This window comes from Eleutherodactylus coqui, chromosome 6 (genome assembly GCF_035609145.1).
Source record: "Eleutherodactylus coqui strain aEleCoq1 chromosome 6, aEleCoq1.hap1, whole genome shotgun sequence".
Lineage (NCBI taxonomy): Eukaryota > Metazoa > Chordata > Amphibia > Anura > Eleutherodactylidae > Eleutherodactylus > Eleutherodactylus coqui.
The window spans coordinates 112,854,738-112,926,826 of NC_089842.1; positions in this window are offsets into that span (position 1 = coordinate 112,854,738).

Sequence of the window (72,089 nt, forward strand, 5' to 3'; positions counted from 1 at the left end):
TTCCATTATGATGTCATGATGTAAAATTCCATTATGGTGTCATAATGCAACATTCCATTATGATGTCATAATGTAAAATTCCATTATGGTGTCATAATGCAACATTCCATTATGATGTCATAATGTAAAATTCCATTATGATGTCATAATGCAAAATCCCATTATGATGTCATAATGCAAAATTACATTATGATGTCATAATGTAACATTCCATTATGATGTCATAATGTAACATTCCATTATGATGTCATACTGTAAAAATTCCATTATGATGTCATAATGCAAAATTCCATTATGATGTCATAATGTAACATTCCATTATGATGTCATAATGTAAAAATTCCATTATGATGTCATAATGCAAAATTCCATTATGAAGTCATAATGTAAAATTCCATTATGATGTCAAAATGAAAAATTCCATTATGATGTCATAATATAAAATTCCATTATGATGTCATAATGCAAAATTTCATTATGATGTCATAGTGTAAAACTCCATTATGATGTCATAATGCAACATTCCATTATGATGTCGTAATGTTAGATTCCATTATGATGTCATAATGCAAAATTACATTATGATGTCATAATGTAACATTCCATTATGATGTCATAATGCAACATTCCATTATGATGTCATAATGTAAAATTCCATTATGATGTCATAATGCAACATTCCATTAAGATGTCATAATGCAACATTCCATTATGATGTCATAATGCAACATTCCATTAAGATGTCATAATGCAACATTCCATTATGATGTCATAATGCAAAATCCCATTATGATGTCATAATGCAACATTCCATTATGATGTCATAATGTAAAAATTCCATTATGATGTCATAATGCAAAATTCCATTATGATGTCATAATGCAAAATTCCATTACGATGTCATAATGTAAAAATTCCATTATGATGGCATAATGCAAAATTCCATTATGATGTCATAATGTAAAATTCCATTATGATGTCATAATGTAAAATTCCATTATGATGTCATAATGCAACATTCCATTATGATGTCATAATGCAAAATTCCATTATCATGTCATAATGCAACATCCCATTATGATGTCATAATGCAAAAGTCCATTATGATGTCATAATGCAACATTCCATTATGATGTCATAATGTAAAATTACATTATGATGTAATAATGTAACATTCCATTATTTTGTCATAATACAAAATTCCATTATGATGTAATAATGTAACATTCCATTATGATATCATAATGTAACATTCCATTATGATATCATAATGCAACATTCCATTATGATGTCATAATGTAACATTCCATTATGATGTCATAATGCAAAATTCCATTATGATGTCATAATGCAAAATTCCATTATGATGTCATAATGCAACATTCCATTATGATGTCATAATGCAAAATTCCATTATGATGTCATAATGCAACATTCCATTATGATGTCATAATGTAACATTCCATTATGATGTCATAATGCAAAATTCCATTATGATGTCATAATGTAAAAATTTTATCATGATGTCATAATGCAAAATTCCATTATGATGTCATAATGTAAAATTCTATTATGATGTCATAATGTAAAATTCCATTATGATGTCATAATGCAACATTCCATTATGATGTCATAATGCAAAATTCCATTATGATGTCATAATGTAACATTCCATTAGGATGTCATAATGCAAAATTCCATAATGATGTCATAACGCAAAATTCCATTATGATGTCATAATGTAAAAATTTTATTATGATGTCATAATGCAAAATTCCATTTTGATGTCATAATGCAAAATTCCATTATGATGTCATAATGTAAAATTCCACTATGATGTCATAATGCAACATTCCATTATGATGTCATAATGCAAAATTCCATTATGATGTCATAATGAAACATTCCATTCTGATGTCATAATGCAAAATTCCATTATGATGTCATAATGCAACATCCCATTATGATGTCATAATGCAAAAGTCCATTATCATGTCATAATGCAACATTCCATTATGATGTCATAATGTAAAATTCCATTATGATGTAATAATGTAACATTCCATTATTTTGTCATAATACAAAATTCCATTATGATGTAATAATGTAACATTCCATTATGATATCATAATGTAACATTCCATTATGATGTCATAATGCAACATTCCATTATGATGTCATAATGTAACATTCCATTATGATGTCATAATGCAACATTCCATTATGATGTCATAATGTAAAATTCCATTATGATGTCATAATGCAACATTCCATTATGATGTCATAATGTAACATTCCATTATGATGTCATAATGCAAAATTCCATTATGATGTCATAATGTAAAAATATTATTATGATATCATAATGCAAAATTCCATTATGATGTCATAATGTAAAATTCCATTTTGATGTCATAATGTAAAATTCCATTATGATGTCATAATGCAAAATTCCATTATGATGTCATAATGTAAAAATTACATTATGATGGCATAATGCAAAATTCCATAATGATGTCATAATGTAAAATTCCATTATGATGTCATAATGTAAAATTCCATTATGATGTCATAATGCAGCATTCCATTATGATGTCATAATGCAGCATTCCATTATGATGTCATAATGTTAAATTCCATTATGATGTCGTAATGCAACATTCCATTATGATGTCATAATGTAAAATTCCATTATGATGTCGTAATGCAAAATTCCATTATGATGTCATAATGTAAAATTCCATTACGATGTCATAATGCAAAATTCCATTATGATGTCATAATGCAAAATTCCATTATGATGTCATAATGTAAAATTCCATTATGATGTCATAATGTAAAAATTCCATTATGATGTCATAATGCAAAATTCCATTATGATGTCATAATGCAACATTCCATTATGATGTCATAATGCAAAATTCCATTATGATGTCATAATGCAACATTCCATTATGATGGCATAATGTAAAATTCCATTATGATGTCATAATGCAACATTCCATTATGATGTCATAATGTAACATTCCATTATGATGTCATAATGCAAAATTCCATTATGATGTCATAATGTAAAAATTTTATTATGATATCATAATGCAAAATTCCATTATGATGTCATAATGTAAAATTCCATTATGATGTCATAATGTAAAATTCCATTATGATGTCATAATGCAACATTCCATTATGATGTCATAATGCAAAATTCCATTATCATGTCATAATGCAACATCCCATTATGATGTCATAATGCAAAAGTCCATTATCATGTCATAATGCAACATTCCATTATGATGTCATAATGTAACATTCCATTATGATGTCATAATGCAACATTCCATTATGATGTCATAATGTAAAATTCCATTATGATGTCATAATGCAACATTCCATTATGATGTCATAATGTAACATTCCATTATGATGTCATAATGCAAAATTCCATTATGATGTCATAATGTAAAAATATTATTATGATATCATAATTCAAAATTCCATTATGATGTCATAATGTAAAATTCCATTATGATGTCATAATGTAAAGATCCATTATGATGTCATAATGTAAAATTCCATTATGATGGCATAATGCAAAATTCCATTATGATGTCATAATGTAAAAATTACATTATGATGGCATAATGCAAAATTCCATTATGATGTCATAATGTAAAATTCCATTATGATGTCATAATGTAAAATTCCATTATGATGTCATAATGCAGCATTCCATTATGATGTCATAATGCAGCATTCCATTATGATGTCATAATGTTAAATTCCATTATGATGTCGTAATGCAACATTCCATTATGATGTCATAATGTAAAATTCAATTATGATGTCGTAATGCAACATTCCATTATGATGTCATAATGTAAAATTCCATTATGATGTCATAATGCAACATTCCATTATGATGTCATAATGTAAAATTCCATTATGATGTCATAATGCAACATTCCATTATGATGTCATAATGTAAAATTCCATTATGATGTCATAATGCAACATTCCATTATGATGTCATAATGCAACATTCCATTAAGATGTCATAATGCAATATTCCATTATGATGTCATAATGCAAAATCCCATTATGATGTCATAATGCAAAATTCCATTATGATGTCATAATGTAAAAATTCCATTACGATGTCATAATGTAAAAATTCCATTACAATGTCATAATGCAAAATTCCATTATGATGTCATAATGTAAAATTCCATTATGATGTCATAATGTTAAATTCCATTATGATGTCGTAATGCAACATTCCATTATGATGTCATAATGTAAAATTCCATTATGATGTCGTAATGCAACATTCCATTATGATGTCATAATGTAAAATTCCATTATGATGTCATAATGCAACATTCCATTATGATGTCATAATGTAAAATTCCATTATGATGTCATAATGCAACATTCCATTATGATGTCATAATGTAAAATTCCATTATGATGTCATAATGCAACATTCCATTATGATGTCATAATGCAACATTCCATTAAGATGTCATAATACAACATTCCATTATGATGTCATAATGCAAAATCCCATTATGATGTCATAATGCAAAATTCCATTATGATGTCATAATGTAAAAATTCCATTACGATGTCATAATGTAAAAATTCCATTACAATGTCATAATGCAAAATTCCATTATGATGTCATAATGTAAAATTCCATTATGATGTCATAATGCAAAATTCCATTATGATGTCACAATGTAAAATTCCATTATGATGTCATAATGCAAAATTCCATTATGATGTCACAATGTAAAATTCCATTATGATGTCATAATGCAAAATTCCATTATGATGTCATAATGTAAAATTCCATTACGATGTCATAATGCAAAATTCCATTATGATGTCATAATGCAACATTCCATTATGATGGCATAATGTAAAATTCCATTATGATGTCATAATGTGACATTCCATTATGATGTCATAATGTAACATTCCATTATGATGTCATAATGCAAAATTCCATTATGATGTCATAATGTAAAATTCCATTATGATGTCATAATGTAAAAATTCCATTATGATGTCATAATGCAAAATTCCATTATGATGTCATAATGCAAAATTCCATTATGATGTCGTAATGCAACATTCCATTATGATGTCATAATCTAAAATTCCATTATGATGTCATAATGCAACATTCCATTATGATGGCATAATGTAAAATTCCATTATGATGTAATAATGCAACATTCCATTATGATGTCATAATGTAAAATTCCATTATGATGTCATAATGCAACATTCCATTATGATGTCATAATGTAACATTCCATTATGATGTCATAATGCAAAATTCCATTATGATGTCATAATGTAAAAATTCCATTATGATGGCATAATGCAAAATTCCATGATGATGTCATAATGTAAAATTCCATTATGATGTCATAATGTAAAATTCCATTATGATGTCATAATGCAAAATTCCATTATGATGTCATAATGCAACATTCCATTATGATGTCATAATGTAAACATTTAATTATGATGTCATAATGCAAAATTCCATTATGATGTCATAATGCAACATTCCATTATGATGTCATGATGTAAAATTCCATTATGGTGTCATAATGCAACATTCCATTATGATGTCATAATGTAAAATTCCATTATGGTGTCATAATGCAACATTCCATTATGATGTCATAATGTAAAATTCCATTATGATGTCATAATGCAAAATTCCATTATGATGTCATAATGCAACATTCCATTATGATGCCATAATGTAAAATTCCATTATGGTGTCATAATGCAACATTCCATTATGATGTCATAATGCAAAATTACATTATGATGTCATAATGTAACATTCCATTATGATGTCATAATGTAACATTCCATTATGATGTCATACTGTAAAAATTCCATTATGATGTCATAATGCAAAATTCCATTATGATGTCATAATGTAACATTCCATTATGATGTCATAATGTAAAAATTCCATTATGATGTCATAATGCAAAATTCCATTATGAAGTCATAATGTAAAATTCTATTATGATGTCATAATGTAAAATTCCATTATGATGTCATAATGCAACATTCCATTATGATGTCATAATGCAAAATTCCATTATGATGTCATAATGTAACATTCCATTAGGATGTCATAATGCAAAATTCCATAATGATGTCATAACGCAAAATTCCATTATGATGTCATAATGTAAAAATTTTATTATGATGTCATAATGCAAAATTCCATTTTGATGTCATAATGCAAAATTCCATTATGATGTCATAATGTAAAATTCCACTATGATGTCATAATGCAACATTCCATTATGATGTCATAATGCAAAATTCCATTATGATGTCATAATGAAACATTCCATTCTGATGTCATAATGCAAAATTCCATTATGATGTCATAATGCAACATCCCATTATGATGTCATAATGCAAAAGTCCATTATCATGTCATAATGCAACATTCCATTATGATGTCATAATGCAAAATCCCATTATGATGTCATAATGCAACATTCCATTATGATGTCATAATGTAAAAATTCCATTATGATGTCATAATGCAAAATTCCATTATGATGTCATAATGCAAAATTCCATTACGATGTCATAATGTAAAAATTCCATTATGATGGCATAATGCAAAATTCCATTATGATGTCATAATGTAAAATACCATTATGATGTCATAATGTAAAATTCCATTATGATGTCATAATGCAACATTCCATTATGATGTCATAATGCAAAATTCCATTATCATGTCATAATGCAACATCCCATTATGATGTCATAATGCAAAAGTCCATTATGATGTCATAATGCAACATTCCATTATGATGTCATAATGTAAAATTACATTATGATGTAATAATGTAACATTCCATTATTTTGTCATAATACAAAATTCCATTATGATGTAATAATGTAACATTCCATTATGATATCATAATGTAACATTCCATTATGATATCATAATGCAACATTCCATTATGATGTCATAATGTAACATTCCATTATGATGTCATAATGCAAAATTCCATTATGATGTCATAATGCAAAATTCCATTATGATGTCATAATGCAACATTCCATTATGATGTCATAATGCAAAATTCCATTATGATGTCATAATGCAACATTCCATTATGATGTCATAATGTAACATTCCATTATGATGTCATAATGCAAAATTCCATTATGATGTCATAATGTAAAAATTTTATCATGATGTCATAATGCAAAATTCCATTATGATGTCATAATGTAAAATTCTATTATGATGTCATAATGTAAAATTCCATTATGATGTCATAATGCAACATTCCATTATGATGTCATAATGCAAAATTCCATTATGATGTCATAATGTAACATTCCATTATGATGTCATAATGCAAAATTCCATTATGATGTCATAATGTAACATTCCATTAGGATGTCATAATGCAAAATTCCATAATGATGTCATAATGCAAAATTCCATAATGATGTCATAATGCAAAATTCCATTATGATGTCATAATGTAAAAATTTTATTATGATGTCATAATGCAAAATTCCATTTTGATGTCATAATGCAAAATTCCATTATGATGTCATAATGTAAAATTCCACTATGATGTCATAATGCAACATTCCATTATGATGTCATAATGCAAAATTCCATTATGATGTCATAATGAAACATTCCATTCTGATGTCATAATGCAAAATTCCATTATGATGTCATAATGCAACATCCCATTATGATGTCATAATGCAAAAGTCCATTATCATGTCATAATGCAACATTCCATTATGATGTCATAATGTAAAATTCCATTATGATGTAATAATGTAACATTCCATTATTTTGTCATAATACAAAATTCCATTATGATGTAATAATGTAACATTCCATTATGATATCATAATGTAACATTCCATTATGATGTCATAATGCAACATTCCATTATGATGTCATAATGTAACATTCCATTATGATGTCATAATGCAACATTCCATTATGATGTCATAATGTAAAATTCCATTATGATGTCATAATGCAACATTCCATTATGATGTCATAATGTAACATTCCATTATGATGTCATAATGCAAAATTCCATTATGATGTCATAATGTAAAAATATTATTATGATATCATAATGCAAAATTCCATTATGATGTCATAATGTAAAATTCCATTTTGATGTCATAATATAAAATTCCATTATGATGTCATAATGCAAAATTCCATTATGATGTCATAATGTAAAAATTACATTATGATGGCATAATGCAAAATTCCATAATGATGTCATAATGTAAAATTCCATTATGATGTCATAATGTAAAATTCCATTATGATGTCATAATGCAGCATTCCATTATGATGTCATAATGCAGCATTCCATTATGATGTCATAATGTTAAATTCCATTATGATGTCGTAATGCAACATTCCATTATGATGTCATAATGTAAAATTCCATTATGATGTCGTAATGCAACATTCCATTATGATGTCATAATGTAAAATTCCATTATGATGTCATAATGCAACATTCCATTATGATGTCATAATGTAAAATTCCATTATGATGTCATAATGCAACATTCCATTATGATGTCATAATGTAAAATTCCATTATGATGTCATAATGCAACATTCCATTATGATGTCATAATGCAACATTCCATTAAGATGTCATAATGCAACATTCCATTATGATGTCATAATGCAAAATCCCATTATGATGTCATAATGCAAAATTCCATTATGATGTCATAATGTAAAAATTCCATTACGATGTCATAATGTAAAAATTCCATTACAATGTCATAATGCAAAATTCCATTATGATGTCATAATGTAAAATTCCATTATGATGTCATAATGCAAAATTCCATTATGATGTCACAATGTAAAATTCCATTATGATGTCATAATGCAAAATTCCATTATGATGTCATAATGTAAAATTCCATTACGATGTCATAATGCAAAATTCCATTATGATGTCATAATGCAAAATTCCATTATGATGTCATAATGTAAAATTCCATTATGATGTCATAATGTAAAAATTCCATTATGATGTCATAATGCAAAATTCCATTATGATGTCATAATGCAACATTCCATTATGATGTCATAATGCAAAATTCCATTATGATGTCATAATGCAACATTCCATTATGATGGCATAATATAAAATTCCATTATGATGTCATAATGCAACATTCCATTATGATGTCATAATGTAACATTCCATTATGATGTCATAATGCAAAATTCCATTATGATGTCATAATGTAAAAATTTTATTATGATATCATAATGCAAAATTCCATTATGATGTCATAATGTAAAATTCCATTATGATGTCATAATGTAAAATTCCATTATGATGTCATAATGCTAAATTCCATTATGATGTCATAATGTAAAAATTCCATTATGATGGCATCATGCAAAATTCCATGATGATGTCATAATGTAAAATTCCATTATGATGTCATAATGTAAAATTCCATTATGATGTCATAATGCAACATTCCATTATGATGTCATAATGCAATATTCCATTATCATGTCATAATGCAACATCCCATTATGATGTCATAATGCAAAAGTCCATTATCATGTCATAATGCAACATTCCATTATGATGTCATAATGTAACATTCCATTATGATGTCATAATGCAACATTCCATTATGATGTCATAATGTAAAATTCCATTATGATGTCATAATGCAACATTCCATTATGATGTCATAATGTAACATTCCATTATGATGTCATAATGCAAAATTCCATTATGATGTCATAATGTAAAAATATTATTATGATATCATAATGTAAAATTCCATTATGATGTCATAATGTAAAATTCCATTATGATGTCATAATGCAAAATTCCATTATGATGTCATAATGTAAAAATTACATTATGATGGCATAATGCAAAATTCCATTATGATGTCATAATGTAAAATTCCATTATGATGTCATAATGTAAAATTCCATTATGATGTCATAATGCAGCATTCCATTATGATGTCATAATGCAGCATTCCATTATGATGTCATAATGTTAAATTCCATTATGATGTCGTAATGCAACATTCCATTATGATGTCATAATGTAAAATTCCATTATGATGTCGTAATGCAACATTCCATTATGATGTCATAATGTAAAATTCCATTATGATGTCATAATGCAACATTCCATTATGATGTCATAATGTAAAATTCCATTATGATGTCATAATGCAACATTCCATTATGATGTCATAATGTAAAATTCCATTATGATGTCATAATGCAACATTCCATTATGATGTCATAATGCAACATTCCATTAAGATGTCATAATGCAATATTCCATTATGATGTCATAATGCAAAATCCCATTATGATGTCATAATGCAAAATTCCATTATGATGTCATAATGTAAAAATTCCATTACGATGTCATAATGTAAAAATTCCATTACAATGTCATAATGCAAAATTCCATTATGATGTCATAATGTAAAATTCCATTATGATGTCATAATGCAAAATTCCATTATGATGTCACAATGTAAAATTCCATTATGATGTCATAATGCAAAATTCCATTATGATGTCATAATGTAAAATTCCATTACGATGTCATAATGCAAAATTCCATTATGATGTCATAATGCAACATTCCATTATGATGGCATAATGTAAAATTCCATTATGATGTCATAATGTGACATTCCATTATGATGTCATAATGTAACATTCCATTATGATGTCATAATGCAAAATTCCATTATGATGTCATAATGTAAAATTCCATTATGATGTCATAATGTAAAAATTCCATTATGATGTCATAATGCAAAATTCCATTATGATGTCATAATGCAAAATTCCATTATGATGTCATAATGCAAAATTCCATTATGATGTCATAATGCAACATTCCATTATGATGTCATAATGCAAAATTCCATTATGATGTCGTAATGCAACATTCCATTATGATGGCATAATGTAAAATTCCATTATGATGTAATAATGCAACATTCCATTATGATGTCATAATGTAAAATTCCATTATGATGTCATAATGCAACATTCCATTATGATGTCATAATGTAACATTCCATTATGATGTCATAATGCAAAATTCCATTATGATGTCATAATGTAAAAATTTTATTATGATATCATAATGTAAAATTCCATTATGATGTCATAATGTAAAATTCCATTATGATGTCATAATGTAAAATTCCATTATGATGTCATAATGCAAAATTCCATTATGATGTCATAATGTAAAAATTCCATTATGATGGCATAATGCAAAATTCCATGATGATGTCATAATGTAAAATTCCATTATGATGTCATAATGTAAAATTCCATTATGATGTCATAATGCAAAATTCCATTATGATGTCATAATGCAACATTCCATTATGATGTCATAATGTAAACATTTTATTATGATGTCATAATGCAAAATTCCATTATGATGTCATAATGCAACATTCCATTATGATGTCATGATGTAAAATTCCATTATGGTGTCATAATGCAACATTCCATTATGATGTCATAATGTAAAATTCCATTATGGTGTCATAATGCAACATTCCATTATGATGTCATAATGTAAAATTCCATTATGATGTCATAATGCAAAATTCCATTATGATGTCATAATGCAACATTCCATTATGATGTCATAATGTAAAATTCCATTATGGTGTCATAATGCAACATTCCATTATGATGTCATAATGTAAAATTCCATTATGATGTCATAATGCAAAATCCCATTATGATGTCATAATGCAAAATTACATTATGATGTCATAATGTAACATTCCATTATGATGTCATAATGTAACATTCCATTATGATGTCATACTGTAAAAATTCCATTATGATGTCATAATGCAAAATTCCATTATGATGTCATAATGTAACATTCCATTATGATGTCATAATGTAAAAATTCCATTATGATGTCATAATGCAAAATTCCATTATGAAGTCATAATGTAAAATTCCATTATGATGTCAAAATGAAAAATTCCATTATGATGTCATAATATAAAATTCCATTATGATGTCATAATGCAAAATTTCATTATGATGCCATAGTGTAAAACTCCATTATGATGTCATAATGCAACATCCCAATTATGATGTCGTAATGTTAGATTCCATTATGATGTCATAATGCAAAATTACATTATGATGTCATAATGTAACATTCCATTATGATGTCATAATGTAACATTCCATTATGATGTCATAATGCAACATTCCATTATGATGTCATAATGTAAAATTCCATTATGATGTCATAATGCAACATTCCATTAAGATGTCATAATGCAACATTCCATTATGATGTCATAATGCAACATTCCATTAAGATGTCATAATGCAACATTCCATTATGATGTCATAATGCAAAATCCCATTATGATGTCATAATGCAACATTCCATTATGATGTCATAATGTAAAAATTCCATTATGATGTCATAATGCAAAATTCCATTATGATGTCATAATGCAAAATTCCATTACGATGTCATAATGTAAAAATTCCATTATGATGGCATAATGCAAAATTCCATTATGATGTCATAATGTAAAATTCCATTATGATGTCATAATGTAAAATTCCATTATGATGTCATAATGCAACATTCCATTATGATGTCATAATGCAAAATTTCATTATCATGTCATAATGCAACATCCCATTATGATGTCATAATGCAAAAGTCCATTATGATGTCATAATGCAACATTCCATTATGATGTCATAATGTAAAATTACATTATGATGTAATAATGTAACATTCCATTATTTTGTCATAATACAAAATTCCATTATGATGTAATAATGTAACATTCCATTATGATATCATAATGTAACATTCCATTATGATATCATAATGCAACATTCCATTATGATGTCATAATGTAACATTCCATTATGATGTCATAATGCAAAATTCCATTATGATGTCATAATGCAACATTCCATTATGATGTCATAATGCAAAATTCCATTATGATGTCATAATGCAACATTCCATTATGATGTCATAATGTAACATTCCATTATGATGTCATAATGCAAAATTCCATTATGATGTCATAATGTAAAAATTTTATCATGATGTCATAATGCAAAATTCCATTATGATGTCATAATGTAAAATTCTATTATGATGTCATAATGTAAAATTCCATTATGATGTCATAATGCAAAATTCCATTATGATGTCATAATGTAACATTCCATTATGATGTCATAATGCAAAATTCCATTATGATGTCATAATGTAACATTCCATTAGGATGTCATAATGCAAAATTCCATAATGATGTCATAATGCAAAATTCCATTATGATGTCATAATGTAAAAATTTTATTATGATGTCATAATGCAAAATTCCATTTTGATGTCATAATGCAAAATTCCATTATGATGTCATAATGCAACATTCCATTATGATGTCATAATGCAAAATTCCATTATGATGTCATAATGCAAAATTCCATTATGATGTCATAATGCAAAATTCCATTATGATGTCATAATGCAAAATTCCATTATGATGTCATAATGCAACATTCCATTATGATGTCATAATGTAAAATTCCATTATGGTGTCATAATGCAACATTCCATTATGATGTCATAATGAAAAATTCCATTATGATGTCATAATGCAAAATCCCATTATGATGTCATAATGCAAAATTACATTATGATGTCATAATGTAACATTCCATTATGATATCATAATGCAACATTCCATTATGATGTCATAATGTAAAATTCCATTATGATGTCATAATGCAACATTCCATTAAGATGTCATAATGCAACATTCCATTATGATGTCATAATGCAACATTCCATTATGATGTCATAATGTAAACATTTAATTATGATGTCATAATGCAAAATTCCATTATGATGTCATAATGCAACATTCCATTATGATGTCATGATGTAAAATTCCATTATGGTGTCATAATGCAACATTCCATTATGATGTCATAATGTAAAATTCCATTATGGTGTCATAATGCAACATTCCATTATGATGTCATAATGTAAAATTCCATTATGATGTCATAATGCAAAATTCCATTATGATGTCATAATGCAACATTCCATTATGATGCCATAATGTAAAATTCCATTATGGTGTCATAATGCAACATTCCATTATGATGTCATACTGTAAAAATTCCATTATGATGTCATAATGCAAAATTCCATTATGGTGTCATAATGCAACATTCCATTATGATGTCATGATGTAAAATTCCATTATGGTGTCATAATGCAACATTCCATTATGATGTCATAATGTAAAATTCCATTATGGTGTCATAATGCAACATTCCATTATGATGTCATAATGTAAAATTCCATTATGATGTCATAATGCAAAATCCCATTATGATGTCATAATGCAAAATTACATTATGATGTCATAATGTAACATTCCATTATGATGTCATAATGTAACATTCCATTATGATGTCATACTGTAAAAATTCCATTATGATGTCATAATGCAAAATTCCATTATGATGTCATAATGTAACATTCCATTATGATGTCATAATGTAAAAATTCCATTATGATGTCATAATGCAAAATTCCATTATGAAGTCATAATGTAAAATTCCATTATGATGTCAAAATGAAAAATTCCATTATGATGTCATAATATAAAATTCCATTATGATGTCATAATGCAAAATTTCATTATGATGTCATAGTGTAAAACTCCATTATGATGTCATAATGCAACATTCCATTATGATGTCGTAATGTTAGATTCCATTATGATGGCATAATGCAAAATTACATTATGATGTCATAATGTAACATTCCATTATGATGTCATAATGCAACATTCCATTATGATGTCATAATGTAAAATTCCATTATGATGTCATAATGCAACATTCCATTAAGATGTCATAATGCAACATTCCATTATGATGTCATAATGCAACATTCCATTAAGATGTCATAATGCAACATTCCATTATGATGTCATAATGCAAAATCCCATTATGATGTCATAATGCAACATTCCATTATGATGTCATAATGTAAAAATTCCATTATGATGTCATAATGCAAAATTCCATTATGATGTCATAATGCAAAATTCCATTACGATGTCATAATGTAAAAATTCCATTATGATGGCATAATGCAAAATTCCATTATGATGTCATAATGTAAAATTCCATTATGATGTCATAATGTAAAATTCCATTATGATGTCATAATGCAACATTCCATTATGATGTCATAATGCAAAATTCCATTATCATGTCATAATGCAACATCCCATTATGATGTCATAATGCAAAAGTCCATTATGATGTCATAATGCAACATTCCATTATGATGTCATAATGTAAAATTACATTATGATGTAATAATGTAACATTCCATTATTTTGTCATAATACAAAATTCCATTATGATGTAATAATGTAACATTCCATTATGATATCATAATGTAACATTCCATTATGATATCATAATGCAACATTCCATTATGATGTCATAATGTAACATTCCATTATGATGTCATAATGCAAAATTCCATTATGATGTCATAATGCAAAATTCCATTATGATGTCATAATGCAACATTCCATTATGATGTCATAATGCAAAATTCCATTATGATGTCATAATGCAACATTCCATTATGATGTCATAATGTAACATTCCATTATGATGTCATAATGCAAAATTCCATTATGATGTCATAATGTAAACATTTTATCATGATGTCATAATGCAAAATTCCATTATGATGTCATAATGTAAAATTCTATTATGATGTCATAATGTAAAATTCCATTATGATGTCATAATGTAAAAATTACATTATGATGGCATAATGCAAAATTCCATAATGATGTCATAATGTAAAATTCCATTATGATGTCATAATGTAAAATTCCATTATGATGTCATAATGCAGCATTCCATTATGATGTCATAATGCAGCATTCCATTATGATGTCATAATGTTAAATTCCATTATGATGTCGTAATGCAACATTCCATTATGATGTCATAATGTAAAATTCCATTATGATGTCGTAATGCAACATTCCATTATGATGTCATAATGTAAAATTCCATTATGATGTCATAATGCAACATTCCATTATGATGTCATAATGTAAAATTCCATTATGATGTCATAATGCAACATTCCATTATGATGTCATAATGTAAAATTCCATTATGATGTCATAATGCAACATTCCATTATGATGTCATAATGCAACATTCCATTAAGATGTCATAATGCAACATTCCATTATGATGTCATAATGCAAAATCCCATTATGATGTCATAATGCAAAATTCCATTATGATGTCATAATGTAAAAATTCCATTACGATGTCATAATGTAAAAATTCCATTACAATGTCATAATGCAAAATTCCATTATGATGTCATAATGTAAAATTCCATTATGATGTCATAATGCAAAATTCCATTATGATGTCACAATGTAAAATTCCATTATGATGTCATAATGCAAAATTCCATTATGATGTCATAATGTAAAATTCCATTACGATGTCATAATGCAAAATTCCATTATGATGTCATAATGCAAAATTCCATTATGATGTCATAATGTAAAATTCCATTATGATGTCATAATGTAAAAATTCCATTATGATGTCATAATGCAAAATTCCATTATGATGTCATAATGCAACATTCCATTATGATGTCATAATGCAAAATTCCATTATGATGTCATAATGCAACATTCCATTATGATGGCATAATATAAAATTCCATTATGATGTCATAATGCAACATTCCATTATGATGTCATAATGTAACATTCCATTATGATGTCATAATGCAAAATTCCATTATGATGTCATAATGTAAAAATTTTATTATGATATCATAATGCAAAATTCCATTATGATGTCATAATGTAAAATTCCATTATGATGTCATAATGTAAAATTCCATTATGATGTCATAATGCTAAATTCCATTATGATGTCATAATGTAAAAATTCCATTATGATGGCATCATGCAAAATTCCATGATGATGTCATAATGTAAAATTCCATTATGATGTCATAATGTAAAATTCCATTATGATGTCATAATGCAACATTCCATTATGATGTCATAATGCAATATTCCATTATCATGTCATAATGCAACATCCCATTATGATGTCATAATGCAAAAGTCCATTATCATGTCATAATGCAACATTCCATTATGATGTCATAATGTAACATTCCATTATGATGTCATAATGCAACATTCCATTATGATGTCATAATGTAAAATTCCATTATGATGTCATAATGCAACATTCCATTATGATGTCATAATGTAACATTCCATTATGATGTCATAATGCAAAATTCCATTATGATGTCATAATGTAAAAATATTATTATGATATCATAATGTAAAATTCCATTATGATGTCATAATGTAAAATTCCATTATGATGTCATAATGCAAAATTCCATTATGATGTCATAATGTAAAAATTACATTATGATGGCATAATGCAAAATTCCATTATGATGTCATAATGTAAAATTCCATTATGATGTCATAATGTAAAATTCCATTATGATGTCATAATGCAGCATTCCATTATGATGTCATAATGCAGCATTCCATTATGATGTCATAATGTTAAATTCCATTATGATGTCGTAATGCAACATTCCATTATGATGTCATAATGTAAAATTCCATTATGATGTCGTAATGCAACATTCCATTATGATGTCATAATGTAAAATTCCATTATGATGTCATAATGCAACATTCCATTATGATGTCATAATGTAAAATTCCATTATGATGTCATAATGCAACATTCCATTATGATGTCATAATGTAAAATTCCATTATGATGTCATAATGCAACATTCCATTATGATGTCATAATGCAACATTCCATTAAGATGTCATAATGCAATATTCCATTATGATGTCATAATGCAAAATCCCATTATGATGTCATAATGCAAAATTCCATTATGATGTCATAATGTAAAAATTCCATTACGATGTCATAATGTAAAAATTCCATTACAATGTCATAATGCAAAATTCCATTATGATGTCATAATGTAAAATTCCATTATGATGTCATAATGCAAAATTCCATTATGATGTCACAATGTAAAATTCCATTATGATGTCATAATGCAAAATTCCATTATGATGTCATAATGTAAAATTCCATTACGATGTCATAATGCAAAATTCCATTATGATGTCATAATGCAACATTCCATTATGATGGCATAATGTAAAATTCCATTATGATGTCATAATGTGACATTCCATTATGATGTCATAATGTAACATTCCATTATGATGTCATAATGCAAAATTCCATTATGATGTCATAATGTAAAATTCCATTATGATGTCATAATGTAAAAATTCCATTATGATGTCATAATGCAAAATTCCATTATGATGTCATAATGCAAAATTCCATTATGATGTCATAATGCAAAATTCCATTATGATGTCATAATGCAACATTCCATTATGATGTCATAATGCAAAATTCCATTATGATGTCGTAATGCAACATTCCATTATGATGGCATAATGTAAAATTCCATTATGATGTAATAATGCAACATTCCATTATGATGTCATAATGTAAAATTCCATTATGATGTCATAATGCAACATTCCATTATGATGTCATAATGTAACATTCCATTATGATGTCATAATGCAAAATTCCATTATGATGTCATAATGTAAAAATTTTATTATGATATCATAATGTAAAATTCCATTATGATGTCATAATGTAAAATTCCATTATGATGTCATAATGTAAAATTCCATTATGATGTCATAATGCAAAATTCCATTATGATGTCATAATGTAAAAATTCCATTATGATGGCATAATGCAAAATTCCATGATGATGTCATAATGTAAAATTCCATTATGATGTCATAATGTAAAATTCCATTATGATGTCATAATGCAAAATTCCATTATGATGTCATAATGCAACATTCCATTATGATGTCATAATGTAAACATTTTATTATGATGTCATAATGCAAAATTCCATTATGATGTCATAATGCAACATTCCATTATGATGTCATGATGTAAAATTCCATTATGGTGTCATAATGCAACATTCCATTATGATGTCATAATGTAAAATTCCATTATGGTGTCATAATGCAACATTCCATTATGATGTCATAATGTAAAATTCCATTATGATGTCATAATGCAAAATTCCATTATGATGTCATAATGCAACATTCCATTATGATGTCATAATGTAAAATTCCATTATGGTGTCATAATGCAACATTCCATTATGATGTCATAATGTAAAATTCCATTATGATGTCATAATGCAAAATCCCATTATGATGTCATAATGCAAAATTACATTATGATGTCATAATGTAACATTCCATTATGATGTCATAATGTAACATTCCATTATGATGTCATACTGTAAAAATTCCATTATGATGTCATAATGCAAAATTCCATTATGATGTCATAATGTAACATTCCATTATGATGTCATAATGTAAAAATTCCATTATGATGTCATAATGCAAAATTCCATTATGAAGTCATAATGTAAAATTCCATTATGATGTCAAAATGAAAAATTCCATTATGATGTCATAATATAAAATTCCATTATGATGTCATAATGCAAAATTTCATTATGATGCCATAGTGTAAAACTCCATTATGATGTCATAATGCAACATCCCAATTATGATGTCGTAATGTTAGATTCCATTATGATGTCATAATGCAAAATTACATTATGATGTCATAATGTAACATTCCATTATGATGTCATAATGTAACATTCCATTATGATGTCATAATGCAACATTCCATTATGATGTCATAATGTAAAATTCCATTATGATGTCATAATGCAACATTCCATTAAGATGTCATAATGCAACATTCCATTATGATGTCATAATGCAACATTCCATTAAGATGTCATAATGCAACATTCCATTATGATGTCATAATGCAAAATCCCATTATGATGTCATAATGCAACATTCCATTATGATGTCATAATGTAAAAATTCCATTATGATGTCATAATGCAAAATTCCATTATGATGTCATAATGCAAAATTCCATTACGATGTCATAATGTAAAAATTCCATTATGATGGCATAATGCAAAATTCCATTATGATGTCATAATGTAAAATTCCATTATGATGTCATAATGTAAAATTCCATTATGATGTCATAATGCAACATTCCATTATGATGTCATAATGCAAAATTTCATTATCATGTCATAATGCAACATCCCATTATGATGTCATAATGCAAAAGTCCATTATGATGTCATAATGCAACATTCCATTATGATGTCATAATGTAAAATTACATTATGATGTAATAATGTAACATTCCATTATTTTGTCATAATACAAAATTCCATTATGATGTAATAATGTAACATTCCATTATGATATCATAATGTAACATTCCATTATGATATCATAATGCAACATTCCATTATGATGTCATAATGTAACATTCCATTATGATGTCATAATGCAAAATTCCATTATGATGTCATAATGCAACATTCCATTATGATGTCATAATGCAAAATTCCATTATGATGTCATAATGCAACATTCCATTATGATGTCATAATGTAACATTCCATTATGATGTCATAATGCAAAATTCCATTATGATGTCATAATGTAAAAATTTTATCATGATGTCATAATGCAAAATTCCATTATGATGTCATAATGTAAAATTCTATTATGATGTCATAATGTAAAATTCCATTATGATGTCATAATGCAACATTCCATTATGATGTCATAATGCAAAATTCCATTATGATGTCATAATGTAACATTCCATTATGATGTCATAATGCAAAATTCCATTATGATGTCATAATGTAACATTCCATTAGGATGTCATAATGCAAAATTCCATAATGATGTCATAATGCAAAATTCCATTATGATGTCATAAAGTAAAAATTTTATTATGATGTCATAATGCAAAATTCCATTTTGATGTCATAATGCAAAATTCCATTATGATGTCATAATGCAACATTCCATTATGATGTCATAATGCAAAATTCCATTATGATGTCATAATGCAAAATTCCATTATGATGTCATAATGCAAAATTCCATTATGATGTCATAATGCAAAATTCCATTATGATGTCATAATGCAACATTCCATTATGATGTCATAATGTAAAATTCCATTATGGTGTCATAATGCAACATTCCATTATGATGTCATAATGAAAAATTCCATTATGATGTCATAATGCAAAATCCCATTATGATGTCATAATGCAAAATTACATTATGATGTCATAATGTAACATTCCATTATGATATCATAATGCAACATTCCATTATGATGTCATAATGTAAAATTCCATTATGATGTCATAATGCAACATTCCATTAAGATGTCATAATGCAACATTCCATTATGATGTCATAATGCAACATTCCATTATGATGTCATAATGTAAACATTTAATTATGATGTCATAATGCAAAATTCCATTATGATGTCATAATGCAACATTCCATTATGATGTCATGATGTAAAATTCCATTATGGTGTCATAATGCAACATTCCATTATGATGTCATAATGTAAAATTCCATTATGGTGTCATAATGCAACATTCCATTATGATGTCATAATGTAAAATTCCATTATGATGTCATAATGCAAAATTCCATTATGATGTCATAATGCAACATTCCATTATGATGCCATAATGTAAAATTCCATTATGGTGTCATAATGCAACATTCCATTATGATGTCATACTGTAAAAATTCCATTATGATGTCATAATGCAAAATTCCATTATGGTGTCATAATGCAACATTCCATTATGATGTCATGATGTAAAATTCCATTATGGTGTCATAATGCAACATTCCATTATGATGTCATAATGTAAAATTCCATTATGGTGTCATAATGCAACATTCCATTATGATGTCATAATGTAAAATTCCATTATGATGTCATAATGCAAAATCCCATTATGATGTCATAATGCAAAATTACATTATGATGTCATAATGTAACATTCCATTATGATGTCATAATGTAACATTCCATTATGATGTCATACTGTAAAAATTCCATTATGATGTCATAATGCAAAATTCCATTATGATGTCATAATGTAACATTCCATTATGATGTCATAATGTAAAAATTCCATTATGATGTCATAATGCAAAATTCCATTATGAAGTCATAATGTAAAATTCCATTATGATGTCAAAATGAAAAATTCCATTATGATGTCATAATATAAAATTCCATTATGATGTCATAATGCAAAATTTCATTATGATGTCATAGTGTAAAACTCCATTATGATGTCATAATGCAACATTCCATTATGATGTCGTAATGTTAGATTCCATTATGATGGCATAATGCAAAATTACATTATGATGTCATAATGTAACATTCCATTATGATGTCATAATGCAACATTCCATTATGATGTCATAATGTAAAATTCCATTATGATGTCATAATGCAACATTCCATTAAGATGTCATAATGCAACATTCCATTATGATGTCATAATGCAACATTCCATTAAGATGTCATAATGCAACATTCCATTATGATGTCATAATGCAAAATCCCATTATGATGTCATAATGCAACATTCCATTATGATGTCATAATGTAAAAATTCCATTATGATGTCATAATGCAAAATTCCATTATGATGTCATAATGCAAAATTCCATTACGATGTCATAATGTAAAAATTCCATTATGATGGCATAATGCAAAATTCCATTATGATGTCATAATGTAAAATTCCATTATGATGTCATAATGTAAAATTCCATTATGATGTCATAATGCAACATTCCATTATGATGTCATAATGCAAAATTCCATTATCATGTCATAATGCAACATCCCATTATGATGTCATAATGCAAAAGTCCATTATGATGTCATAATGCAACATTCCATTATGATGTCATAATGTAAAATTACATTATGATGTAATAATGTAACATTCCATTATTTTGTCATAATACAAAATTCCATTATGATGTAATAATGTAACATTCCATTATGATATCATAATGTAACATTCCATTATGATATCATAATGCAACATTCCATTATGATGTCATAATGTAACATTCCATTATGATGTCATAATGCAAAATTCCATTATGATGTCATAATGCAACATTCCATTATGATGTCATAATGCAAAATTCCATTATGATGTCATAATGCAACATTCCATTATGATGTCATAATGTAACATTCCATTATGATGTCATAATGCAAAATTCCATTATGATGTCATAATGTAAACATTTTATCATGATGTCATAATGCAAAATTCCATTATGATGTCATAATGTAAAATTCTATTATGATGTCATAATGTAAAATTCCATTATGATGTAATAATGCAACATTCCATTATGATGTCATAATGCAAAATTCCATTATGATGTCATAATGTAACATTCCATTATGATGTCATAATGCAAAATTCCATTATGATGTCATAATGTAACATTCCATTAGGATGTCATAATGCAAAATTCCATAATGATGTCATAATGCAAAATTCCATTATGATGTCATAATGTAAAAATTTTATTATGATGTCATAATGCAAAATTCCATTTTGATGTCATAATGCAAAATTCCATTATGATGTCATAATGTAAAATTCCACTATGATGTCATAATGCAACATTCCATTATGATGTCATAATGCAAAATTCCATTATGATGTCATAATGAAACATTCCATTCTGATGTCATAATGCAAAATTCCATTATGATGTCATAATGCAACATCCCATTATGATGTCATAATGCAAAAGTCCATTATCATGTCATAATGCAACATTCCATTATGATGTCATAATGTAAAATTCCATTATGATGTAATAATGTAACATTCCATTATTTTGTCATAATACAAAATTCCATTATGATGTAATAATGTAACATTCCATTATGATATCATAATGTAACATTCCATTATGATGTCATAATGCAACATTCCATTATGATGTCATAATGTAACATTCCATTATGATGTCATAATGCAACATTCCATTATGATGTCATAATGTAAAATTCCATTATGATGTCATAATGCAACATTCCATTATGATGTCATAATGTAAAAATATTATTATGATATCATAATGCAAAATTCCATTATGATGTCATAATGTAAAATTCCATTTTGATGTCATAATATAAAATTCCATTATGATGTCATAATGCAAAATTCCATTATGATGTCATAATGTAAAAATTACATTATGATGGCATAATGCAAAATTCCATAATGATGTCATAATGTAAAATTCCATTATGATGTCATAATGTAAAATTCCATTATGATGTCATAATGCAGCATTCCATTATGATGTCATAATGCAGCATTCCATTATGATGTCATAATGTTAAATTCCATTATGATGTCGTAATGCAACATTCCATTATGATGTCATAATGTAAAATTCCATTATGATGTCGTAATGCAACATTCCATTATGATGTCATAATGTAAAATTCCATTATGATGTCATAATGCAACATTCCATTATGATGTCATAATGTAAAATTCCATTATGCTGTCATAATGCAACATTCCATTATGAAGTCATAATGTAAAATTCCATTATGATGTCATAATGCAACATTCCATTATGATGTCATAATGCAACATTCCATTAAGATGTCATAATGCAACATTCCATTATGATGTCATAATGCAAAATCCCATTATGATGTCATAATGCAAAATTCCATTATGATGTCATAATGTAAAAATTCCATTACGATGTCATAATGTAAAAATTCCATTACAATGTCATAATGCAAAATTCCATTATGATGTCATAATGTAAAATTCCATTATGATGTCATAATGCAAAATTCCATTATGATGTCACAATGTAAAATTCCATTATGATGTCATAATGCAAAATTCCATTATGATGTCATAATGTAAAATTCCATTACGATGTCATAATGCAAAATTCCATTATGATGTCATAATGCAAAATTCCATTATGATGTCATAATGTAAAATTCCATCATGATGTCATAATGTAAAAATTCCATTATGATGTCATAATGCAAAATTCCATTATGATGTCATAATGCAACATTCCATTATGATGTCATAATGCAAAATTCCATTATGATGTCATAATGCAACATTCCATTATGATGGCATAATGTAAAATTCCATTATGATGTCATAATGCAACATTCCATTATGATGTCATAATGTAACATTCCATTATGATGTCATAATGCAAAATTCCATTATGATGTCATAATGTAAAAATTTTATTATGATATCATAATGCAAAATTCCATTATGATGTCATAATGTAAAATTCCATTATGATGTCATAATGTAAAATTCCATTATGATGTCATAATGCAAAATTCCATTATGATGTCATAATGTAAAAATTCCATTATGATGGCATAATGCAAAATTCCATGATGATGTCATAATGTAAAATTCCATTATGATGTCATAATGTAAAATTCCATTATGATGTCATAATGCAACATTCCATTATGATGTCATAATGCAAAATTCCATTATCATGTCATAATGCAACATCCCATTATGATGTCATAATGCAAAAGTCCATTATCATGTCATAATGCAACATTCCATTATGATGTCATAATGTAACATTCCATTATGATGTCATAATGCAACATTCCATTATGATGTCATAATGTAAAATTCCATTATGATGTCATAATGCAACATTCCATTATGATGTCATAATGTAACATTCCATTATGATGTCATAATGCAAAATTCCATTATGATGTCATAATGTAAAAATATTATTATGATATCATAATGCAAAATTCCATTATGATGTCATAATGTAAAATTCCATTATGATGTCATAATGTAAAATTCCATTATGATGTCATAATGTAAAATTCCATTATGATGTCATAATGCAAAATTCCATTATGATGTCATAATGTAAAAATTACATTATGATGGCATAATGCAAAATTCCATTATGATGTCATAATGTAAAATTCCATTATGATGTCATAATGTAAAATTCCATTATGATGTCATAATGCAGCATTCCATTATGATGTCATAATGCAGCATTCCATTATGATGTCATAATGTTAAATTCCATTATGATGTCGTAATGCAACATTCCATTATGATGTCATAATGTAAAATTCCATTATGATGTCGTAATGCAACATTCCATTATGATGTCATAATGTAAAATTCCATTATGATGTCATAATGCAACATTCCATTATGATGTCATAATGTAAAATTCCATTATGATGTCATAATGCAACATTCCATTATGATGTCATAATGTAAAATTCCATTATGATGTCATAATGCAACATTCCATTATGATGTCGTAATGCAACATTCCATTAAGATGTCATAATGCAATATTCCATTATGATGTCATAATGCAATATTCCATTATGATGTCATAATGCAAAATTCCATTATGATGTCATAATGTAAAAATTCCATTACAATGTCATAATGTAAAAATTCCATTACAATGTCATAATGCAAAATTCCATTATGATGTCATAATGTAAAATTCCATTATGATGTCATAATGCAAAATTCCATTATGATGTCACAATGTAAAATTCCATTATGATGTCATAATGCAAAATTCCATTATGATGTCATAATGTAAAATTCCATTACGATGTCATAATGCAAAATTCCATTATGATGTCATAATGCAACATTCCATTATGATGGCATAATGTAAAATTCCATTATGATGTCATAATGTGACATTCCATTATGATGTCATAATGTAACATTCCATTATGATGTCATAATGCAAAATTCCATTATGATGTCATAATGTAAAATTCCATTATGATGTCATAATGTAAAAATTCCATTATGATGTCATAATGCAAAATTCCATTATGATGTCATAATGCAAAATTCCATTATGATGTCATAATGCAAAATTCCATTATGATGTCATAATGCAACATTCCATTATGATGTCATAATGCAAAATTCCATTATGATGTCGTAATGCAACATTCCATTATGATGGCATAATGTAAAATTCCATTATGATGTAATAATGCAACATTCCATTATGATGTCATAATGTAAAATTCCATTATGATGTCATAATGCAACATTCCATTATGATGTCATAATGTAACATTCCATTATGATGTCATAATGCAAAATTCCATTATGATGTCATAATGTAAAAATTTTATTATGATATCATAATGTAAAATTCCATTATGATGTCATAATGTAAAATTCCATTATGATGTCATAATGTAAAATTCCATTATGATGTCATAATGCAAAATTCCATTATGATGTCATAATGTAAAAATTCCATTATGATGGCATAATGCAAAATTCCATGATGATGTCATAATGTAAAATTCCATTATGATGTCATAATGTAAAATTCCATTATGATGTCATAATGCAAAATTCCATTATGATGTCATAATGCAACATTCCATTATGATGTCATAATGTAAACATTTTATTATGATGTCATAATGCAAAATTCCATTATGATGTCATAATGCAACGTTCCATTATGATGTCATGATGTAAAATTCCATTATGGTGTCATAATGCAACATTCCATTATGATGTCATAATGTAAAATTCCATTATGGTGTCATAATGCAACATTCCATTATGATGTCATAATGTAAAATTCCATTATGATGTCATAATGCAAAATTCCATTATGATGTCATAATGCAACATTCCATTATGATGTCATAATGTAAAATTCCATTATGGTGTCATAATGCAACATTCCATTATGATGTCATAATGTAAAATTCCATTATGATGTCATAATGCAAAATCCCATTATGATGTCATAATGCAAAATTACATTATGATATCATAATGTAACATTCCATTATGATGTCATAATGTAACATTCCATTATGATGTCATACTGTAAAAATTCCATTATGATGTCATAATGCAAAATTCCATTATGATGTCATAATGTAACATTCCATTATGATGTCATAATGTAAAAATTCCATTATGATGTCATAATGCAAAATTCCATTATGAAGTCATAATGTAAAATTCCATTATGATGTCAAAATGAAAAATTCCATTATGATGTCATAATATAAAATTCCATTATGATGTCATAATGCAAAATTTCATTATGATGTCATAGTGTAAAACTCCATTATGATGTCATAATGCAACATCCCAATTATGATGTCGTAATGTTAGATTCCATTATGATGTCATAATGCAAAATTACATTATGATGTCATAATGTAACATTCCATTATGATGTCATAATGTAACATTCCATTATGATGTCATAATGCAACATTCCATTATGATGTCATAATGTAAAATTCCATTATGATGTCATAATGCAACATTCCATTAAGATGTCATAATGCAACATTCCATTATGATGTCATAATGCAACATTCCATTAAGATGTCATAATGCAACATTCCATTATGATGTCATAATGCAAAATCCCATTATGATGTCATAATGCAACATTCCATTATGATGTCATAATGAAAAAATTCCATTATGATGTCATAATGCAAAATTCCATTATGATGTCATAATGCAAAATTCCATTACGATGTCATAATGTAAAAATTCCATTATGATGGCATAATGCAAAATTCCATTATGATGTCATAATGTAAAATTCCATTATGATGTCATAATGTAAAATTCCATTATGATGTCATAATGCAAAATTTCATTATCATGTCATAATGCAACATCCCATTATGATGTCATAATGCAAAAGTCCATTATGATGTCATAATGCAACATTCCATTATGATGTCATAATGTAAAATTACATTATGATGTAATAATGTAACATTCCATTATTTTGTCATAATACAAAATTCCATTATGATGTAATAATGTAACATTCCATTATGATATCATAATGTAACATTCCATTATGATATCATAATGCAACATTCCATTATGATGTCATAATGTAACATTCCATTATGATGTCATAATGCAAAATTCCATTATGATGTCATAATGCAACATTCCATTATGATGTCATAATGCAAAATTCCATTATGATGTCATAATGCAACATTCCATTATGATGTCATAATGTAACATTCCATTATGATGTCATAATGCAAAATTCCATTATGATGTCATAATGTAAAAATTTTATCATGATGTCATAATGCAAAATTCCATTATGATGTCATAATGTAAAATTCTATTATGATGTCATAATGTAAAATTCCATTATGATGTCATAATGCAACATTCCATTATGATGTCATAATGCAAAATTCCATTATGATGTCATAATGTAACATTCCATTATGATGTCATAATGCAAAATTCCATTATGATGTCATAATGTAACATTCCATTAGGATGTCATAATGCAAAATTCCATAATGATGTCATAATGCAAAATTCCATTATGATGTCATAATGTAAAAATTTTATTATGATGTCATAATGCAAAATTCCATTTTGATGTCATAATGCAAAATTCCATTATGATGTCATAATGCAACATTCCATTATGATGTCATAATGCAAAATTCCATTATGATGTCATAATGCAAAATTCCATTATGATGTCATAATGCAACATTCCATTATGATGTCATAATGTAAAATTCCATTATGGTGTCATAATGCAACATTCCATTATGATGTCATAATGAAAAATTCCATTATGATGTCATAATGCAAAATCCCATTATGATGTCATAATGCAAAATTACATTATGATGTCATAATGTAACATTCCATTATGATATCATAATGCAACATTCCATTATGATGTCATAATGTAAAATTCCATTATGATGTCATAATGCAACATTCCATTAAGATGTCATAATGCAACATTCCATTATGACGTCATAATGCAACATTCCATTAAGATGTCATAATGCAACATTCCATTATGATGTCATAATGCAAAATCCCATTATGATGTCATAATGCAACATTCCATTATGATGTCATAATGTAAAAATTCCATTATGATGTCATAATGCAAAATTCCATTATGATGTCATAATGCAAAATTCCATTACGATGTCATAATGTAAAAATTCCATTATGATGGCATAATGCAACATTCCATTATGATGTCATAATGTAACATTCCATTATGATGTCATAATGCAAAATTCCATTATGATGTCATAATGTAAAAATTTTATCATGATGTCATAATGCAAAATTCCATTATGATGTCATAATGCAAAATTCCATTATGATGTCATAATGCAACATTCCATTATGATGTCATAATGTAACATTCCATTATGATGTCATAATGCAAAATTCCATTATGATGTCATAATGTAAAAATTTTATCATGATGTCATAATGCAAAATTCCATTATGATGTCATAATGTAAAATTCTATTATGATGTCATAATGTAAAATTCCATTATGATGTCATAATGCAACATTCCATTATGATGTCATAATGCAAAATTCCATTATGATGTCATAATGTAACATTCCATTATGATGTCATAATGCAAAATTCCATTATGATGTCATAATGTAACATTCCATTAGGATGTCATAATGCAAAATTCCATAATGATGTCATAATGCAAAATTCCATTATGATGTCATAATGTAAAAATTTTATTATGATGTCATAATGCAAAATTCCATTTTGATGTCATAATGCAAAATTCCATTATGATGTCATAATGTAAAATTCCACTATGATGTCATAATGCAACATTCCATTATGATGTCATAATGCAAAATTCCATTATGATGTCATAATGAAACATTCCATTCTGATGTCATAATGCAAAATTCCATTATGATGTCATAATGCAAAATTCCATTATGATGTCATAATGCAACATTCCATTATGATGTCATAATGCAACATTCCATTATGATGTCATAATGCAAAATTCCATTATGATGTCATAATGCAACATTCCATTATAATGTCATAATGTAAAATTCCATTATGGTGTCATAATGCAACATTCCATTATGATGTCATAATGAAAAATTCCATTATGATGTCATAATGCAAAATCCCATTATGATGTCATAATGCAAAATTACATTATGATGTCATAATGTAACATTCCATTATGATATCATAATGCAACATTCCATTATGATGTCATAATGCAAAATTCCATTATGATGTCATAATGCAACATTCCATTATGATGTCATAATGCAAAATTCCATTATGATGTCATAATGCAACATTCCATTATGATGGCATAATGTAAAATTCCATTATGATGTAATAATGCAACATTCCATTATGATGTCATAATGTAAAATTCCATTATGATGTCATAATGCAACATTCCATTATGATGTCATAATGTAACATTCCATTATGATGTCATAATGTAACATTCCATTAAGAGGTCATAATGTAACATTCCATTATGATGTCATAATGTAAAAATTCCATTATGATGTCATAATGCAAAATTCCATTATGAAGTCATAATGTAAAATTCCATTATGATGTCAAAATGAAAAATTCCATTATGATGTCATAATATAAAATTCCATTATGATGTCATAATGCAAAATTTCATTATGATGTCATAGTGTAAAACTCCATTATGATGTCATAATGCAACATTCCATTATGATGTCGTAATGTTAGATTCCATTATGATGTCATAATGCAAAATAACATTATGATGTCATAATGTAACATTCCATTATGATGTCATAATGCAACATTCCATTATGATGTCATAATGTAAAATTCCATTATGATGTCATAATGCAACATTCCATTAAGATGTCATAATGCAACATTCCATTATGATGTCATAATGCAACATTCCATTAAGATGTCATAATGCAACATTCCATTATGATGTCATAATGCAAAATCCCATTATGATGTCATAATGCAACATTCCATTATGATGTCATAATGTAAAAATTCCATTATGATGTCATAATGCAAAATTCCATTATGATGTCATAATGCAAAATTCCATTACGATGTCATAATGTAAAAATTCCATTATGATGGCATAATGCAAAATTCCATTATGATGTCATAATGTAAAATTCCATTATGATGTCATAATGTAAAATTCCATTATGATGTCATAATGCAACATTCCATTATGATGTCATAATGCAAAATTCCATTATCATGTCTTAATGCAACATCCCATTATGATGTCATAATGCAAAAGTCCATTATGATGTCATAATGCAACATTCCATTATGATGTCATAATGTAAAATTACATTATGATGTAATAATGTAACATTCCATTATTTTGTCATAATACAAAATTCCATTATGATGTAATAATGTAACATTCCATTATGATATCATAATGTAACATTCCATTATGATATCATAATGCAACATTCCATTATGATGTCATAATGTAACATTCCATTATGATGTCATAATGCAAAATTCCATTATGATGTCATAATGCAAAATTCCATTATGATGTCATAATGCAACATTCCATTATGATGTCATAATGCAAAATTCCATTATGATGTCATAATGCAACATTCCATTATGATGTCATAATGTAACATTCCATTATGATGTCATAATGCAAAATTCCATTATGATGTCATAATGTAAAAATTTTATCATGATGTCATAATGCAAAATTCCATTATGATGTCATAATGTAAAATTCTATTATGATGTCATAATGTAAAATTCCATTATGATGTCATAATGTAAAATTCCATTATGATGTCATAATGCAACATTCCATTATGATGTCATAATGCAAAATTCCATTATGATGTCATAATGTAACATTCCATTATGATGTCATAATGCAAAATTCCATTATGATGTCATAATGTAACATTCCATTAGGATGTCATAATGCAAAATTCCATAATGATGTCATAATGCAAAATTCCATTATGATGTCATAATGTAAAAATTTTATTATGATGTCATAATGCAAAATTCCATTATGATGTCATAATGTAAAATTCCACTATGATGTCATAATGCAACATTTCATTATGATGTCATAATGCAAAATTCCATTATGATGTCATAATGAAACATTCCATTCTGATGTCATAATGCAAAATTCCATTATGATGTCATAATGCAAAATTCCATTATGATGTCATAATGCAACATTCCATTATGATGTCATAATGCAAAATGCCATTATGATGTCATAATGCAAAATTCCATTATGATGTCATAATGCAACATTCCATTATGATGTCATAATGTAAAATTCCATTATGGTGTCATAATGCAACATTCCATTATGATGTCATAATGAAAAATTCCATTATGATGTCATAATGCAAAATCCCATTATGATGTCATAATGCAAAATTACATTATGATGTCATAATGTAACATTCCATTAAGATATCATAATGCAACATTCCATTATGATGTCATAATGTAAAATTCCATTATGATGTCATAATGCAACATTCCATTAAGATGTCATAATGCAACATTCCATTATGATGTCATAATGCAACATTCCATTAAGATGTCATAATGCAACATTCCATTATGATGTCATAATGCAAAATCCCATTATGATGTCATAATGCAACATTCCATTATGATGTCATAATGTAAAAATTCCATTATGATGTCATAATGCAAAATTCCATTATGATGTCATAATGCAAAATTCCATTACGATGTCATAATGTAAAAATTCCATTATGATGGCATAATGCAACATTCCATTATGATGTCATAATGTAACATTCCATTATGATGTCATAATGCAAAATTCCATTATGATGTCATAATGTAAAAATTTTATCATGATGTCATAATGCAAAATTCCATTATGATGTCATAATGCAAAATTCCATTATGATGTCATAATGCAACATTCCATTATGATGTCATAATGTAACATTCCATTATGATGTCATAATGTAACATTCCATTATGATGTCATAATGCAAAATTCCATTATGATGTCATAATGTAACATTCCATTAGGATGTCATAATGCAAAATTCCATTATGATGTTATAATGTAAAAATTTTATTATGATGTCATAATGCAAAATTCCATTATGATGTCATAATGTAAAATTCCACTATGATGTCATAATGCAACATTTCATTATGATGTCATAATGCAAAATTCCATTATGATGTCATAATGAAACATTCCATTCTGATGTCATAATGCAAAATTCCATTATGATGTCATAATGCAAAATTCCATTATGATGTCATAATGCAACATTCCATTATGATGTCATAATGCAAAATTCCATTATGATGTCATAATGCAAAATTCCATTATGATGTCATAATGCAACATTCCATTATGATGTCATAATGTAAAATTCCATTATGGTGTCATAATGCAACATTCCATTATGATGTCATAATGAAAAATTCCATTATGATGTCATAATGCAAAATCCCATTATGATGTCATAATGCAAAATTACATTATGATGTCATAATGTAACATTCCATTAAGATATCATAATGCAACATTCCATTATGATGTCATAATGTAAAATTCCATTATGATGTCATAATGCAACATTCCATTAAGATGTCATAATGCAACATTCCATTATGATGTCATAATGCAACATTCCATTAAGATGTCATAATGCAACATTCCATTATGATGTCATAATGCAAAATCACATTATGATGTCATAATGCAACATTCCATTATGATGTCATAATGTAAAAATTCCATTATGATGTCATAATGCAAAATTCCATTATGATGTCATAATGCAAAATTCCATTACGATGTCATAATGTAAAAATTCCATTATGATGGCATAATGCAACATTCCATTATGATGTCATAATGTAACATTCCATTATGATGTCATAATGCAAAATTCCATTATGATGTCATAATGTAAAAATTTTATCATGATGTCATAATGCAAAATTCCATTATGATGTCATAATGCAAAATTCCATTATGATGTCATAATGCAACATTCCATTATGATGTCATAATGTAACATTCCATTATGATGTCATAATGCAAAATTCCATTATGATGTCACAATGTAAAAATTTTATCATGATGTCATAATGCAAAATTCCATTATGATGTCATAATGTAAAATTCTATTATGATGTCATAATGTAAAATTCCATTATGATGTCATAATGCAACATTCCATTATGATGTCATAATGCAAAATTCCATTATGATGTCATAATGTAACATTCCATTATGATGTCATAATGCAAAATTCCATTATGATGTCATAATGTAACATTCCATTAGGATGTCATAATGCAAAATTCCATAATGATGTCTTAATGCAAAATTCCATTATGATGTCATAATGTAAAAATTTTATTATGATGTCATAATGCAAAATTCCATTATGATGTCATAATGTAAAATTCCACTATGATGTCATAATGCAACATTCCATTATGATGTCATAATGCAAAATTCCATTATGATGTCATAATGAAACATTCCATTCTGATGTCATAATGCAAAATTCCATTATGATGTCATAATGCAAAATTCCATTATGATGTCATAATGCAAAATTCCATTATGATGTCATAATGCAACATTCTATTATGATGTCATAATGCAAAATTCCATTATGATGTCATAATGTAAAATTCCATTATGGTGTCATAATGCAACATTCCATTATGATGTCATAATGAAAAATTCCATTATGATGTCATAATGCAAAATCCCATTATGATGTCATAATGCAAAATTACATTATGATGTCATAATGTAACATTCCATTATGATATCATAATGCAGCATTCCATTATGATGTCATAATGTAAAATTCCATTATGATGTCATAATGCAACATTCCATTAAGATGTCATAATGCAACATTCCATTATGATGTCATAATGCAACATTCCATTATGATGTCATAATGCAACATTCCATTAAGATGTCACAATGCAACATTCCATTATGATGTCATAATGCAAAATCCCATTATGATGTCATAATGCAACATTCCATTATGATGTCATAATGTAAAAATTCCATTATGATGTCATAATGCAAAATTCCATTATGATGTCATAATGCAAAATTCCATTACGATGTCATAATGTAAAAATTCCATTATGATGGCATAATGCAAAAGTCCATTATGATGTCATAATGCAACATTCCATTATGATGTCATAATGTAAAATTCCATTATGATGTAATAATGTAACATTCCATTATTTTGTCATAATACAAAATTCCATTATGATGTAATAATGTAACATTCCATTATGATATCATAATGTAACATTCCATTATGATATCATAATGCAACATTCCATTATGATGTCATAATGTAACATTCCATTATGATGTCATAATGCAAAATTCCATTATGATGTCATAATGCTAAATTCCATTATGATGTCATAATGCAAAATTCCATTATGATGTCATAATGCAACATTCCATTATGATGTCATAATGTAACATTCCATTATGATGTCATAATGCAAAATTCCATTATGATGTCATAATGTAAAAATTTTATCATGATGTCATAATGCAAAATTCCATTATGATGTCATAATGTAAAATTCTATTATGATGTCATAATGTAAAATTCCATTATGATGTCATAATGCAACATTCCATTATGATGTCATAATGCAAAATTCCATTATGATGTCATAATGTAACATTCCATTATGATGTCATAATGCAAAATTCCATTATGATGTCATAATGTAACATTCCATTAGGATGTCATAATGCAAAATTCCATAATGATGTCATTTTGCAAAATTCCATTATGATGTCATAATGTAAAATTCCATTATGATGTCATATTGTAACATTCCATTATGATGTCATAATGTAAAGTTCCATTATGATGTCATAATGTAACATTCCATTATGATGTCATAATGCAAAATTCCATTATGATGTCATAATGTAAAATTCCATTATGATGTCATAATGCAACATTCCATTATGATGTCATAATGTAAAAATTTTATTATGATGTCATAATGCAAAATTCCATTTTGATGTCATAATGCAAAATTCCATTATGATGTCATAATGTAAAATTCCACTATGATGTCATAATGCAGCATTCCATTATGATGTCATAATGCAAAATTCCATTATGATGTCATAATGAAACATTCCATTCTGATGTCATAATGCAAAATTCCATTATGATGTCATAATGCAAAATTCCATTATGATGTCATAATGCAACATTCCATTATGATGTCATAATGCAAAATTCCATTATGATGTCATAATGCAAAATTCCATTATGATGTCATAATGCAACATTCCATTATGATATCATAATGTAAAATTCCATTATGGTGTCATAATGCAACATTCCATTATGATGTCATAATGTAAAATTCCATTATGATGTCATAATGCAAAATCCCATTATGATGTCATAATGCAAAATTACATTATGATGTCATAATGTAACATTCCATTATGATGTCATAATGTAACATTCCATTATGATGTCATACTGTAAAAATTCCATTATGATGTCATAATGCAAAATTCCATTATGATGTCATAATGTAACATTCCATTATGATGTCATAATGTAAAAATTCCATTATGATGTCATAATGCAAAATTCCATTATGAAGTCATAATGTAAAATTCCATTATGATGTCAAAATGAAAAATTCCATTATGATGTCATAATATAAAATTCCATTATGATGTCATAATGCAAAATTTCATTATGATGTCATAGTGTAAAACTCCATTATGATGTCATAATGCAACATTCCATTATGATGTCATAATGTAACATTCCATTATGATGTCATAATGCAAAATTACATTATGATGTCATAATGTAACATTCCATTATGATGTCATAATGCAACATTCCATTATGATGTCATAATGTAAAATTCCATTATGATGTCATAATGCAACATTCCATTAAGATGTCATAATGCAACATTCCATTATGATATCATAATGCAACATTCCATTATGATGTCATAATGCAAATTCCCATTATGATGTCATAATGCAACATTCCATTATGATGTCATAATGTAAAAATTCCATTATGATGTCATAATGCAAAATTCCATTATGCTGTCATAATGTAACATTCCATTATGATGTCATACTGTAAAAATTCCATTATGATGTCATAATGCAAAATTCCATTATGATGTCATAATGTAACATTCCATTATGATGTCATAATGTAAAAATTCCATTATGATGTCATAATGCAAAATTCCATTATGAAGTCATAATGTAAAATTCCATTATGATGTCAAAATGAAAAATTCCATTATGATGTCATAATATAAAATTCCATTATGATGTCATAATGCAAAATTTCATTATGATGTCATAGTGTAAAACTCCATTATGATGTCATAATGCAACATTCCATTATGATGTCATAATGTAACATTCCATTATGATGTCATAATGCAAAATTACATTATGATGTCATAATGTAACATTCCATTATGATGTCATAATGCAACATTCCATTATGATGTCATAATGTAAAATTCCATTATGATGTCATAATGCAACATTCCATTAAGATGTCATAATGCAACATTCCATTATGATATCATAATGCAACATTCCATTATGATGTCATAATGCAAATTCCCATTATGATGTCATAATGCAACATTCCATTATGATGTCATAATGTAAAAATTCCATTATGATGTCATAATGCAAAATTCCATTATGCTGTCATAATGTAACATTCCATTATGATGTCATACTGTAAAAATTCCATTATGATGTCATAATGCAAAATTCCATTATGATGTCATAATGTAACATTCCATTATGATGTCATAATGTAAAAATTCCATTATGATGTCATAATGCAAAATTCCATTATGAAGTCATAATGTAAAATTCCATTATGATGTCAAAATGAAAAATTCCATTATGATGTCATAATATAAAATTCCATTATGATGTCATAATGCAAAATTTCATTATGATGTCATAGTGTAAAACTCCATTATGATGTCATAATGCAACATTCCATTATGATGTCATAATGTAACATTCCATTATGATGTCATAATGCAAAATTACATTATGATGTCATAATGTAACATTCCATTATGATGTCATAATGCAACATTCCATTATGATGTCATAATGTAAAATTCCATTACGATGTCATAATGCAACATTCCATTAAGATGTCATAATGCAACATTCCATTATGATATCATAATGCAACATTCCATTATGATGTCATAATGCAAATTCCCATTATGATGTCATAATGCAACATTCCATTATGATGTCATAATGTAAAAATTCCATTATGATGTCATAATGCAAAATTCCATTATGCTGTCATAATGCAACATTCCATTATGATGTCATAATGCAAAATTCCATTATGATGTCATAATGTAACATTCCATTATGATGTCATAATGCAAAATTCCATTATGATGTCATAATGTAACATTCCATTAGGATGTCATAATGCAAAATTCCATAATGATGTCATTTTGCAAAATTCCATTATGATGTCATAATGTAAAATTCCATTATGATGTCATATTGTAACATTCCATTATGATGTCATAATGTAAAAATTCCATTATGATGTCATAATGTAACATTCCATTATGATGTCATAATGCAAAATTCCATTATGATGTCATAATGTAAAATTCCATTATGATGTCATAATGCAACATTCCATTTTGATGTCATAATGCAAAATTCCATTATGATGTCATAATGTAAAATTCCACTATGATGTCATAATGCAACATTCCATTATGATGTCATAATGCAAAATTCCATTATGATGTCATAATGAAACATTCCATTCTGATGTCATAATGCAAAATTCCATTATGATGTCATAATGCAAAATTCCATTATGATGTCATAATGCAACATTCCATTATGATGTCATAATGCAAAATTCCATTATGATGTCATAATGCAAAATTCCATTATGATGTCATAATGCAACATTCCATTATGATGTCATAATGTAAAATTCCATTATGGTGTCATAATGCAACATTCCATTATGATGTCATAATGTAAAATTCCATTATGATGTCATAATGCAAAATCCCATTATGATGTCATAATGCAAAATTACATTATGATGTCATAATGTAACATTCCATTATGATGTCATAATGTAACATTCCATTATGATGTCATACTGTAAAAATTCCATTATGATGTCATAATGCAAAATTCCATTATGATGTCATAATGTAACATTCCATTATGATGTCATAATGTAAAAATTCCATTATGATGTCATAATGCAAAATTCCATTATGAAGTCATAATGTAAAATTCCATTATGATGTCAAAATGAAAAATTCCATTATGATGTCATAATATAAAATTCCATTATGATGTCATAATGCAAAATTTCATTATGATGTCATAGTGTAAAACTCCATTATGATGTCATAATGCAACATTCCATTATGATGTCATAATGTAACATTCCATTATGATGTCATAATGCAAAATTACATTATGATGTCATAATGTAACATTCCATTATGATGTCATAATGCAACATTCCATTATGATGTCATAATGTAAAATTCCATTATGATGTCATAATGCAACATTCCATTAAGATGTCATAATGCAACATTCCATTATGATATCATAATGCAACATTCCATTAAGATGTCATAATGCAACATTCCATTATGATGTCATAATGCAAAATCCCATTATGATGTCATAATGCAACATTCCATTATGATGTCATAATGTAAAAATTCCATTATGATGTCATAATGCAAAATTCCATTATGATGTCATAATGTAACATTCCATTATGATGTCATAATGCAAAATTCCATAATGATGTCATAATGTAAAATTCCATTAAGATGTCATAATGCAACATTCCATTATGATGTCATAATGTAAAAATTCCATTATGATGTCATAATGCAAAATTCCATTATGATGTCATAATGTAACATTCCATTATGATGTCATAATGCAAAATTCCATTATGATGTCATAATGTAAAAATTTTATCATGATGTCATAATGCAAAATTCCATTATGATGTCATAATGTAAAATTCTATTATGATGTCATAATGTAAAATTCCATTATGATGTCATAATGTAAAATTCCATTATGATGTCATAATGCAACATTCCATTATGATGTCATAATGCAAAATTCCATTATGATGTCATAATGTAACATTCCATTATGATGTCATAATGCAAAATTCCATTATGATGTCATAATGTAACATTCCATTAGGATGTCATAATGCAAAATTCCATAATGATGTCATAATGCAAAATTCCATTATGATGTCATAATGTAAAAATTTTATTATGATGTCATAATGCAAAATTCCATTATGATGTCATAATGTAAAATTCCACTATGATGTCATAATGCAACATTTCATTATGATGTCATAATGCAAAATTCCATTATGATGTCATAATGAAACATTCCATTCTGATGTCATAATGCAAAATTCCATTATGATGTCATAATGCAAAATTCCATTATGATGTCATAATGCAACATTCCATTATGATGTCATAATGCAAAATGCCATTATGATGTCATAATGCAAAATTCCATTATGATGTCATAATGCAACATTCCATTATGATGTCATAATGTAAAATTCCATTATGGTGTCATAATGCAACATTCCATTATGATGTCATAATGAAAAATTCCATTATGATGTCATAATGCAAAATCCCATTATGATGTCATAATGCAAAATTACATTATGATGTCATAATGTAACATTCCATTAAGATATCATAATGCAACATTCCATTATGATGTCATAATGTAAAATTCCATTATGATGTCATAATGCAACATTCCATTAAGATGTCATAATGCAACATTCCATTATGATGTCATAATGCAACATTCCATTAAGATGTCATAATGCAACATTCCATTATGATGTCATAATGCAAAATCCCATTATGATGTCATAATGCAACATTCCATTATGATGTCATAATGTAAAAATTCCATTATGATGTCATAATGCAAAATTCCATTATGATGTCATAATGCAAAATTCCATTACGATGTCATAATGTAAAAATTCCATTATGATGGCATAATGCAACATTCCATTATGATGTCATAATGTAACATTCCATTATGATGTCATAATGCAAAATTCCATTATGATGTCATAATGTAAAAATTTTATCATGATGTCATAATGCAAAATTCCATTATGATGTCATAATGCAAAATTCCATTATGATGTCATAATGCAACATTCCATTATGATGTCATAATGTAACATTCCATTATGATGTCATAATGTAACATTCCATTATGATGTCATAATGCAAAATTCCATTATGATGTCATAATGTAACATTCCATTAGGATGTCATAATGCAAAATTCCATTATGATGTTATAATGTAAAAATTTTATTATGATGTCATAATGCAAAATTCCATTATGATGTCATAATGTAAAATTCCACTATGATGTCATAATGCAACATTTCATTATGATGTCATAATGCAAAATTCCATTATGATGTCATAATGAAACATTCCATTCTGATGTCATAATGCAAAATTCCATTATGATGTCATAATGCAAAATTCCATTATGATGTCATAATGCAACATTCCATTATGATGTCATAATGCAAAATTCCATTATGATGTCATAATGCAAAATTCCATTATGATGTCATAATGCAACATTCCATTATGATGTCATAATGTAAAATTCCATTATGGTGTCATAATGCAACATTCCATTATGATGTCATAATGAAAAATTCCATTATGATGTCATAATGCAAAATCCCATTATGATGTCATAATGCAAAATTACATTATGATGTCATAATGTAACATTCCATTAAGATATCATAATGCAACATTCCATTATGATGTCATAATGTAAAATTCCATTATGATGTCATAATGCAACATTCCATTAAGATGTCATAATGCAACATTCCATTATGATGTCATAATGCAACATTCCATTAAGATGTCATAATGCAACATTCCATTATGATGTCATAATGCAAAATCACATTATGATGTCATAATGCAACATTCCATTATGATGTCATAATGTAAAAATTCCATTATGATGTCATAATGCAAAATTCCATTATGATGTCATAATGCAAAATTCCATTACGATGTCATAATGTAAAAATTCCATTATGATGGCATAATGCAACATTCCATTATGATGTCATAATGTAACATTCCATTATGATGTCATAATGCAAAATTCCATTATGATGTCATAATGTAAAAATTTTATCATGATGTCATAATGCAAAATTCCATTATGATGTCATAATGCAAAATTCCATTATGATGTCATAATGCAACATTCCATTATGATGTCATAATGTAACATTCCATTATGATGTCATAATGCAAAATTCCATTATGATGTCACAATGTAAAAATTTTATCATGATGTCATAATGCAAAATTCCATTATGATGTCATAATGTAAAATTCTATTATGATGTCATAATGTAAAATTCCATTATGATGTCATAATGCAACATTCCATTATGATGTCATAATGCAAAATTCCATTATGATGTCATAATGTAACATTCCATTATGATGTCATAATGCAAAATTCCATTATGATGTCATAATGTAACATTCCATTAGGATGTCATAATGCAAAATTCCATAATGATGTCTTAATGCAAAATTCCATTATGATGTCATAATGTAAAAATTTTATTATGATGTCATAATGCAAAATTCCATTATGATGTCATAATGTAAAATTCCACTATGATGTCATAATGCAACATTCCATTATGATGTCATAATGCAAAATTCCATTATGATGTCATAATGAAACATTCCATTCTGATGTCATAATGCAAAATTCCATTATGATGTCATAATGCAAAATTCCATTATGATGTCATAATGCAAAATTCCATTATGATGTCATAATGCAACATTCTATTATGATGTCATAATGCAAAATTCCATTATGATGTCATAATGTAAAATTCCATTATGGTGTCATAATGCAACATTCCATTATGATGTCATAATGAAAAATTCCATTATGATGTCATAATGCAAAATCCCATTATGATGTCATAATGCAAAATTACATTATGATGTCATAATGTAACATTCCATTATGATATCATAATGCAGCATTCCATTATGATGTCATAATGTAAAATTCCATTATGATGTCATAATGCAACATTCCATTAAGATGTCATAATGCAACATTCCATTATGATGTCATAATGCAACATTCCATTATGATGTCATAATGCAACATTCCATTAAGATGTCACAATGCAACATTCCATTATGATGTCATAATGCAAAATCCCATTATGATGTCATAATGCAACATTCCATTATGATGTCATAATGTAAAAATTCCATTATGATGTCATAATGCAAAATTCCATTATGATGTCATAATGCAAAATTCCATTACGATGTCATAATGTAAAAATTCCATTATGATGGCATAATGCAAAAGTCCATTATGATGTCATAATGCAACATTCCATTATGATGTCATAATGTAAAATTCCATTATGATGTAATAATGTAACATTCCATTATTTTGTCATAATACAAAATTCCATTATGATGTAATAATGTAACATTCCATTATGATATCATAATGTAACATTCCATTATGATATCATAATGCAACATTCCATTATGATGTCATAATGTAACATTCCATTATGATGTCATAATGCAAAATTCCATTATGATGTCATAATGCTAAATTCCATTATGATGTCATAATGCAAAATTCCATTATGATGTCATAATGCAACATTCCATTATGATGTCATAATGTAACATTCCATTATGATGTCATAATGCAAAATTCCATTATGATGTCATAATGTAAAAATTTTATCATGATGTCATAATGCAAAATTCCATTATGATGTCATAATGTAAAATTCTATTATGATGTCATAATGTAAAATTCCATTATGATGTCATAATGCAACATTCCATTATGATGTCATAATGCAAAATTCCATTATGATGTCATAATGTAACATTCCATTATGATGTCATAATGCAAAATTCCATTATGATGTCATAATGTAACATTCCATTAGGATGTCATAATGCAAAATTCCATAATGATGTCATTTTGCAAAATTCCATTATGATGTCATAATGTAAAATTCCATTATGATGTCATATTGTAACATTCCATTATGATGTCATAATGTAAAGTTCCATTATGATGTCATAATGTAACATTCCATTATGATGTCATAATGCAAAATTCCATTATGATGTCATAATGTAAAATTCCATTATGATGTCATAATGCAACATTCCATTATGATGTCATAATGTAAAAATTTTATTATGATGTCATAATGCAAAATTCCATTTTGATGTCATAATGCAAAATTCCATTATGATGTCATAATGTAAAATTCCACTATGATGTCATAATGCAGCATTCCATTATGATGTCATAATGCAAAATTCCATTATGATGTCATAATGAAACATTCCATTCTGATGTCATAATGCAAAATTCCATTATGATGTCATAATGCAAAATTCCATTATGATGTCATAATGCAACATTCCATTATGATGTCATAATGCAAAATTCCATTATGATGTCATAATGCAAAATTCCATTATGATGTCATAATGCAACATTCCATTATGATATCATAATGTAAAATTCCATTATGGTGTCATAATGCAACATTCCATTATGATGTCATAATGTAAAATTCCATTATGATGTCATAATGCAAAATCCCATTATGATGTCATAATGCAAAATTACATTATGATGTCATAATGTAACATTCCATTATGATGTCATAATGTAACATTCCATTATGATGTCATACTGTAAAAATTCCATTATGATGTCATAATGCAAAATTCCATTATGATGTCATAATGTAACATTCCATTATGATGTCATAATGTAAAAATTCCATTATGATGTCATAATGCAAAATTCCATTATGATGTCATAATATAAAATTCCATTATGATGTCATAATGCAAAATTTCATTATGATGTCATAGTGTAAAACTCCATTATGATGTCATAATGCAACATTCCATTATGATGTCATAATGTAACATTCCATTATGATGTCATAATGCAAAATTACATTATGATGTCATAATGTAACATTCCATTATGATGTCATAATGCAACATTCCATTATGATGTCATAATGTAAAATTCCATTACGATGTCATAATGCAACATTCCATTAAGATGTCATAATGCAACATTCCATTATGATATCATAATGCAACATTCCATTATGATGTCATAATGCAAATTCCCATTATGATGTCATAATGCAACATTCCATTATGATGTCATAATGTAAAAATTCCATTATGATGTCATAATGCAAAATTCCATTATGCTGTCATAATGCAACATTCCATTATGATGTCATAATGCAAAATTCCATTATGATGTCATAATGTAACATTCCATTATGATGTCATAATGCAAAATTCCATTATGATGTCATAATGTAACATTCCATTAGGATGTCATAATGCAAAATTCCATAATGATGTCATTTTGCAAAATTCCATTATGATGTCATAATGTAAAATTCCATTATGATGTCATATTGTAACATTCCATTATGATGTCATAATGTAAAAATTCCATTATGATGTCATAATGTAACATTCCATTATGATGTCATAATGCAAAATTCCATTATGATGTCATAATGTAAAATTCCATTATGATGTCATAATGCAACATTCCATTTTGATGTCATAATGCAAAATTCCATTATGATGTCATAATGTAAAATTCCACTATGATGTCATAATGCAACATTCCATTATGATGTCATAATGCAAAATTCCATTATGATGTCATAATGAAACATTCCATTCTGATGTCATAATGCAAAATTCCATTATGATGTCATAATGCAAAATTCCATTATGATGTCATAATGCAACATTCCATTATGATGTCATAATGCAAAATTCCATTATGATGTCATAATGCAAAATTCCATTATGATGTCATAATGCAACATTCCATTATGATGTCATAATGTAAAATTCCATTATGGTGTCATAATGCAACATTCCATTATGATGTCATAATGTAAAATTCCATTATGATGTCATAATGCAAAATCCCATTATGATGTCATAATGCAAAATTACATTATGATGTCATAATGTAACATTCCATTATGATGTCATAATGTAACATTCCATTATGATGTCATACTGTAAAAATTCCATTATGATGTCATAATGCAAAATTCCATTATGATGTCATAATGTAACATTCCATTATGATGTCATAATGTAAAAATTCCATTATGATGTCATAATGCAAAATTCCATTATGAAGTCATAATGTAAAATTCCATTATGATGTCAAAATGAAAAATTCCATTATGATGTCATAATATAAAATTCCATTATGATGTCATAATGCAAAATTTCATTATGATGTCATAGTGTAAAACTCCATTATGATGTCATAATGCAACATTCCATTATGATGTCATAATGTAACATTCCATTATGATGTCATAATGCAAAATTACATTATGATGTCATAATGTAACATTCCATTATGATGTCATAATGCAACATTCCATTATGATGTCATAATGTAAAATTCCATTATGATGTCATAATGCAACATTCCATTAAGATGTCATAATGCAACATTCCATTATGATATCATAATGCAACATTCCATTAAGATGTCATAATGCAACATTCCATTATGATGTCATAATGCAAAATCCCATTATGATGTCATAATGCAACATTCCATTATGATGTCATAATGTAAAAATTCCATTATGATGTCATAATGCAAAATTCCATTATGATGTCATAATGTAACATTCCATTATGATGTCATAATGCAAAATTCCATAATGATGTCATAATGTAAAATTCCATTAAGATGTCATAATGCAACATTCCATTATGATGTCATAATGTAAAAATTCCATTATGATGTCATAATGCAAAATTCCAGTATGATGTCATAATGTAACATTCCATTATGATGTCATAATGCAAAATTCCATTATGATGTCATAATGTAAAAATTTTATCATGATGTCATAATGCAAAATTCCATTATGATGTCATAATGTAAAATTCTATTATGATGTCATAATGTAAAATTCCATTATGATGTCATAATGTAAAATTCCATTATGATGTCATAATGCAACATTCCATTATGATGTCATAATGCAAAATTCCATTATGATGTCATAATGTAACATTCCATTATGATGTCATAATGCAAAATTCCATTATGATGTCATAATGTAACATTCCATTAGGATGTCATAATGCAAAATTCCATAATGATGTCATAATGCAAAATTCCATTATGATGTCATAATGTAAAAATTTTATTATGATGTCATAATGCAAAATTCCATTATGATGTCATAATGTAAAATTCCACTATGATGTCATAATGCAACATTTCATTATGATGTCATAATGCAAAATTCCATTATGATGTCATAATGAAACATTCCATTCTGATGTCATAATGCAAAATTCCATTATGATGTCATAATGCAAAATTCCATTATGATGTCATAATGCAACATTCCATTATGATGTCATAATGCAAAATGCCATTATGATGTCATAATGCAAAATTCCATTATGATGTCATAATGCAACATTCCATTATGATGTCATAATGTAAAATTCCATTATGGTGTCATAATGCAACATTCCATTATGATGTCATAATGAAAAATTCCATTATGATGTCATAATGCAAAATCCCATTATGATGTCATAATGCAAAATTACATTATGATGTCATAATGTAACATTCCATTAAGATATCATAATGCAACATTCCATTATGATGTCATAATGTAAAATTCCATTATGATGTCATAATGCAACATTCCATTAAGATGTCATAATGCAACATTCCATTATGATGTCATAATGCAACATTCCATTAAGATGTCATAATGCAACATTCCATTATGATGTCATAATGCAAAATCCCATTATGATGTCATAATGCAACATTCCATTATGATGTCATAATGTAAAAATTCCATTATGATGTCATAATGCAAAATTCCATTATGATGTCATAATGCAAAATTCCATTACGATGTCATAATGTAAAAATTCCATTATGATGGCATAATGCAACATTCCATTATGATGTCATAATGTAACATTCCATTATGATGTCATAATGCAAAATTCCATTATGATGTCATAATGTAAAAATTTTATCATGATGTCATAATGCAAAATTCCATTATGATGTCATAATGCAAAATTCCATTATGATGTCATAATGCAACATTCCATTATGATGTCATAATGTAACATTCCATTATGATGTCATAATGTAACATTCCATTATGATGTCATAATGCAAAATTCCATTATGATGTCATAATGTAACATTCCATTAGGATGTCATAATGCAAAATTCCATTATGATGTTATAATGTAAAAATTTTATTATGATGTCATAATGCAAAATTCCATTATGATGTCATAATGTAAAATTCCACTATGATGTCATAATGCAACATTTCATTATGATGTCATAATGCAAAATTCCATTATGATGTCATAATGAAACATTCCATTCTGATGTCATAATGCAAAATTCCATTATGATGTCATAATGCAAAATTCCATTATGATGTCATAATGCAACATTCCATTATGATGTCATAATGCAAAATTCCATTATGATGTCATAATGCAAAATTCCATTATGATGTCATAATGCAACATTCCATTATGATGTCATAATGTAAAATTCCATTATGGTGTCATAATGCAACATTCCATTATGATGTCATAATGAAAAATTCCATTATGATGTCATAATGCAAAATCCCATTATGATGTCATAATGCAAAATTACATTATGATGTCATAATGTAACATTCCATTAAGATATCATAATGCAACATTCCATTATGATGTCATAATGTAAAATTCCATTATGATGTCATAATGCAACATTCCATTAAGATGTCATAATGCAACATTCCATTATGATGTCATAATGCAACATTCCATTAAGATGTCATAATGCAACATTCCATTATGATGTCATAATGCAAAATCACATTATGATGTCATAATGCAACATTCCATTATGATGTCATAATGTAAAAATTCCATTATGATGTCATAATGCAAAATTCCATTATGATGTCATAATGCAAAATTCCATTACGATGTCATAATGTAAAAATTCCATTATGATGGCATAATGCAACATTCCATTATGATGTCATAATGTAACATTCCATTATGATGTCATAATGCAAAATTCCATTATGATGTCATAATGTAAAAATTTTATCATGATGTCATAATGCAAAATTCCATTATGATGTCATAATGCAAAATTCCATTATGATGTCATAATGCAACATTCCATTATGATGTCATAATGTAACATTCCATTATGATGTCATAATGCAAAATTCCATTATGATGTCACAATGTAAAAATTTTATCATGATGTCATAATGCAAAATTCCATTATGATGTCATAATGTAAAATTCTATTATGATGTCATAATGTAAAATTCCATTATGATGTCATAATGCAACATTCCATTATGATGTCATAATGCAAAATTCCATTATGATGTCATAATGTAACATTCCATTATGATGTCATAATGCAAAATTCCATTATGATGTCATAATGTAACATTCCATTAGGATGTCATAATGCAAAATTCCATAATGATGTCTTAATGCAAAATTCCATTATGATGTCATAATGTAAAAATTTTATTATGATGTCATAATGCAAAATTCCATTATGATGTCATAATGTAAAATTCCACTATGATGTCATAATGCAACATTCCATTATGATGTCATAATGCAAAATTCCATTATGATGTCATAATGAAACATTCCATTCTGATGTCATAATGCAAAATTCCATTATGATGTCATAATGCAAAATTCCATTATGATGTCATAATGCAAAATTCCATTATGATGTCATAATGCAACATTCTATTATGATGTCATAATGCAAAATTCCATTATGATGTCATAATGTAAAATTCCATTATGGTGTCATAATGCAACATTCCATTATGATGTCATAATGAAAAATTCCATTATGATGTCATAATGCAAAATCCCATTATGATGTCATAATGCAAAATTACATTATGATGTCATAATGTAACATTCCATTATGATATCATAATGCAGCATTCCATTATGATGTCATAATGTAAAATTCCATTATGATGTCATAATGCAACATTCCATTAAGATGTCATAATGCAACATTCCATTATGATGTCATAATGCAACATTCCATTATGATGTCATAATGCAACATTCCATTAAGATGTCACAATGCAACATTCCATTATGATGTCATAATGCAAAATCCCATTATGATGTCATAATGCAACATTCCATTATGATGTCATAATGTAAAAATTCCATTATGATGTCATAATGCAAAATTCCATTATGATGTCATAATGCAAAATTCCATTACGATGTCATAATGTAAAAATTCCATTATGATGGCATAATGCAAAAGTCCATTATGATGTCATAATGCAACATTCCATTATGATGTCATAATGTAAAATTCCATTATGATGTAATAATGTAACATTCCATTATTTTGTCATAATACAAAATTCCATTATGATGTAATAATGTAACATTCCATTATGATATCATAATGTAACATTCCATTATGATATCATAATGCAACATTCCATTATGATGTCATAATGTAACATTCCATTATGATGTCATAATGCAAAATTCCATTATGATGTCATAATGCTAAATTCCATTATGATGTCATAATGCAAAATTCCATTATGATGTCATAATGCAACATTCCATTATGATGTCATAATGTAACATTCCATTATGATGTCATAATGCAAAATTCCATTATGATGTCATAATGTAAAAATTTTATCATGATGTCATAATGCAAAATTCCATTATGATGTCATAATGTAAAATTCTATTACGATGTCATAATGTAAAATTCCATTATGATGTCATAATGCAACATTCCATTATGATGTCATAATGCAAAATTCCATTATGATGTCATAATGTAACATTCCATTATGATGTCATAATGCAAAATTCCATTATGATGTCATAATGTAACATTCCATTAGGATGTCATAATGCAAAATTCCATAATGATGTCATTTTGCAAAATTCCATTATGATGTCATAATGTAAAATTCCATTATGATGTCATATTGTAACATTCCATTATGATGTCATAATGTAAAGTTCCATTATGATGTCATAATGTAACATTCCATTATGATGTCATAATGCAAAATTCCATTATGATGTCATAATGTAAAATTCCATTATGATGTCATAATGCAACATTCCATTATGATGTCATAATGTAAAAATTTTATTATGATGTCATAATGCAAAATTCCATTTTGATGTCATAATGCAAAATTCCATTATGATGTCATAATGTAAAATTCCACTATGATGTCATAATGCAGCATTCCATTATGATGTCATAATGCAAAATTCCATTATGATGTCATAATGAAACATTCCATTCTGATGTCATAATGCAAAATTCCATTATGATGTCATAATGCAAAATTCCATTATGATGTCATAATGCAACATTCCATTATGATGTCATAATGCAAAATTCCATTATGATGTCATAATGCAAAATTCCATTATGATGTCATAATGCAACATTCCATTATGATATCATAATGTAAAATTCCATTATGGTGTCATAATGCAACATTCCATTATGATGTCATAATGTAAAATTCCATTATGATGTCATAATGCAAAATCCCATTATGATGTCATAATGCAAAATTACATTATGATGTCATAATGTAACATTCCATTATGATGTCATAATGTAACATTCCATTATGATGTCATACTGTAAAAATTCCATTATGATGTCATAATGCAAAATTCCATTATGATGTCATAATGTAACATTCCATTATGATGTCATAATGTAAAAATTCCATTATGATGTCATAATGCAAAATTCCATTATGAAGTCATAATGTAAAATTCCATTATGATGTCAAAATGAAAAATTCCATTATGATGTCATAATATAAAATTCCATTATGATGTCATAATGCAAAATTTCATTATGATGTCATAGTGTAAAACTCCATTATGATGTCATAATGCAACATTCCATTATGATGTCATAATGTAACATTCCATTATGATGTCATAATGCAAAATTACATTATGATGTCATAATGTAACATTCCATTATGATGTCATAATGCAACATTCCATTATGATGTCATAATGTAAAATTCCATTATGATGTCATAATGCAACATTCCATTAAGATGTCATAATGCAACATTCCATTATGATATCATAATGCAACATTCCATTATGATGTCATAATGCAAATTCCCATTATGATGTCATAATGCAACATTCCATTATGATGTCATAATGTAAAAATTCCATTATGATGTCATAATGCAAAATTCCATTATGCTGTCATAATGTAACATTCCATTATGATGTCATACTGTAAAAATTCCATTATGATGTCATAATGCAAAATTCCATTATGATGTCATAATGTAACATTCCATTATGATGTCATAATGTAAAAATTCCATTATGATGTCATAATGCAAAATTCCATTATGAAGTCATAATGTAAAATTCCATTATGATGTCAAAATGAAAAATTCCATTATGATGTCATAATATAAAATTCCATTATGATGTCATAATGCAAAATTTCATTATGATGTCATAGTGTAAAACTCCATTATGATGTCATAATGCAACATTCCATTATGATGTCATAATGTAACATTCCATTATGATGTCATAATGCAAAATTACATTATGATGTCATAATGTAACATTCCATTATGATGTCATAATGCAACATTCCATTATGATGTCATAATGTAAAATTCCATTATGATGTCATAATGCAACATTCCATTAAGATGTCATAATGCAACATTCCATTATGATATCATAATGCAACATTCCATTATGATGTCATAATGCAAATTCCCATTATGATGTCATAATGCAACATTCCATTATGATGTCATAATGTAAAAATTCCATTATGATGTCATAATGCAAAATTCCATTATGCTGTCATAATGTAACATTCCATTATGATGTCATACTGTAAAAATTCCATTATGATGTCATAATGCAAAATTCCATTATGATGTCATAATGTAACATTCCATTATGATGTCATAATGTAAAAATTCCATTATGATGTCATAATGCAAAATTCCATTATGAAGTCATAATGTAAAATTCCATTATGATGTCAAAATGAAAAATTCCATTATGATGTCATAATATAAAATTCCATTATGATGTCATAATGCAAAATTTCATTATGATGTCATAGTGTAAAACTCCATTATGATGTCATAATGCAACATTCCATTATGATGTCATAATGTAACATTCCATTATGATGTCATAATGCAAAATTACATTATGATGTCATAATGTAACATTCCATTATGATGTCATAATGCAACATTCCATTATGATGTCATAATGTAAAATTCCATTACGATGTCATAATGCAACATTCCATTAAGATGTCATAATGCAACATTCCATTATGATATCATAATGCAACATTCCATTATGATGTCATAATGCAAATTCCCATTATGATGTCATAATGCAACATTCCATTATGATGTCATAATGTAAAAATTCCATTATGATGTCATAATGCAAAATTCCATTATGCTGTCATAATGCAACATTCCATTATGATGTCATAATGCAAAATTCCATTATGATGTCATAATGTAACATTCCATTATGATGTCATAATGCAAAATTCCATTATGATGTCATAATGTAACATTCCATTAGGATGTCATAATGCAAAATTCCATAATGATGTCATTTTGCAAAATTCCATTATGATGTCATAATGTAAAATTCCATTATGATGTCATATTGTAACATTCCATTATGATGTCATAATGTAAAAATTCCATTATGATGTCATAATGTAACATTCCATTATGATGTCATAATGCAAAATTCCATTATGATGTCATAATGTAAAATTCCATTATGATGTCATAATGCAACATTCCATTTTGATGTCATAATGCAAAATTCCATTATGATGTCATAATGTAAAATTCCACTATGATGTCATAATGCAACATTCCATTATGATGTCATAATGCAAAATTCCATTATGATGTCATAATGAAACATTCCATTCTGATGTCATAATGCAAAATTCCATTATGATGTCATAATGCAAAATTCCATTATGATGTCATAATGCAACATTCCATTATGATGTCATAATGCAAAATTCCATTATGATATCATAATGCAAAATTCCATTATGATGTCATAATGCAACATTCCATTATGATGTCATAATGTAAAATTCCATTATGGTGTCATAATGCAACATTCCATTATGATGTCATAATGTAAAATTCCATTATGATGTCATAATGCAAAATCCCATTATGATGTCATAATGCAAAATTACATTATGATGTCATAATGTAACATTCCATTATGATGTCATAATGTAACATTCCATTATGATGTCATACTGTAAAAATTCCATTATGATGTCATAATGCAAAATTCCATTATGATGTCATAATGTAACATTCCATTATGATGTCATAATGTAAAAATTCCATTATGATGTCATAATGCAAAATTCCATTATGAAGTCATAATGTAAAATTCCATTATGATGTCAAAATGAAAAATTCCATTATGATGTCATAATATAAAATTCCATTATGATGTCATAATGCAAAATTTCATTATGATGTCATAGTGTAAAACTCCATTATGATGTCATAATGCAACATTCCATTATGATGTCATAATGTAACATTCCATTATGATGTCATAATGCAAAATTACATTATGATGTCATAATGTAACATTCCATTATGATGTCATAATGCAACATTCCATTATGATGTCATAATGTAAAATTCCATTATGATGTCATAATGCAACATTCCATTAAGATGTCATAATGCAACATTCCATTATGATATCATAATGCAACATTCCATTAAGATGTCATAATGCAACATTCCATTATGATGTCATAATGCAAAATCCCATTATGATGTCATAATGCAACATTCCATTATGATGTCATAATGTAAAAATTCCATTATGATGTCATAATGCAAAATTCCATTATGATGTCATAATGTAACATTCCATTATGATGTCATAATGCAAAATTCCATAATGATGTCATAATGTAAAATTCCATTAAGATGTCATAATGCAACATTCCATTATGATGTCATAATGTAAAAATTCCATTATGATGTCATAATGCAAAATTCCATTATGATGTCATAATGTAACATTCCATTAGGATGTCATAATGCAAAATTCCATAATGATGTCATAATGTAAAATTCCATTATGATGTCATAATGCAACATTCCATTATGATGTCATAATGCAACATTCCATTAAGATGTCATAATGCAACATTCCATTATGATGTCATAATGCAAAATCCCATTATGATGTCATAATGCAAAATTCCATTATGATGTCATAATGTAAAAATTCCATTACGATGTCATAATGTAAAAATTCCATTACAATGTCATAATGCAAAATTCCATTATGATGTCATAATGTAAAATTCCATTATGATGTCATAATGCAAAATTCCATTATGATGTCACAATGTAAAATTCCATTATGATGTCATAATGCAAAATTCCATTATGATGTCATAATGTAAAAATTCCATTACGATGTCATAATGTAAAAATTCCATTACAATGTCATAATGTAAAATTCCATTATGATGTCATAATGTAAAAATTCCATTATGATGGCATAATGCAACATTCCATTATGATGTCATAATGTAACATTCCATTATGATGTCATAATGCAAAATTCCATTATGATGTCATAATGTAAAAATTTTATCATGATGTCATAATGCAAAATTCCATTATGATGTCATAATGCAAAATTCCATTATGATGTCATAATGCAACATTCCATTATGATGTCATAATGTAACATTCCATTATGATGTCATAATGCAAAATTCCATTATGATGTCATAATGTAAAAATTTTATCATGATGTCATAATGCAAAATTCCATTATGATGTCATAATGTAAAATTCTATTATGATGTCATAATGTAAAATTCCATTATGATGTCATAATGCAACATTCCATTATGATGTCATAATGCAAAATTCCATTATGATGTCATAATGTAACATTCCATTATGATGTCATAATGCAAAATTCCAATATGATGTCATAATGTAACATTCCATTAGGATGTCATAATGCAAAATTCCATAATGATGTCTTAATGCAAAATTCCATTATGATGTCATAATGTAAAAATTTTATTATGATGTCATAATGCAAAATTCCATTATGATGTCATAATGTAAAATTCCACTATGATGTCATAATGCAACATTCCATTATGATGTCATAATGCAAAATTCCATTATGATGTCATAATGAAACATTCCATTCTGATGTCATAATGCAAAATTCCATTATGATGTCATAATGCAAAATTCCATTATGATGTCATAATGCAAAATTCCATTATGATGTCATAATGCAACATTCTATTATGATGTCATAATGCAAAATTCCATTATGATGTCATAATGTAAAATTCCATTATGGTGTCATAATGCAACATTCCATTATGATGTCATAATGAAAAATTCCATTATGATGTCATAATGCAAAATCCCATTATGATGTCATAATGCAAAATTACATTATGATGTAATAATGTAACATTCCATTATGATATCATAATGCAGCATTCCATTATGATGTCATAATGTAAAATTCCATTATGATGTCATAATGCAACATTCCATTAAGATGTCATAATGCAACATTCCATTATGATGTCATAATGCAACATTCCATTAAGATGTCACAATGCAACATTCCATTATGATGTCATAATGTAAAATTCCATTATGGTGTCATAATGCAACATTCCATTATGATGTCATAATGAAAAATTCCATTATGATGTCATAATGCAAAATCCCATTATGATGTCATAATGCAAAATTACATTATGATGTCATAATGTAACATTCCATTATGATATCATAATGCAGCATTCCATTATGATGTCATAATGTAAAATTCCATTATGATGTCATAATGCAACATTCCATTAAGATGTCATAATGCAACATTCCATTATGATGTCATAATGCAACATTCCATTAAGATGTCACAATGCAACATTCCATTATGATGTCATAATGCAAAATCCCATTATGATGTCATAATGCAACATTCCATTATGATGTCATAATGTAAAAATTCCATTATGATGTCATAATGCAAAATTCCATTATGATGTCATAATGCAAAATTCCATTACGATGTCATAATGTAAAAATTCCATTATGATGGCATAATGCAAAAGTCCATTATGATGTCATAATGTAAAATTCCATTATGATGTAATAATGTAACATTCCATTATTTTGTCATAATACAAAATTCCATTATGATGTAATAATGTAACATTCCATTATGATATCATAATGTAACATTCCATTATGATGTCATAATGCAAAATTCCATTACGATGTCATAATGTAAAAATTCCATTATGATGTCATAATGCAACATTCCATTATGATGTCATAATGTAAAATTCCATTATGATGTAATAATGTAACATTCCATTATGATGTCATAATGCAAAATTCCATTATGATGTCATAATGTAACATTCCATTATGATATCATAATGTAACATTCCATTATGATATCATAATGCAACATTCCATTATGATGTCATAATGTAACATTCCATTATGATGTCATAATGCAAAATTCCATTATGATGTCATTATGCAAAATTCCATTATGATGTCATAATGCAAAATTCCATTATGATGTCATAATGCAACATTCCATTATGATGTCATAATGTAACATTCCATTATGATGTCATAATGCAAAATTCCATTATGATGTCATAATGTAAAAATTTTATCATGATGTCATAATGCAAAATTCCATTATGATGTCATAATGTAAAATTCTATTATGATGTCATAATGTAAAATTCCATTATGATGTCATAATGCAACATTCCATTATGATGTCATAATGCAAAATTCCATTATGATGTCATAATGTAACATTCCATTATGATGTCATAATGCAAAATTCCATTATGATGTCATAATGTAACATTCCATTAGGATGTCATAATGCAAAATTCCATAATGATGTCATTTTGCAAAATTCCATTATGATGTCATAATGTAAAATTCCATTATGATGTCATATTGTAACATTCCATTATGATGTCATAATGTAAAATTCCATTATGATGTCATAATTAACATTCCATTATGATGTCATAATGCAAAATTCCATTATGATGTCATAATGTAAAATTCCATTATGATGTCATAATGCAACATTCCATTATGATGTCATAATGTAAAAATTTTATTATGATGTCATAATGCAAAATTCCATTTTGATGTCATAATGCAAAATTCCATTATGATGTCATAATGTAAAATTCCACTATGATGTCATAATGCAGCATTCCATTATGATGTCATAATGCAAAATTCCATTATGATGTCATAATGAAACATTCCATTCTGATGTCATAATGCAAAATTCCATTATGATGTCATAATGCAAAATTCCATTATGATGTCATAATGCAACATTCCATTATGATGTCATAATGCAAAATTCCATTATGATGTCATAATGCAAAATTCCATTATGATGTCATAATGCAACATTCCATTATGATGTCATAATGTAAAATTCCATTATGGTGTCATAATGCAACATTCCATTATGATGTCATAATGTAAAATTCCATTATGATGTCATAATGCAAAATCCCATTATGATGTCATAATGCAAAATTACATTATGATGTCATAATGTAACATTCCATTATGATGTCATAATGTAACATTCCATTATGATGTCATACTGTAAAAATTCCATTATGATGTCATAATGCAAAATTCCATTATGATGTCATAATGTAACATTCCATTATGATGTCATAATGTAAAAATTCCATTATGATGTCATAATGCAAAATTCCATTATGAAGTCATAATGTAAAATTCCATTATGATGTCAAAATGAAAAATTCCATTATGATGTCATAATATAAAATTCCATTATGATGTCATAATGCAAAATTTCATTATGATGTCATAGTGTAAAACTCCATTATGATGTCATAATGCAACATTCCATTATGATGTCATAATGTAACATTCCATTATGATGTCATAATGCAAAATTACATTATGATGTCATAATGTAACATTCCATTATGATGTCATAATGCAACATTCCATTATGATGTCATAATGTAAAATTCCATTATGATGTCATAATGCAACATTCCATTAAGATGTCATAATGCAACATTCCATTATGATATCATAATGCAACATTCCATTAAGATGTCATAATGCAACATTCCATTATGATGTCATAATGCAAAATCCCATTATGATGTCATAATGCAACATTCCATTATGATGTCATAATGTAAAAATTCCATTATGATGTCATAATGCAAAATTCCATTATGCTGTCATAATGTAACATTCCATTATGATGTCATAATGCAAAATTCAATTGTGATGTCATAATGTAACATTCCATTAGGATGTCATAATGCAAAATTCCATAATGATGTCATAATGTAAAATTCCATTATGATGTCATAATGCAACATTCCATTATGATGTCATAATGCAACATTCCATTAAGATGTCATAATGCAACATTCCATTATGATGTCATAATGCAAAATCCCATTATGATGTCATAATGCAAAATTCCATTATGATGTCATAATGTAAAAATTCCATTACGATGTCATAATGTAAAAATTCCATTACAATGTCATAATGCAAAATTCCATTATGATGTCATAATGTAAAATTCCATTATGATGTCATAATGCAAAATTCCATTATCATGTCATAATGCAACATCCCATTATGATGTCATAATGCAAAATTCCATTATGATGTCATAATGTAAAAATTTTATTATGATGTCATAATGCAAAATTCCATTTTGATGTCATAATGCAAAATTCCATTATGATGTCATAATGTAAAATTCCACTATGATGTCATAATGCAACATTCCATTATGATGTCATAATGCAAAATTCCATTATGATGTCATAATGAAACATTCCATTCTGATGTCATAATGCAAAATTCCATTATGATGTCATAATGCAAAATTCCATTATGATGTCATAATGCAACATTCCATTATGATGTCATAATGCAAAATTCCATTATGATGTCATAATGCAAAATTCCATTATGATGTCATAATGCAACATTCCATTATGACGTCATAATGTAAAATTCCATTATGGTGTCATAATGCAACATTCCATTATGATGTCATAATGAAAAATTCCATTATGATGTCATAATGCAAAATCCCATTATGATGTCATAATGCAAAATTACATTATGATGTCATAATGTAACATTCCATTATGATATCATAATGCAACATTCCATTATGATGTCATAATGTAACATTCCATTATGATGTCATAATGCAACATTCCATTAAGATGTCATAATGCAACATTCCATTATGATGTCATAATGCAACATTCCATTAAGATGTCATAATGCAACATTCCATTATGATGTCATAATGCAAAATCCCATTATGATGTCATAATGCAACATTCCATTATGATGTCATAATGTAAAAATTCCATTATGATGTCATAATGCAAAATTCCATTATGATGTCATAATGCAAAATTCCATTACGATGTCATAATGTAAAAATTCCATTATGATGGCATAATGCAACATTCCATTATGATGTCATAATGTAACATTCCATTATGATGTCATAATGCAAAATGCCATTATGATGTCATAATGTAAAAATTTTATCATGATGTCATAATGCAAAATTCCATTATGATGTCATAATGCAAAATTCCATTATGATGTCATAATGCAACATTCCATTATGATGTCATAATGTAACATTCCATTATGATGTCATAATGCAAAATTCCATTATGATGTCATAATGTAAAAATTTTATCATGATGTCATAATGCAAAATTCCATTATGATGTCATAATGTAAAATTCTATTATGATGTCATAATGTAAAATTCCATTATGATGTCATAATGCAACATTCCATTATGATGTCATAATGCAAAATTCCATTATGATGTCATAATGTAACATTCCATTATGATGTCATAATGCAAAATTCCATTATGATGTCATAATGTAACATTCCATTAGGATGTCATAATGCAAAATTCCATTTTGATGTCATAATGCAAAATTCCATTATGATGTCATAATGTAAAATTCCACTATGATGTCATAATATAAAATTCCATTATGATGTCATAATGCAAAATTCCATTATGATGTCATAATGAAACATTCCATTCTGATGTCATAATGCAAAATTCCATTATGATGTCATAATGCAAAATTCCATTATGATGTCATAATGCAACATTCCATTATGATGTCATAATGCAAAATTCCATTATGATGTCATAATGCAAAATTCCATTATGATGTCATAATGCAACATTCCATTATGATGTCATAATGTAAAATTCCATTATGGTGTCATAATGCAACATTCCATTATGATGTCATAATGAAAAATTCCATTATGATGTCATAATGCAAAATCCCATTATGATGTCATAATGCAAAATTACATTATGATGTCATAATGTAAAAATTTTATCATGATGTCATAATGCAAAATTCCATTATGATGTCATAATGTAAAATTCTATTATGATGTCATAATGTAACATTCCATTATGATGTCATAATGTAACATTCCATTATGATGTCATACTGTAAAAATTCCATTATGATGTCATAATGCAAAATTCCATTATGATGTCATAATGTAACATTCCATTATGATGTCATAATGTAACATTCCATTATGATGTCATAATGCAAAATTCCATTATGATGTCATAATGTAAAAATTTTATCATGATGTCATAATGCAAAATTCCATTATGATGTCATAATGTAAAATTCTATTATGATGTCATAATGTAACATTCCATTATGATGTCATAATGTAACATTCCATTATGATGTCATACTGTAAAAATTCCATTATGATGTCATAATGCAAAATTCCATTATGATGTCATAATGTAACATTCCATTAGGATGTCATAATGCAAAATTCCATTTTGATGTCATAATGCAAAATTCCATTATGATGTCATAATGTAAAATTCCACTATGATGTCATAATATAAAATTCCATTATGATGTCATAATGCAAAATTCCATTATGATGTCATAATGCAAAATTCCATTACGATGTCATAATGTAAAAATTCCATTATGATGTCATAATGCAAAATTCCATTATGGTGTCATAATGCAACATTCCATTATGACGTCATAATGTAACATTCCATTATGACGTCATAATGCAAAATTCCATTATGATGTCATAATGTAAAAATTTTATCATGATGTCATAATGCAAAATTCCATTATGATGTCATAATGCAAAATTCCATTATGATGTCATAATGCAACATTCCATTATGATGTCATAATGTAACATTCCATTATGATGTCATAATGCAAAATTCCATTATGATGTCATAATGTAAAAATTTTATCATGATGTCATAATGCAAAATTCCATTATGATGTCATAATGTAAAATTCTATTATGATGTCATAATGTAAAATTCCATTATGATGTCATAATGTAACATTCCATTATGATGTCATACTGTAAAAATTCCATTATGATGTCATAATGCAAAATTCCATTATGATGTCATAATGTAACATTCCATTATGATGTCATAATGTAAAAATTCCATTATGATGTCATAATGCAAAATTCCATTATGAAGTCATAATGTAAAATTCCATTATGATGTCAAAATGAAAAATTCCATTATGATGTCATAATATAAAATTCCATTATGATGTCATAATGCAAAATTTCATTATGATGTCATAGTGTAAAACTCCATTATGATGTCATAATGCAACATTCCATTATGATGTCATAATGTAACATTCCATTATGATGTCATAATGCAAAATTACATTATGATGTCATAATGTAACATTCCATTATGATGTCATAATGCAACATTCCATTATGATGTCATAATGTAAAATTCCATTATGATGTCATAATGCAACATTCCATTAAGATGTCATAATGCAACATTCCATTATGATATCATAATGCAACATTCCATTAAGATGTCATAATGCAACATTCCATTATGATGTCATAATGCAACATTCCATTATGATGTCATAATGTAAAATTCCATTATGGTGTCATAATGCAACATTCCATTATGATGTCATAATGAAAAATTCCATTATGATGTCATAATGCAAAATTCCATTATGATGTCATAATGCAACATTCCATTATGATGTCATAATGTAAAATTCCATTATGGTGTCATAATGCAACATTCCATTATGATGTCATAATGAAAAATTCCATTATGATGTCATAATGCAAAATCCCATTATGATGTCATAATGCAAAATTACATTATGATGTCATAATGTAAAAATTTTATCAAGATGTCATAATGCTAAATTCCATTATGATGTCATAATGTAAAATTCTATTATGATGTCATAATGTAACATTCCATTATGATGTCATAATGTAACATTCCATTATGATGTCATACTGTAAAAATTCCATTATGATGTCATAATGCAAAATTCCATTATGATGTCATAATGTAACATTCCATTATGATGTCATAATGTAACATTCCATTATGATGTCATAATGCAAAATTCCATTATGATGTCATAATGTAAAAATTTTATCATGATGTCATAATGCAAAATTCCATTATGATGTCATAATGTAAAATTCTATTATGATGTCATAATGTAACATTCCATTATGATGTCATAATGTAACATTCCATTATGATGTCATACTGTAAAAATTCCATTATGATGTCATAATGCAAAATTCCATTATGATGTCATAATGTAACATTCCATTAGGATGTCATAATGCAAAATTCCATTTTGATGTCATAATGCAAAATTCCATTATGATGTCATAATGTAAAATTCCACTATGATGTCATAATATAAAATTCCATTATGATGTCATAATGCAAAATTCCATTATGATGTCATAATGCAAAATTCCATTACGATGTCATAATGTAAAAATTCCATTATGATGTCATAATGCAAAATTCCATTATGGTGTCATAATGCAACATTCCATTATGATGTCATAATGTAACATTCCATTATGATGTCATAATGCAAAATTCCATTATGATGTCATAATGTAAAAATTTTATCATGATGTCATAATGCAAAATTCCATTATGATGTCATAATGCAAAATTCCATTATGATGTCATAATGTAACATTCCATTATGATGTCATAATGTAACATTCCATTATGATGTCATAATGCAAAATTCCATTATGATGTCATAATGTAAAAATTTTATCATGATGTCATAATGCAAAATTCCATTATGATGTCATAATGTAAAATTCTATTATGATGCCATAATGTAACATTCCATTATGATGTCATAATGTAACATTCCATTATGATGTCATACTGTAAAAATTCCATTATGATGTCATAATGCAAAATTCCATTATGATGTCATAATGCAACATTCCATTATGATGTCATAATGTAACATTCCATTATGATGTCATAATGTAACATTCCATTATGATGTCATAATGCAAAATTCCATTATGATGTCATAATGCAACATTCCATTATGATGTCATAATGCAAAATTCCATTATGATGTCATAATGCAAAATTCCATTATGATGTCATAATGCAACATTCCATTATGATGTCATAATGCAACATTCCATTATGATGTCATAATGCAAAATTCCATTATGGTGTCATAATGCAACATTCCATTATGATGTCATAATGTAAAATTCCATTATGATGTCATAATGCAACATCCCATTATGATGTCATAATGCAAAATTACATTATGATGTCATAATGTAACATTCCATTATGATGTCATACTGTAAAAATTCCATAATGATGTCATAATGCAAAATTCCATTATGATGTCATAATGTAACATTCCATTATGATGTCATAATGTAAAAATTCCATTATGATGTCATAATGCAAAATTCCATTATGAAGTCATAATGTAAAATTCCATTATGATGTCAAAATGAAAAATTCCATTATGATGTCATAATATAAAATTCCATTATGATGTCATAATGCAAAATTGCATTATGATGTCATAGTGTAAAACTCCATTATGATGTCATAATGCAACATTCCATTATGATGTCATAATGTAACATTCCATTATGATGTCATAATGCAAAATTACATTATGATGTCATAATGTAACATTCCATTATGATGTCATAATGCAAAATTCCATTATGATGTCATAATGTAAAATTCCATTATGATGCCATAATGCAACATTCCATTAAGATGTCATAATGCAACATTCCATTATGATGTCATAATGCAACATTCCATTAAGATGTCATAATGCAACATTCCATTATGATGTCATAATGCAAAATCCCATTATGATGTCATAATGCAACATTCCATTATGATGTCATAATGTAAAATTCCATTATGGTGTCATAATGCAACATTCCATTATGATGTCATAATGAAAAATTCCATTATGATGTCATAATGCAAAATCACATTATGATGTCATAATGCAAAATTACATTATGATGTCATAATGTAACATTCCATTATGATATCATAATGCAACATTCCATTATGATGTCATAATGTAAAATTCCATTATGATGTCATAATGCAACATTCCATTAAGATGTCATAATGCAACATTCCATTATGATGTCATAATGCAACATTCCATTAAGATGTCATAATGCAACATTCCATTATGATGTCATAATGCAAAATCCCATTATGATGTCATAATGCAACATTCCATTATGATGTCATAATGTAAAAATTCCATTATGATGTCATAATGCAAAATTCCATTATGATGTCATAATGCAACATTCCATTATGATGTCATAATGCAAAATTCCATTATGATGTCATAATGCAAAATTCCATTATGATGTCATAATGCAACATTCCATTATGATGTCATAATGCAACATTCCATTATGATGTCATAATGCAAAATTCCATTATGGTGTCATAATGCAACATTCCATTATGATGTCATAATGTAAAATTCCATTATGATGTCATAATGCAAAATCCCATTATGATGTCATAATGCAAAATTACATTATGATGTCATAATGTAACATTCCATTATGATGTCATACTGTAAAAATTCCATAATGATGTCATAATGCAAAATTCCATTATGATGTCATAATGTAACATTCCATTATGATGTCATAATGTAAAAATTCCATTATGATGTCATAATGCAAAATTCCATTATGAAGTCATAATGTAAAATTCCATTATGATGTCAAAATGAAAAATTCCATTATGATGTCATAATATAAAATTCCATTATGATGTCATAATGCAAAATTTCATTATGATGTCATAGTGTAAAACTCCATTATGATGTCATAATGCAACATTCCATTATGATGTCATAATGTAACATTCCATTATGATGTCATAATGCAAAATTACATTATGATGTCATAATGTAACATTCCATTATGATGTCATAATGCAAAATTCCATTATGATGTCATAATGTAAAATTCCATTATGATGCCATAATGCAACATTCCATTAAGATGTCATAATGCAACATTCCATTATGATGTCATAATGCAACATTCCATTAAGATGTCATAATGCAACATTCCATTATGATGTCATAATGCAAAATCCCATTATGATGTCATAATGCAACATTCCATTATGATGTCATAATGTAAAATTCCATTATGGTGTCATAATGCAACATTCCATTATGATGTCATAATGAAAAATTCCATTATGATGTCATAATGCAAAATCCCATTATGATGTCATAATGCAAAATTACATTATGATGTCATAATGTAACATTCCATTATGATATCATAATGCAACATTCCATTATGATGTCATAATGTAAAATTCCATTATGATGTCATAATGCAACATTCCATTAAGATGTCATAATGCAACATTCCATTATGATGTCATAATGCAACATTCCATTAAGATGTCATAATGCAACATTCCATTATGATGTCATAATGCAAAATCCCATTATGATGTCATAATGCAACATTCCATTATGATGTCATAATGTAAAAATTCCATTATGATGTCATAATGCAAAATTCCATTATGATGTCATAATGCAACATTCCATTATGATGTCATAATGCAAAATTCCATTATGATGTCATAATGCAAAATTCCATTATGATGTCATAATGCAACATTCCATTATGATGTCATAATGCAACATTCCATTATGATGTCATAATGCAAAATTCCATTATGGTGTCATAATGCAACATTCCATTATGATGTCATAATGTAAAATTCCATTATGATGTCATAATGCAAAATCCCATTATGATGTCATAATGCAAAATTCCATTATGATGTCATAATGTAACATTCCATTATGATGTCATACTGTAAAAATTCCATAATGATGTCATAATGCAAAATTCCATTATGATGTCATAATGTAACATTCCATTATGATGTCATAATGTAAAAATTCCATTATGATGTCATAATGCAAAATTCCATTATGAAGTCATAATGTAAAATTCCATTATGATGTCAAAATGAAAAATTCCATTATGATGTCATAATATAAAATTCCATTATGATGTCATAATGCAAAATTTCATTATGATGTCATAGTGTAAAACTCCATTATGATGTCATAATGCAACATTCCATTATGATGTCATAATGTAACATTCCATTATGATGTCATAATGCAAAATTACATTATGATGTCATAATGTAACATTCCATTATGATGTCATAATGCAAAATTCCATTATGATGTCATAATGTAAAATTCCATTATGATGCCATAATGCAACATTCCATTAAGATGTCATAATGCAACATTCCATTATGATGTCATAATGCAACATTCCATTAAGATGTCATAATGCAACATTCCATTATGATGTCATAATGCAAAATCCCATTATGATGTCATAATGCAACATTCCATTATGATGTCATAATGTAAAATTCCATTATGGTGTCATAATGCAACATTCCATTATGATGTCATAATGAAAAATTCCATTATGATGTCATAATGCAAAATCCCATTATGATGTCATAATGCAAAATTACATTATGATGTCATAATGTAACATTCCATTATGATATCATAATGCAACATTCCATTATGATGTCATAATGTAAAATTACATTATGATGTCATAATGCAACATTCCATTAAGATGTCATAATGCAACATTCCATTATGATGTCATAATGCAACATTCCATTAAGATGTCATAATGCAACATTCCATTATGATGTCATAATGCAAAATCCCATTATGATGTCATAATGCAACATTCCATTATGATGTCATAATGTAAAAATTCCATTATGATGTCATAATGCAAAATTCCATTATGATGTCATAATGCAACATTCCATTATGATGTCATAATGCAAAATTCCATTATGATGTCATAATGCAAAATTCCATTATGATGTCATAATGCAACATTCCATTATGATGTCATAATGCAACATTCCATTATGATGTCATAATGCAAAATTCCATTATGGTGTCATAATGCAACATTCCATTATGATGTCATAATGTAAAATTCCATTATGATGTCATAATGCAAAATCCCATTATGATGTCATAATGCAAAATTACATTATGATGTCATAATGTAACATTCCATTATGATGTCATACTGTAAAAATTCCATAATGATGTCATAATGCAAAATTCCATTATGATGTCATAATGTAACATTCCATTATGATGTCATAATGTAAAAATTCCATTATGATGTCATAATGCAAAATTCCATTATGAAGTCATAATGTAAAATTCCATTATGATGTCAAAATGAAAAATTCCATTATGATGTCATAATATAAAATTCCATTATGATGTCATAATGCAAAATTTCATTATGATGTCATAGTGTAAAACTCCATTATGATGTCATAATGCAACATTCCATTATGATGTCATAATGTAACATTCCATTATGATGTCATAATGCAAAATTACATTATGATGTCATAATGTAACATTCCATTATGATGCCATAATGCAACATTCCATTAAGATGTCATAATGCAACATTCCACTATGATGTCATAATGCAACATTCCATTAAGATGTCATAATGCAACATTCCATTATGATGTCATAATGCAAAATCCCATTATGATGTCATAATGCAACATTCCATTATGATGTCATAATGTAAAATTCCATTATGGTGTCATAATGCAACATTCCATTATGATGTCATAATGAAAAATTCCATTATGATGTCATAATGCAAAATCCCATTATGATGTCATAATGCAAAATTACATTATGATGTCATAATGTAACATTCCATTATGATATCATAATGCAACATTCCATTATGATGTCATAATGTAAAATTCCATTATGATGCCATAATGCAACATTCCATTAAGATGTCATAATGCAACATTCCATTATGATGTCATAATGCAACATTCCATTAAGATGTCATAATGCAACATTCCATTATGATGTCATAATGCAAAATCCCATTATGATGTCATAATGCAACATTCCATTATGATGTCATAATGTAAAATTCCATTATGGTGTCATAATGCAACATTCCATTATGATGTCATAATGAAAAATTCCATTATGATGTCATAATGCAAAATCCCATTATGATGTCATAATGCAAAATTACATTATGATGTCATAATGTAACATTCCATTATGATATCATAATGCAACATTCCATTATGATGTCATAATGTAAAATTCCATTATGATGTCATAATGCAACATTCCATTAAGATGTCATAATGCAACATTCCATTATGATGTCATAATGCAACATTCCATTAAGATGTCATAATGCAACATTCCATTATGATGTCATAATGCAAAATCCCATTATGATGTCATAATGCAACATTCCATTATGATGTCATAATGTAAAATTCCATTATGGTGTCATAATGCAACATTCCATTATGATGTCATAATGAAAAATTCCATTATGATGTCATAATGCAAAATCCCATTATGATGTCATAATGCAAAATTACATTATGATGTCATAATGTAACATTCCATTATGATATCATAATGCAACATTCCATTATGATGTCATAATGTAAAATTCCATTAAGATGTCATAATGCAACATTCCATTATGATGTCATAATGCAAAATCCCATTATGATGTCATAATGCAACATTCCATTATGATGTCATAATGTAAAAATTCCATTATGATGTCATAATGTAAAAATTCCATTATGATGTCATAATGCAACATTCCATTATGATGTCATAATGCAAAATTCCATTATGATGTCATAATGCAAAATTCCATTATGATGTCATAATGCAACATTCCATTATGATGTCATAATGCAACATTCCATTATGATGTCATAATGCAAAATTCCATTATGGTGTCATAATGCAACATTCC